Source organism: Hyperoodon ampullatus, assembly GCF_949752795.1.
Source record: "Hyperoodon ampullatus genome assembly, chromosome: X".
Classification (NCBI taxonomy): domain Eukaryota; kingdom Metazoa; phylum Chordata; class Mammalia; order Artiodactyla; family Ziphiidae; genus Hyperoodon; species Hyperoodon ampullatus.
In genome coordinates, this window is record NC_136913.1 from 103,180,910 (window position 1) to 103,252,998 (window position 72,089).

At 44.1% G+C, this 72,089-nt stretch overlaps 2 protein-coding genes across 2 annotated transcripts; both read left to right on the top strand.

The window, feature by feature from the left end:
* Window positions 1-16,510: 16,510 nt before the first annotated feature.
* SLC25A43 (solute carrier family 25 member 43) lies at window positions 16,511-51,150 on the top strand (the record flags this gene model as incomplete). Its single annotated transcript, XM_079727318.1, has 5 exons — window positions 16,511-16,785; window positions 23,433-23,674; window positions 27,156-27,328; window positions 49,978-50,112; window positions 50,950-51,150. 5 exons carry the CDS (start codon window positions 16,511-16,513, stop codon window positions 51,148-51,150), a joined length of 1,026 nt encoding a protein of 341 aa, XP_079583444.1.
* A 14,522-nt stretch (window positions 51,151-65,672) lies between these two features.
* SLC25A5 (solute carrier family 25 member 5) lies at window positions 65,673-68,533 on the top strand. Its single transcript, XM_079726934.1, has 4 exons — window positions 65,673-65,836; window positions 66,873-67,359; window positions 67,591-67,731; window positions 68,121-68,533. The coding sequence occupies exons 1-4, from the start codon at window positions 65,726-65,728 to the stop codon at window positions 68,276-68,278; spliced, it is 897 nt and encodes a 298-aa protein (XP_079583060.1). The 5' UTR covers window positions 65,673-65,725; the 3' UTR covers window positions 68,279-68,533.
* The last annotated feature ends 3,556 nt before the right edge of the window (window positions 68,534-72,089 follow it).

Here is a 72,089-nt window from a genome sequence, read left to right on the forward strand (position 1 = left end):
AGATATTCTCATATTTTTGTCCCCCTCCTCAAAAGGGTTGGAGTTAGAGGTTGAATTATAGCCCCTGAAATGGTTTGTTGAAATCTTAACCCCCAGTACCTCAGAATGTGACCTTATTTGGAAATAAGGCCTTTACAGAGGTAATCAACTTAAAAATGAGGTCATTAGGGTGGACCCTAGTCCAACATAACTGGTATCCTTTAAAAAGGGGGAAAATTTGGACACATAGACAGAGACTGAGACTGAGGAAAAATGCCATGTAAGGATGAAGGCAGAGATTGGAGCAATGCACCTCCAAGCCAAGGAACACCAAAGATTGCCAGAAAACCACCAGAAGCTAAGAGAGAGGCATGGAAAAGATTCTCTCTCACAGCCCTCAGAAGAAACCAACCCTGCTGACACCTGATCTCAGACTTCTAGCCCCTAGGACTATAAGACAATAAATGTCTGCCCCCAGTCTGTGGTACTTTGTTACTGCTGCTGTGTTAGTGATATTAATATTAATATTATTAATGCAGTTGGGAAGCACTGACCATGTCCATTATATTACTGGAACTAGATGTCCTTAAGGGTACTTCTTTATTTCCCTAATCCACAATTTTTAAAATTTATTTATTTAATTTATTTCATTTTTGGCTGCGTTGGGTCTTCATTGCTGCACGAGGGCTTTCTCTAGTTGTGGCAAGAGGGGGCTACTCTTCGTTGCGGTGCGCAGGCTTCTCATTGCAGTGGCTTCTCTTGTTGCAGAGCACGGGCTCTAGGTATCCAGGCTTCAGGAGTTGTGGCTCGCAGGCTCTGGAGCTCAGGCTCAGTAGTTATGGCACATGGACTTAGTTGCTCCACGGCATGTGGGATCTTCCCGGACCAGGGCTCAAACCCGTGTTCCCTGCATTAGCAGGCGGATTCTTAACCACTGCACCACCAGGGAAGCCCCACAGTTTTTAAAATGATTTTATTCAGCGACAGAAGACAACAAGTTGTTGGAAATATTTTTAATCCATCTCTTCATCTGATAAATATTGCACACTTACTATATGGCACTTACTGGGGATACAGTAGTGAACAAAACAGGCAGGCTCCTCTCATCATGGAGCTTACGTGCTAATGAGGGAGAAAGACATGAGACAAACAAATATACAGGGACCAAAAAAAGTGATATGAAGGAAATACAGGGCACTATGAGAGAGTATAAGAGAGCGTTTGTAGTAGTTCTCTCTGGAGAGAGAATCTTTAAACTGAGAACTGAAGTAGAAGGATCCCCATGTGAAGAAAGAGGAAGATCATTTCTGGCAGAGGGAACTGCATATGGAAATACCTTGGCATGTCTGAAGAATAGAATGGATAGCAGAACTTATTAATCAAGTGGATATGCATGGGAAATAAGGGAGAGGAGACAATCAAAGATGGCTAACTTGGAAACTGGGTGAACAGTGATAGCTATTTACTGAGGTGAGGAAGACCTTGGAAGGAATAGATTGGAACAGGGTGAGAGTCAAGTGTTCCATTTTGGACATGTTGAACTGGAAATCTACTAAATCTTCAAGTGGAGATGTCAGTTGAATATACAAGTTTGGAGCTCAGGGGAATGTCTGGGCTAGATTTTTATTTTGAGTCATCAGTATAGGTGGTATTTAAAGCCATGGGACTGGAAGAGATTATTAAGGGAGTAAGCGAAGTTGGAGAACAGACGTGGACCAAGGACTGAGTTCTGGAGCATTCTAACATTTTGAGATTAGACTTTGTCAGATCTGCATTGTCATCTGAGACTCACCCTTCTTAATTCTCCTGCCTAGCCTCTCTCTGTTGACAAGTGTCAGGTCTGCATCATGGTCTGAGGCATTTCCTGCCCAATCTTGCTTCCTCCTGCTTTGTATTTCACAGGTAGTACCCCCAATAAACCTCTTGCACTCCTAACTCTGTCTCAGTATCTGCTTCCCAGAGGACCTGAACTGACAACAACTGGTACTAGGATTGGTCTGAGAAAGCAGAGGTAAGGTGGGGCTTTGGGACTGGATCATTTACTACATGAAATGAAATGAGAACATCATCCCAAGTGGTATGTGGGCCAAGGCCCAATTGCTAAAACTTCCACTGGTAGTGAGTTGGGAGAATGTTCTGGTGAAAGAAAATGTTCTGGCAGATGCAATGAAAAGAAGATGTGGATAACATTGTTTGCAAGGACAGTGGAATTGGCTGGCTCTTATTAAATTGCATTGAAACCCTATGGAGGAATAATAGAACTGCTGAGGGCAACTAACATTAGAAAACTAAGTGTAAAAGCCAGGGTGCCTCTTTGGTAGCTCACAAAGAGGTCCTTATCTTCTTCAATGAGCGAGCAGAAAAATCTAAAGACCAAACTTAGAACTTAATAATTAGAGTCACCAAGCTTCAAAGATGACTGAATGCTTATCCAAAGCAGATCTGTTATGCCAAGGTCAGGGCTCTAGTTGGGAAAACCCAGGATCCTGGCAAATGGCATGAGAATATCTAAGTAGATGCCTCCAAAGATTTTTTGCTCCCCAGACTGCTCTGAATCCTCAGAGCATGCAGAGGTAACCCATTCCTCCCGATTAAGGGCTAGCATTCACCTCACTTCTTTAGGGAAGACGGTAAAAAGGCCTCTCCCTTATAAGGCACAAGATCTGCCTTCACCTCTTCTCCTGGTTATCAGGCCAATAACTAGGGTATAACCCAGCCAGGGATGTACTGGACTTGGTAAGAAAGAAAAGGGTCTATATACACCAAAAGGGCTGCCAGACCTTGCCAACATATGCTGGAAGGAGCCAGAGAGATCCCATGGATTGGATTTCAAGGGTGTTTCAAGTTCTGTGTCCAAAACTTAAGACTGGATAAGGGAGGGTTTATTGACTTGGGAGCACTCTCAGGATACAGGTCTTAATACCTTGGCAAGGACCCTAGGGGTAGGTACAAACCCACTGTTATGGTGGCTCCTAGAAGCCTGGAGAAAGTGATAAACCACACTGAGTGAGGTTACAATGCCTGAATTGCCACAGTAGATGGTAAAGAAAGGAATTCAAAGGTTCAAAGAAGTAAGCATGCTGGAGTGGATATGCTACCTGAGGCCAGAAAACCCACCAGAGAGTAATGCGGCATGGGAGGACTCAGGAGACACACCACTGACCAAAGCCAAGAGGAATGCGCTGGTGAGAGGGGGGTCAGCATCACCAAGAAGTTCTGTGGTGGCTCTTCTTTGCAGGCCAGGGGAGATGCTAGGAGAGGCAATCACAGAGTTGGGCTCATTAATAGAGGCCAAAGTAATAAGGACCACAGCTTTGGCTGTGTATAACTGCCCAAAGCCAGGAGGCCACAATAACTATAATGACTGGCAATGTCAGAGGGGCAGCCAAGAGAGCTTGACCCTCAGGGAGTCAAGAGGATTAATAGAGTATGGTGCCCCTAGGGGCAAATAGACAGACAATCAATAAGGATGTTGTTTAATTATATAATTTTTAAAAAGCAGCAATAGAAAAGAGGCTGAGGGTTAACACCCCCCAAAAAAGCCACGATGCTCTGCCCAGTTCCTGGACCTGAGTCGGTTTTCAGACCCAGAACCCGCTGACTGAAGAAGTGGCTAGGTCCCCAGGAGGAAGGACGCTGCATCACCATGGTAATTACAGACCATAATAATAGTTCCAGTCCTTCCCTAAAGGGATCTATGGCCATTTACTTAGGTGAGTGTATGCTGGGGAAAGGGGAGACATTTAGAGGACTGCTAGACATTTAACACCCAGAGATCTAAAGTGTCTCTCTAGGAAGGGGTTCCAGGTAATAAATAGGGAGGTAGAACACAAATTTGGATAAAAGATAGTTTGTAAATATATGTGTATTCTCCTGGGATACAGGATTTAACACCCTGGCAAGGTCCCTGGAATATGGTACAAACACAACTTGAAGGTTGGATCCTAGAAGCATAGAAAACATGTTGGTTGATATTAACTTTGGGTAGAAATGCCTGAACTGCCATGACAGACAGTAGCTTAGAAGGCTCCGGGAGGTGGGCATGCTGCAATGGATGTGTTATGTGAGGCCAGAATATCCACCGGAGGATTATATTGTACAGAACAGCTCAGGGAACACACTGTTCACCAAGGCCATGTTGAATGTGCTGGTGCGAAGAGCCCAGCATCACTGAGAAGTTCATGTGGCTCTCCTCTGCAGGCCAGGGAGGAGAATAGGAGGGGCAAACCCGGAACTGGTCTCATAACTAGCAATAGGGATGACAGGGCCTCTTCCATCCAGGAAGGACCAGAAATTCACTCTCATGGAAATGGACATTTATTCTGGGTGTGGTTTTGACTTTTCTGCCCACAGAAACTCAGCCAGCACCACAGCATCCAGGGACCTAAGGAGTGCCTGACTGTGCACACCATGGAATCTGACACAGCATAGCAGCTGACCAGGGACTTGCTTCAAAGGAAGTGTGGGAGTGTGCTTGTGACCATAGGACCCCCTGGCATGTTACCTTCCACACCATTCAGAAGTAGCTGACCTGATAAAGCAATGGAATGGCCTGGTGAAGGTGCAGCTGAGGCACCAACTCAGAAGCAATACTCTGCAAGGATGTGGTACCATCCTCCAGGATACAAAGTAAATGCTAAATCAGAGACCTCTATATGGCACCATCTCCCCCAGAGGAGAAGTACATGGGTGCAGGAGTCAAGGAGTGGAAGCAGAAGTCACCACATACACAGTCATTCCCAATAACTTACTAGTAGGGAGACATTGTACTTTCAGTCCCCCATAATTTTGAGCTCTGCAGTGTAAGAGGTACTTGTCCTCAAAGAGGGCACACTCTTACCAGGGGCACAGCAAGAGTCCCACTGAACTATAAGCTGCCAGCAGTGCACTCTGGAGGCCAGAGGGATGGGAGGTAGGAATCAAAAATACTCTGTTATAAGGAACTTGTACTACACATGAAGCAGTATGGTATTATTTGAAGATGGACTTAGATTAGTTAAAAATGTATATTATAGGGAATTCCCTGGTGGTCCAGAGGTTAAGACTCCGCACTCCCAATGCAGGAGGCCCAGGTTCAACTCCTGGTCAGGGAACTAGATCCCGCATGCCGCAACTAAAGATCCTGCATGCTGCAGCAAAGATCCCACATGCAGCAACGAAGATCCCGCATGCCACAACTAAGACCCAGCGCGGCCAAATAAATAAATAATTTTTTTAAAAAAAAAGAGTAAGTTTTTTAAAACGTATATCATAAACTCTAGGGCAACAATTATAATTGGTACACTAACAGGAAGAAAAGATACAGAAACACAAAAAGAAAAGAAAAGAAAAGAATTGGCATACTAAGAGAGGAAATAAAATGGAATCATATAAAAAGCTTAATTAAAACCATAGAAGACATAAAAAGAGGGTGGTGAGGAAACAGAGAACAAATGCAACAAATAGAAAACACTGACGAAGATGGTAGATATTAACCTAACTATATCAATAATCACTTTAAACGTGAATGGTCTAAATGCACCAATTAAAAGACAGAAATTGTTGGAGTGGATAAAAAAACAAGACCCACTATATGTTGTCTATAAGAAACCCACTTTAAATATAAAGACAGGTAGGTCAAAAATAAAAAGGATAGACACAAATATACCAAGAAAACACTAGCCAAAAGAAAGCTGGAGTTGCTACCTTTCTATCAAAGTAGCTTTCAGAACAAGGAATACTATCAAGCATAAAGAGGAGCATTACATAATGATAAAGTGGTCAATTCTCAAGAAGAGATAACACTCCTAAACGTATATGCACCTAACAACAGAGCATCAAAATAGGTGAGGCAAAAACTGACAAAACTGAAAGGGGAAATGGATATACCCACTATCAGAATTGGAGACTTCAACATCCTTTTGTCAGTAATTGATAGATCACGCAGACAGAAAATCAATATGAATATAGAGTGGTTAGTGGAGAAGGGAGAAGATGACAACCAGTGGAAGCCCTGAGACCAACTGCAGCAAGGTGTAATTCTTCCCATTAACCTCCTCTACTATGTTTCCCATAGAAAGAGAGGCTCACAGGAAAATTGTGCAGTTTTGGAGAAGAGAATCCAGGCAACACAAAGGGAAAACTGGGCAGGCATGGGGGTGCACGCCTTAGATCACTCTTCAAGAAAGAATTTGCCATATATCTGTAAGGAGTGAAGTTAGCTGACAGCCTCCAGCTGCAGCACCTTCCAAGATCAGCTGCAGCATTCTTGACAAGACCATGCTTTCCCTTGGAAGATTACAGCCAATGACAGAGCATGGTGGCAATACTAGGACCTGGCCATTTCTGTCCAACTTTGGACTCTTCTTTTTTTTTTTTTTTGCGGTTCGCGAGCCTCTCACTGTTGTGGCCTCTCCCGTTGTGGAGCACAGGCTCCGGTCGTGCAGGCTCAGCGGCCATGGCTCACGGGCCCAGCCGCTCTGCGGCATGTGGGATCTTCCCGGACCGGGGCACGAACCCGTGTCCCCTGCATCGGCAGGCGGACTCTCAACCACTGCACCACCAGGGAAGCCCTGGACTCTTCTAACAGGCCGTCTTTCCTCCAGAACTCTCCATTGGGTTGATCAAGACTTTGTCACATCTGCCTTGCAGCCTAAGTCATCTCTGCCCAATTCCCCTTCCTCCCCCAACCCTTTCACATGTGTCAGATCTGCATTATGGTCTAAGGGTTTTCTTTGCCCAGTCTTGCTCCCTGCCCTTTCAGCTTTCACAGGCATTATCCTCAGTCAACATCTTGTATTCTTAACTCCATATTAGCATCTGCTTCCTGGAGGAGCCAAATTAGCACAATTAGCCACTCACCACTGCCATCCACTTTGAGAAATTCTGCAGAAGACACTTAATCAAGCATTTCAAGAGTCTCTTCATTATGAAGAAAATGTTTTCAGCAAGTTCTTCAGTTGAATTCACAACTAGGTAATCTAGACAATGAAAATCATTTAATACCCCAAACTCATAATCTCCATCAAAGCATATGTGCTACAGCTACAGTTTTTGCAATCATTGCATTCAGTTTCTCTTGCATGGTACTACAATGATGAAGCTTGTCATAAAAGCATAAATTTGGGTTGTTCAAAGTCAATCCTAGCCATGCTTATGATCATTCAAATTGAAGGTTTTTTCCCCAGAAAGACACAGATTTTTCTTGAAACTCAAATAGTCAAGTGGTGACTTTTCCTTATGAAAGTCAGAGACTTTCTTGAGCAAAAGTAGTCATTTATAGTCATTGCCCATCTCTTCATAAAGCTGAGGAAGAAAATCCTTAACATAACTGACAAGCATTAAGTGCTTCTCTTGAATCTCCAGGTGTAGCTCAGGGAGAGAGAGCTTTCCTGTGGATAATAGTGTGTAGGTAGATGTGTTAGTCAGGGTAGATTAGACTCTGCTGTGGTAACAAACAAACCCTGAAATTTCACTGACTTAACACAAAGATTTATTTCTTACTCACACAAAGTCCTATGAGATGGTTCCTGTCAAACAACTCTCCTAGATAGGTTTCCTCTAAGTGATGAACTCAGGGATCCAGGTTCCTTGCATTGTGCTCTGCCATCTCAAGTCCTTTGCTTCCAGCTGTGGCAACAGCAGAGAGTTTCAGCATGAAAAATTATGAAGGCTATTGGATGGGCCAGGCCTGGAAGTGGCAGTTATCAATCCCATCCACATTCCATTGGCCAGAACAAAACCACATGACCCCACTTGCCTAAAAGGAAAGCCAAGGGGAAATACAGACGAGCACATGGATATTGGTGTACAATCTTTTCCACAATAGAACTTTGCTTTTGGTGTAACGGCTTGAATACTTGAAACAAGGCCTCAAGTTGGATTTACTACAGTTTTAACACCCTTCATACTTTATCCTTATACATCACTTCTAGTCTAAATTATTCTCATGATGTCGTTCCATATCTCTGTTAATTGCATCACCATCCACCCATTTACTCAAGTCAAAAATTTAGAAGTTATCCTTGTTTCTTCTACATGAAAAGCAGAAAAAAGAGACCCAAAGAGCCCAATGCATGGGTGATTCCAAAGCAGCTTCCATGAATATTATGGTCTTATAGGAAAGCATATTCCTACAATGAAGATGGGTTGATCACATTTACCTGTAAAGAGTATCTATCCTAATATTCCCCTAACTTCTCATTCTAGTGTGATAGCCCATTAATACTCCCCTAAAGGGAAGAGGGTGCCTTGAATATCTAATGTGAGTATTCAGGTCTGCTTAGCAGTCATACTTCTCACAGTCAATTAAGAAACAGACATTCTGATGCATATATCAGTATCATATGACTCGGTTCATTCATTCATTCATATATTAAACAAATATTTAGTGAGTGCCTACTAGCCTATGTGTCATGGCACCATTCTAAGACCCAGAAATATAGAAGTATACAAAATAGACAAAACCCCTGCCCTCATGGAGTTTACGTTCTAGTGGGCTAAAGGAAGACAGTTTAAGGAAAACACATAGTATGTCAGATAGTGATAAATTCTACAGAGAAAAAGAAAGCAGAGAAGGGGGCAGTGGTGGGAATAGAAAGGCCTGTTAGGAGGAAATTCCAGTAATGTAAGGGAGAGAGAATAAATTTTAAAGGGAAAAATGAGTGCCAGGCACAACTACAAGATTTTTGGCCTGAGTTACCAAAAAAGAAAAAAAGTTTCATTTACTGACATGGGGAAGACAAGGGGAGGGGCAGATTTGGCGGGGAAGACCAGGGGTTTGGTTTGAGACACATTAGGCTTGAGATGCCCATTAGATGTCCAAGTGGAGCTATTAAGGAGGAACCTGGGTATGAGAATCTGGAGTTCAGGGGAGGATTACAAGCTGGAGATACATATTTGAGAGTCATCAGGACATAGATGGTATTTAAAGCCACAAGACTAGATGAGATCCCCATGGAAATCAGTTTAAACAGAGAAGAGGCTCAAGGACTGAGCCTGAAGCACTCCAATATTTAGAGGTTGTGGAGATGAAGAAGAACCAGCAAAGGAGACTGAGAAGGAGTGCCCAGGAGTTATCAAGAGTCAGCCCCCAGAATCAGCTTATTGCAGGGTACACTGAAAACGCTGAATTTCTGGATCCGCAAAGCTAAGGAATAGATAGCAGGGACTCCCACCAAGGTACTACTGTCCTGTGAAATCTGGCTGATTAGTCAGTCAGCTTTTCCCTTTGCCATCTTCAAAATGCAACAAACCTCATGCAAATTATATGCAAAATAGCAGCAGCATGGCAATATTGTGGGAGATATGGCTAGTCTCTGGTTGAGGATACTAAACACCAGAACCGTGCATGCCACACTTGCAGGAGGAGCTCAGCCCTGTGACCCTCCAACCAGGCTCTCAGGCCCAATCTTGAAGAGCTTCCAGAAGACACAATGAAAACCACTCCCAGTGCCTCAATGGCAAAGGGCTACACAGCTCATTGCAGCCAGCTGCTGCTACTTTCATTGCTGCTGCCAACACCAGCTGATCTAGAAGGAACACTTTCCATGACAACAGCTGGACCTTACCAGCAGGTTAGGGTGAGGATGAGGGTTAAGTTAGTGTTCGGGTTGGATTAAGGTTAGAACTTCCTGTCTGTGATGGGCTAAGTCCCAGTGGCCTTGAGCCTCTCCTCGGGATGTTCCCTCCACATCCCACTGTAACTGAAACCTTGGCTGTCTGCTGACCCCTCTGAAGTGCAGGTTGTTTATTCTCTCATCTCCCCACAGCTAAATGCCTTAGAGAGTGTCAAGAGGCGGAGCTGGAGCTCTCCTTCCTCCCCAAGGCCACTTCCTGATCTTCGTTCCTCCCCACTCTTGAGAAGTCTCTGGCTCCTCCTTGACTCACACCATCCTGTTATTTCACCCTCTCCCCATCCTGCTGGTAGTCTTCTGTCACCTTCCTGGTCACTGCCCTCATTCATAAAGGCTTTAGTTCTTGACTATCTGTCCTCTTTGTCCCAACTTCTCTCATCATTCTCAGTGATTTCAACATTCACACGGTCAACCACCCAGCACCCTGGCCTCTTGTTTCCTCAATCTGCCCATTGCCAGTGCGTTTCACAATCTGGAGCCGCAGCATGGGGCCCTGTATCTTGAAGGTCCATGTACATCAATGCATTTTTTTCATTTACACATCCACACATGATTTCCAGAAGCTGACAAACCTTTAGTACAGGAATTATGTAAAGGTGCATATAATTTACTAGGAATTAGGCCTGTGCTTCATTCTTTTCTGTTTTGTTTTCCATTGAACTCACAATGGGTCAGCGTTTACAAATGGGATTTTAAAGTTTAACAGTGGATGAAAATAAACCCCCAACAATACAAAAATACACATGCAAAAGGTCATTCACTGTAACATTGTTTATAATTGCAAAATACTAGAAACCACCTAAATGTTCATTCCTAGGAGCGTGGCTAAATAAACTATGGTACATCCATACAATAGAATACTATGTGGTTATAAATCAGAGTGACAACAATACCTATGAACTGAGTTGGAGTAACCCCTAGGATATAGTATGCAGTGAAAAAAGCAAAGTACCAAAGTTATATCTATAGAATGTTACCTTTCATGTAATAAAAGGAGATATTTTCATGCAAGCACCTGTACACAAATGTTCATAGCCGCTTTATTCATAATAGCCAAAAACTGGAATCAGCCCAAATGTCTACCAGTGGATAAGTGGATGACCAAATTGTGGTACATCCACACAATGGAATATGACTCAGCAATAAAAAGGAAGAAACTATTGATGAACACAACAACATGTGTGAATCTCAAAGACATTGTGCTGAGTGAAAGAAGCCGGTCTCAAAAGGTTACATGCTGTATGTTTCCATTTATATGACATTCTCAAAGGGCAAAACTATGAGAACAGAGAACAGATCAATGGCTGCCAGAGCTGGGGGTGGACGAGGCCTTGACTACAGACAGGCAACACAGGAGAATTCTGGGGGCTGATGGAGCAATTCTGTATTCTGATTGTGAGGGTGGTCACGCAGATCTATACATGTGTTAAAACTCATATAACTAACTCTACACCGAAACAAGGTAATTTTACTGTACATAAATGGCAAAAAGTGTAGAGGTGGAGCTGGTGATTAAAATGTGATGAGTTTAGGGAATTCCCTGGAAGTCCAGTGGTTAGGGCTCCAAGCTTCCACTGCAGGGGGCATGGGTTCAATCCCTGGTCAGGGAACTAAGACCCCACATGCCATGTGGCCAAAATAAAAAAAAATGTGATGAGTTTAGCCCTAGGTCTTCAGCTAGATATTAAAGGTGTATCATTTCATCACCTGGACCATCTCTTAGTGCTTTAAAAATACCAGCTGCAAAGAAACTAAAAGTATTAGGTGACTACCATAAAAAACCATTGAAATTTGGATTACCATAGCCTGGTAATGGGAGCAAATTAAATTCCATTATGTGAAATATGTATCCCCAACATAGTTCCTGATACAAAGTAAGTATTCAATAAACATTTGTGGAATGAATAAATGAGTGAGAGAATGAAAGAAGGAAAAGGCTCACACATTTTGATATGAACCCTTCCTGCCTCAACATCATCACAAATTTTGAAGCCGAATGGAAGGAAATTCAAGCATTGCTTAAAGTTAAGTACAGTGTGCCAAGGGAGAGAAATGCAAAAGCTATGGAAGCCACACTTTATAGTGTTATATTTAACTGTAAAGGTCAGAGCTGCTGAAGTCATTGTTGACACACTTGCCAAAACTGCTGCTCAAGACATGGTGAAAATGATGACTGGGGACAAAGAGTCTCTGTCAAATATCACAGTTCACTTTAGAATTACAGATGTGGCTGGAAATTTAAAATGGCAAACATCCAATTTCTGACAAAGCTGATATTATTCACTGGGAATTGATAAATCTACCAATCTTGTGAATCTAGTTAATCTTTTGCTATTTGTCACATATGACCTAAATAAATAATTTCGTGAAGACATTATGTTCTGCTAGTCTTTTCCAACTTGTAGAACTGAAGAAGATTTCCTTCCTTCTTTCCTTTCTTTATTCCTTCCTTCCTTCCATCCTTCATTCATCTAACTAATGTTTACTGAGCACTAACTATGTGCCAGCCAGTGTTCCAGGCACAGGGGACACAGCTGTGAACAAGAGACAACATCCCTTCCCTCATGGATCTTACATTCTGACAGCTGGAAACAGACGATAAACCAAGAAAAGAAAAAGAGCAGATAGGGATAAATGCTCTACAGAGAATTGAAATGGGGCGATGTGGCAGAGTGAATGGGGGCTGTATAGACTGGGCGGTCAGGCGAGCCCTCTAACAGGAGATAACATTTAAGCTGAGCTTGGAATGACAAGGAACCAGCTCTGCAAATATCTGAGGAAAGAAATTTCCAGAGAGAGCAGCTAGAGCAGTGGTTCTCAAAAGGAATGGCACTGTCTCCTAGAAGGCATTTTGGACACTGGGGAGAGGGAAGCCAGAGTGATTGGGGTACCCTACTGGCATTTAATGGGCAGGGCAAGGATGTTGCATATCTGCAATGCACCAGACTGTCCTGCGTCCTTCATGGCTTTCAAAGATCCCACCAGGCATCCATGTAGGTGGAAAAGCTGTTTCTAATTGTCAGAGTTGAAAACTTAACTCTGCTTAACTCTAAAATACAAATCATTTTTCTCACAGTGTTTATGTATACAGAATTTCCCAAGAATGCAATTACCATGTAAATAGAAAGCAGATTGTATTTTGTTTCATTCAGAACCTCACCAAGAGTTGTTCAACATTTCAAAACCAACACCTCCCTCATGGCAAGGCAAATATCACCAGAAACACTGCAGCTAATGGGAATGTTTCAGGGAAAATTGATGATGGCGGAGAGATTTTTTTTTAAATGGATAATACATACCCATGGTAAAAAGAAAAGAGGGGAAAAAGCAAATGGTACAAAAGGGCACACAGTCAAAAGTCAATCTCCCTTCCACCTCTGTTCCTACCTCTCCCAGTTTTCTTCCCTAGAGATAATCTGATTATCAGATTATCAGGGTTTTTTTTTATATCCTTCCAATGGAATTATCTTTTTTCTTTAGAAGGGAGGAAGGGAGGGAGAGAGGAGGAAAATCCATACAAATGAATATTTGTCTGAGCATTAAAAAAAAAGATGAGGAAAGATGCACACAGCAGAGGGGGTATAGTTCAGTGGAAGAGCATTTGACTGCAGGAAAGATGTAGGCACACGCACACACACACACACACACACACACACACACACACACACACACATACCAAGCTCTTAAGGTTGGTTGCTCTAACGTTACCTCAGAGGATGCGCAAGGGGACTTAATTTTCTTTAATATACTTCTATACTGTTTTTCTTGGTATGACAGGTATATCCTACTTTTGCAATTTACAAAATTCCATAAGGTTAAAGAATAAAATACAAATTAAGAGAGTAGGAATCAACCAACATTGGCATAAATGTAGCAAGATAAACTATAATCTTAGACACATCAGCAAGTTAAACTAACGTAATGTACTAACAGAAGATTTAACTCAGTGAGAAGAGAAACAAAAAGTGAAAGTTGGAGAATCAAAAACTGTGAGCATCAGGCTTCCCTGGTGGCGCAGTGGTTGAGAGTCTGCCTGCCAATGCAGGGGACATGGTTTCGAGCCCTGGTTTGGGAGGATCCCACATGCCGCGGAGCAACTAGGCCCGTGAGCCACAACTACTGAGCCTGCACGTCTGGAGCCTGTGCTCCGCAACAACAGAGGCCGCAATAGTGAGAGGCCCGTGCACCGCAATGAAGAGTGGCCCCCGCTTGCCACAACTGGAGAAAGCCCTCGCATAGAAACGAAGACCCAACACAGCAAAAAAAAAAAAAAAAAAAAAAAACTGTGAGCATCTCCCAAGGCCTGATGAGGAGGGCAGGAGGCTGCCTACTGGCCTGAATCAGCCAGCCACCCTTTTTCCTCATATTACAATACTACTTCTAAGATTACTTTACTTACTGCCTTTCCTGTTTTTCTTTTTTCTTTTTTTTAGTTATCATAAATTTATTTTTAACACAGCAGTCCAGTTTCACATTGTGTGCCTTTTCCAAAGTTGGAGGTCCTTAACTTACTATGTTCTTCACAGACTTTTCAACAAGTATGAAAAAGAGGCAATGAGATTAGCTTGAGTCTACAAATCACAATCCAAATATAGGACACCTTCAAGGACTGATTTATGTTTAAGATCAATCTACATAATGTTCCCAATGCTTAGCAAATGAATGAGACTCTGGCTGAGTAAAATATGAACAAACCGTGTTACGTTAGCACATTATCATGAAAAGACAGAAGGCAGCAAATAAATACTTTGCTGTTACTCATTTTACTGTGCAAGGTTTCTATTGTGAAAAATTACTTTCGAGGTTAAAATATACCATCAACTCATGATCTCTCCTGGCCCACAGCTGTGAAGACTAAACTGGTTCTTCCTGCCTCTGGCTCACTTGAACATCTTATTCCTGCTGAAGACAAAAAGAACAGCAGTGCTAAAGAAAAGGGTATACCTGGTTCCCAAGGTGGATGCAATTGAAAGCTTACACAAGTTGCCTTAAAACCAAACAAAACCAATACAACCCAGTTCAGCCAATCTCCATACAATGGGGTTATTGCATCAACTCTTCCATTCCCAGGGCAGAGCTCTCTTAAGGACCTTTAGGATCTAGTCCTGTTGTCCAATGGAGTGCTTTAGGACAGAACTGGTAACTGAAGTTTCCCTTACCGTAGTCCCCAAATTTCAGTTCAAACCCTCTTAAATTCCAGTGTCCTCTGGCCTTTAGAGTCATCAACCTACTTTCTCCAACCTCCCACAGCCATGAAATTAGCTTACAGCAAGACAGGCGAATTCACAAAACAAGAAAAATAAGCATCCCCAGTGGTTGAGAGCAGAGCAAGGCTTCTGTAACTAGAACAAGTCCTCTTTTTCCATTTCTTTTTTATTTTATTGAAGTATAGTTGATATAGTGTTGTGTTAATTTCTGCTGTACAGCAAAGTGATTCAGTTATATACATATATACATTCTTTTTCATATTCTTTTCCATTATGGGCTATCACAGGATACTGAATATAGTTCCCTGTGCTATACAGTAGGAACTTATTGTTTATCCATTCTATATATGATAGCTTGCATCTGCCAATCTCAGTATCCCAAACCCATCCCTCCCCCACTCCCCATACCCCTTGGCAACCACAAGTATATTCTCTGCCTGTTTGTTTCATAAATAGGTAGAACAAGTCCTCTTACCTAAACCCTGCAATGCCATTTAGAAAAGGATCCTTTATCATCATGTGTGTTAGTAAATGTAGAATATAACTATACAAGCCTAAAAGCAACTGTGTACCTGGGCTGTCTTCTACTGATGGACTGCTAGACTGCCTTTTCACCATTATTACTGATATGGCTTTTTAAGAAGAGAAAACAGGGAGAAGTTTGGAATTTTTTAACTTATCAAAATCCTTCTTAGACTCTGGCCAAGTCACTCCTAACCCTTCTTTGCCTCTGTTGTCCCCTTAGCTCGCAGAACCACTGAAAATGGTTGAGAGACACTCTGCAGTCGCCGTGGACGTGTTAGTGTAGCTGGTAGTGGATGTTGGCATAAAATCGACCTAGATTTGAATCCTGATGGCGTCTAGCAGCTGTGCCTAGAGCAAGTCAATCTCTCTGTCTTGGTCTCCTCTTCTGTAAAATAACATCTAATGGTGGCTAGCACATCTGTAGTGTTACCTGCATGATTTTTCATTTAATACTTACAACAACCCCTAGAGGAAGAAACTATAGATGAAGCAACTGTGGCACAGAGAGGCTGAGTGACTTCCCCAAGGTCACACAGCTGGTAAACTGCAGAGCCAAGATTCTAACGCATGTTGGAGTCCAGGCCCTAACCGCCACACCCACAGCCTCTCCAATTGAGAGCAATAAATGAGGGCACACCTACTAAGGGCTGTTTTGAGGATTAAAGGAGTAAATGTATGAAAAGCCTAATTCAAGTGTCTGATATCGTGTGTATGTTAAAGGTTTTTTTCCTTCTGCACTGGGAAATCCGTAAGGCTTTTTCCTGGGGCAGAAAAAAAGGTTGGAGGGATGAGAACAGAGGCGAGGGGAGGAAGGGGGCGAAGTGGAACGTGGAAAGAAAAAAGGGTGTTAAACAAGGCGGTGGGGGGGGGCACTGAATGTTCAGGATGCAAGAAGTGGAGCGGGCTAGGCCCTGAGAGAACGCGGTGACTCCTCAACTGCAAACAGAAACGTACCGGCCGAAGAGCAGACATTAAACCGGCGCGGCCTCAGCCCCGAGCTGGCATCCTCAACCCCGCCCGGGCCCCAGGCCGGCTCGGCCGGGGCGCGGACCGGCTTCCCGTCCGGGCCGCGGGTCCGCCCTACGCCGGGCGGAGCCTGGTCCGCCCCCCGCACCGGAGCCCGGGAGCCCCAGGCTCGAGCCACGCGATCTGCCGGCCGCCTGGGGCGCGGGCCGGGGACGCGCGATGGCGACTTGGCGGCGGGACGGCCGGCTGACGGGCAGCCAGCGGCTGCTGTGCGCGGGGCTGGCGGGGGCGCTCAGCCTCAGCCTCACCGCGCCGCTGGAGCTCGCCACCGTGCTGGCCCAGGTCGGCGTCGTGCGCGGCCGCGCCCGGGGGCCGTGGGGCGCGGGGCTCCGCGTCTGGCGGGCCGAGGGGCCCCGCGCCCTGTGGAAGGGGAACGCGGTGGCCTGCCTGCGCCTCTTCCCCTGCAGCGCCGTTCAACTGGCCGCCTACCGCAAGTAAGAGCCGGGCACGGGCGGCGTGGGCGGGGCCCGGGAGGCCGCCGCCGGGGGTCCCGCGGCCCGACGCCGCCCGGGTGCCCGGGATCCGGCCAGCGGCGCGCCACAGCCCCCCTCCGGAGCGCGTGGGAGCCCCTCGGGCCAGAAGGCAACCTCTCCGGCCTCCAAAGCGCAGTCCCCACCTTTTCCTTTTCACCTTTTCTTGGGATTCCTGCCCCGCCGGGTGCAGTTTTGTGGGGATGCTGCTCTGGCCCAGAGAGGCTGACCGGGTTGGTCGGGCGAGGAGGTGGAAGGGGGCGAAAGGAGATTTGGGGGGAAGGAGTGAAGAGATCTCCGGAGAGATGGCCCCTAATCCTTCCCACCATCCGCCAACTTGGAAATTTTGCTTTGGCTGGCCTGGGAGAGACCCTTTTGAAGATGCATGTATGGAAGTGTGTCAGAGCCCCCAGAAGAACGTGCTTGGTAGGGGCACAGGGCCCAATCCACTGCGACAAAAAGGCCACGGAGTTCGGCGCTCCCCACCCCCAAGAAACTGGACTTTAGGGTCCTACAGAGGCTGCAGCTTCCCCTCCCCAAACTGCAAGCAGCTCCAGCCTCGCTGCTCCCTGGACTCCTTCTTTGGGCTTTTAACACCTCCCCCCAAAACAGCTGCATTTTAGGAAAACATCTAAAGAGGTAATGCCAGATGACTCTTAAAGCTTCCTCAAGAGCTCAGAGATATTTGCATTTTAACTGGAAACAAAGTCTAAAAGAATGAAGTGGTAATGATGCAATTTCAGGTAGTTCTGCAGCTGGGGGGATGTTCCCCGTGTTCCTCTTTCGCTGGGCACACTGCCAACTCCGAAGACTGGCCTTGGCTCAGAATTAGAGAAACACAGCCCACAGCCTTGACCACGTAGGTCGGCCTTGGAGGCTAACAGTCAAAGCATTTTGCCTTTGGCTCTGGGAGGCCAGAGCTGGCAGTCTCACCTGACAGCTGACAAACAAGCCCGATGGAATCTTCCTTATCACTGAGTCCTCGAGGCCAATGCTCATTTCACCTGTGCCTGGGAATAGCGTTGCCTTCTCTTTCTCTAGGAAGGGAGGGTAGTGAGATCGTGGGGCATTTCTGTCAAGGCTCTCTTTCTTCCCCAGCCCCCTTTCCCTCAGCAACATCTGGCTTGCAGTCTGTAAACAGTTCTCCTCTGAATTTTAATGACTCAGTTTCTCCCCACTTCACTCTGCTCTCCACAAAGTATGGAACTCCTCCTTTGGAATGTGTACCAAGGGGAGGGAAGCAGAACTTCAAAGGCTGGTTTAAGTACTGTGGCTTTGCTGCTAACCATCTAGAATATATACAGTCATCCCTCCGTATCCGGAAGGGCATTGGTTCCAGGACACGGCCCCCCAACCAAAATCCCCAGATGCTCAAGTCTCTTACAGGAAATGGAGTAGTATTTGCATGTAACCTATACAGTCATCCTGTACACTTTAAATCATCTCTAGATTGCTTATAATACGTAATGCAGTGTAAGTACTATGTAAATCACTGTGAATACAATCTAAATGCTATGTAAATAGTTGCTGATGTGCAGCAAATTCAAATTTTGCTGTTTGGAACTTTCTGGAATTTTTTTTCCTGAATATTTTCAATCCGCAGTTAGTTGTGGAACCCACAGATACGGAGGGCTGACTTCATATCATTGGATTTTTAACAGCTTTACTGAGATATCATCGACATAAAAATTGTGTATGTTTAAGGTGTACAACTTGATGTTTTGATATATGTATACATTGTGAAATGATCACCACAATCAAGCTAATTAACATATCCATCACCTCTACCTAGTTACCATTTCGCATGCGTGTGTGTGTGTAAATCGTTGGATTTTTTTTTTTTTTTTTTTTTTTTTTTGCTGTACGTGGGCCTCTCACTGTCGTGGCCTCTCCTGTTGCAGAGCACGGGCTCCGGACGCGCAGGCTCAGTGGCCATGGCTCACGGGCCTAGCCGCTCCGCGGCATGTGGGATCTTCCCGGACCGGGGCACGAACCCCGTGTCCCCTGTATCGGCAGGCGGACTCTCAACCACTGCGCCACCAGGGAAGCCCAATCATTGGATTTTTACAACACCTGCCTCCTGCCCTGTAAGGTCCACAGGGCACGAAGTATTATGCCCACTTTACAGATGCACAGTTGGGCTCAGATTGGCCACACCACTCGTCAGTGACAGAGCTGAGCTCCACCACCTGGCCTTCTGACTCCAATGCCCATGCCCTGTTACTTCATGCTGCCTTTCTCTCTGCCTTCATTAAGTGACCATGGTGTGCATGATGCTGGGGACAATGCAAGATGAAAGGGTCATGGTCCCTGTGCTCCAGAGCTTACAGAGCAAAAGAATAAGACTAGTGTGTCCATAGCATGTGATTGCTAACGATAAAGTGCTATAGCAATTCACACCTCTGATGACGGAGGAGGAGGAGAAGATGTGAAGATGTCACAGTGGAGAAAAACCATCGGAGTTTGGTGTTGGGAGAATGAGTAGGAGTTTTCTGGCAAAGATGGGGAGAAAGATACTGTAGATAATGCCACAAGCAAAGGCACAGAGGTGGGAAGGCATGCAGCATGACTGGAGCATAAGGTGTGTCTCTGGCTGTAATGGGAAATACAGCCAGAAAAGCAGGTTGGAATGAGATCTTGGAGGGCCAGATTAAGGAGTTTGGACTTTACTTGGAATGCAAGAGTAGCTGTGGGGGATTTTTGATGGGGGGTGATTAAAGCAATTCAACAGGAATTGTCACCTGGTAGCAGTGGAGGACAGCTAAAGAGGAGGAAGGGTGGGGGGTGGCAGGACCACCCGTCGCACTAGTCCATGTAGCGGCTGGGGGCACCTGAAATAGGCTGGTGACAGTGGGAGTGGAGAAGAGGAGATGTGTGGGAGAGGAAGAACAGATAGTTACCCAGGCTAGGTTTGCTAATAATTTTTTCCTGCAAGATTAGTTTCTTTCTGGAAATTAAAAAGAAACATTTCAGTGATAGACAGCAAAGTGGTTGATTAATCATGGTGCCAGCCTTCCTACATAAAGACAATACCTTGGGTCCATCATTATACTGATTAATCTCTACCCTCCTGACCATGAATTTGCAAAACAGTTGGTTGGGGGTAATGATACAGCCTATGATTATGGGTTTGAACTAAGCATAAACCTGCAGAATGTTCAGAAAATGGAGTGGTTCAGTGACTTGTCCACAAACACAATTAATGGCAAAGCTGGAGCTTGAAACCAGGTCTTCTAGCTCCTTAGTGCAGGGCTCTGCCCAACATTGTGATGCTGAAGTGTCTCCTTACTTGGATTTACAGTTAAAAGAATCCACTCAGTAGAGTCTATTAGGAGGTAGGTCCTTGTGCTAAACAAATAAAACCTAACACAATGGATGGCTTTCAAATATATCAAGTAGTAGACCCTCACCCAACTTTATGCCACAACTGTTTGTCTAGCTGTATAAACATTGGTTTGGGTCCCTGAAACTCTGAAATTGCTCATAACCAACACCATTTCCTTATTGTGTAATCGATTCATGAGCTTGTGTTTACCTGCTAACTTGTGTTAGGTTGAAGTGTTGGCAGTTCTACCTACATACATCCAGGGTGTGTGTCATATCCAGGTGCCTGAAAGGAAGGGGCTACTGCTGTTCACCAGCTTATCCAGTTTCGCTGGAACAAGCTGCTGTGCAGTGTGTAGGAGTGGGAGGAAGAGCAGAAAGGGGAACACTGCTGCCCCACCCAATCAGACAAGCACTTAAGATGTGGGGACCAGGATGATGTAATCGATGGCCTATCAGGGGTGCCCTGCCTTGACTCTGATTGTAAGAGGAACGATTTGTAGTCTTTGTCTCCGTATAGTAAAAGTCTGAGAAGAAGGACTTGCTTTGGTTCTTCTTTTTAATTTTGTATATTTGATAGCAAGACCCTACATTATAAAACAAACTCATAGAAGACAGAACTCCTCGTCCTCCTTCATCAAGTCATTCAGAGAACCAAGAGCCTAATGCCTCTCTTGTTGTCCCTATCAGTCATCTCTTTGGCAGGGCTGTTGAGCTCTCTTAAGATCTATGCTGAATGCTAGCGCAGTGTCTGGCACAGTGTGGATGTTCGGTGACTGGGGGATGAATGCATTAACGCCCTGGGAGTGGCGGGCGGGATGGGGTTATAAGGAGGAGGCAATGAGAATGAATGGTGTTTCTTTTGGCATTCAAACTCCTGCTTCTTCTAGATTGTTCCCGCTTCCTGCAGACCACCCCTCCAGCCAAGCATTTCCACTTCCTGTCTCCCCTCCCCTGGCTAAGGTTCCGCTGCCACTTGATTGGCCAGGGGAGGGAGGAGGGAGGACCGAGGGAGTGTGCAGGCAGCGAAACCGAGGCAGACGGCCCACTGGTGAATGCCAGCTTAGTTACCTGCATCTTTAAAAGGTTGCTGGTTCACTCAGATGACTGTTTCAGTTGGTGCAGTTAAGCTAGGGTGACAGAATGAAGTCCAGACTTTCCTACAGCTTGAAGGAGATGTTTTTAATCGACCAGTGTTTACTTGGGAGCAAAGGAGCGGTCCTAGAACCCCTTCAGTGGTTTCACCTGAACTCTGGCTCGTCTTATTTATCAGAGGGGGGGCCCTGGCCTGCTGCCAAGCTGAAAAAGCAGGAAATACACAACTTCACTGGAGCTTGGAAAGCCAAAGAACTGGGGATGCTCTCATTTTTAAAAAAGATACAGTACTTTTATTTTAGCCTAGCTCTGTTCACTTTCTTTTTATTCAGATCCTTGCTAACCCTTTCCCTCTCCCCCTCCCCACCCTCCAACAGAAAATATTATTTTTCCTGGTTTCCAAGCCCTTTTTTAAAATTTTGTCCTTATCAGCAAGAATGAGTAAAATTCCTTTGCTTCCTGGCCAGGGAACGTGCACCATGTAAAAGTCCCCTGAGAACAATTTCTGCCGAGGTAGGCCCTCATGACTGGGGATGCACTTCTTCCAGAAAGAGGGATTGTAACAGAGTGGCTTTCTATTCTGCATTTAGAAAAGTCCACCCAAAGCCATTTTTTTTTTACTAAATTGTGAAACTGCAGAGAAACACAAAGAATAGTCTAGCAAACATTCATATACCCACCATGCAGAATTGACAGCATGAAAGATAATTAGTTTAAAAGATACTTCAAGTATCCTTTTTGTACACAAGAAATAAAATATTACAGATAAAGCTGAAGTCCCTTTCATTCTGATTCCCAGTCCCATCCACTCTCCACCTTCCTGGGGGTCTATTTTATACTTTTTTATATGTATCTGTATCTATCCATGATTGGTATAATGTATGGTTTTGTGGATGTGTTTCTTAATTTAAGTGTAGTCAGCCCTCTGTATCTTCGGGTTCTGCATCCATGGATTCAACCAACCACAGATTCGAAATATTTGGGGGAAAAATTCCAGAAAGTTCCAAACAACAAATCTTGACTTTGCCACACTCCAGCAACTATTTACATAGCATTTACATTGTACTAGGGATTATAAGTAATCTAGAGATGATTTAAAGTATACGAGAGGACAAATAGTATACCATTTTATATGAGCGACTTGAGCATCTGCAGATTTTGGTATCCGTAGGGGGTCCTGAAACCTGTGGATATACAGAGATGGCTGCAAATGGTTATCATACACCATAGGTCACTCTACAACTTGCTATGTTCACTCAACTTTATGCTTTTACAATTTATCCGTGTAAATACATAGTTCTAAGCACATTCATTTTAACTAAAGTATCATTGTGTCACTGTTCTACAATTTATCCATTCCCCTACAGATGGACATTTAGATGGTTCGATTTCACTTACAAGCAACGCTGTATGTGTCTTCATAGGTACCCGTGCAAGAGTTTCTCTAGGATATGCACCTAGAAATGGAATTGCTGGGTTGAAAGTAGGCATTTTTCCAATTTTACTAGATACTGCAAAGTGACCTACCAATTTACACTTCTCACAGCAGTGGGTGAGCGTTCCTGTTTCCACACTTTCTCACCATCACTTGATGTTATCAGACTTTTTAATCTTTGCCAGTCTGCTGGTTGAGGAGCGGTATTGTGTTATTGTTTTTATTTGTTATTTCCCTGACAGTTGGTGGGGTGGCACATCTTCTCTTATAATTATTAAACCAATATATTTTTTAAAACTCAATTACTAGGGATGCTCAAAGTCATCGTTTCAAGCAATTTCATTTACGTTGCAACAGAATCAAAGGAGCACATTCCAGTTCCGTATTTACCAAGTATTTCTGTTCATTTACACCCCACAGGCAAGCCAGGGTTGACAGTTTTGCAGATAAAAGGAGGAAATGCTTGAAATGAAGTGAGGACTTAGGGTAGATAGAAATAAGAGGGCTCGGTATCTCTTCCTTATAGCTGTTATATAAACTATAGCAGCTAATTTTATATAATTAGAATTATATTCATTAATATGAACATAATTGAATGTGTAGAATTGAATGTGTTATTCATTAATCCTAATACATTAGTAATTTTCATTTTGTAAAGTATTTCCAAATGCAGGGAAATGTTGCAATAAGTAGCATCGAGCACTCTAGCACGATCCATGGCTGATTCTCTTGGGCTTTTCTCCCTATTTTGTCCCAGGTTTGTTGTGCTGTTCACGGATGACCTGGGCCACATCTCCCAGTGGAGGTCCATCATGGCTGGGAGTCTTGCGGGCATGGTTTCCACCATCGTGACATATCCTACAGACCTCATCAAAACCCGGTTAATTGTGCAGAACATGCTGGAACCATCTTACAGGGGGATCCTCCATGCTTTTTCTACTATTTATCAACAGGAAGGGTTCCTGGCCCTTTATCGAGGGGTTTCCCTTACTATTTTAGGTAAGATGGAACGTTTCACCTTGTCCAAGAAAAGACTGTGTTCTTTGATACATGCAAATGACTTGTATACCTTTGTGGGTAACCAGTTAAATCCATTTTACTGAGTTCAAGGGATATATATATGAATGTATTGTATACCTTTGTTTGTAACCAGTTAAATCCATTTAACCGAGTTCAAGGTCATATGGATTCAATCCACACAGAATCAGTTAGCTTCATTATATTCCATAGCCATACACCCCACTCCTAACTCTGGTCTGTTATATCCCAGGGAGGGAGTAGGACAGAGTGCATATGGCTCAGCACAAATTGATAGGAAGACAGTCCCACACACTCCCCATCTGACTGCAGGAAAGAGTCTCTGCATGCATCGGTACACGTATGAACACAACCAGGGTAGCAACTGTAGCTTCTGTGGTCTTTGGAACCTTTGCCAGGGCTACACGTGCACAGGTCACCAGGACCCCCGATTGCCAGCCCAGTAGACTTTTGCCTTTTATCCGACCTTTGTTGCAGCATTTGATGAGATCGATCACTCTATTCTGGAAACTTGGCTTCTAGGACCCCACTGTCTCCTAGATGTCTTTCCCACCTCTCTGCAGCTCTTTCTTAATCTGGCTCATCTGACGATGCCAGCCCCCTGTGTGTCACTATCCCCCAGCTCCTGCCTTAGCTTTCTTCTCACCCTCCATACCCTCCCTGGGTGGCCTCATCTAAGCTAGTGCCTTGAACAAGCATCATTATACACTAATGACTCCCAATCTCATCTCTATAATAACAATGACTAACATCTATTGCAGTTTACTATGTGCCAGGCACTGTGCTAAATGGTTTGCATACAGTTCCTCATTTAAGCCTCATTTTACAGATGAAATAGATGCTTGAGGAAGCTAAGTGACTTGCCCAAGGTCACAGATAGAAAGTGGAAGAATCTAGCAGTATAACCCCAGAGCCCTCTCTCTTAACCACTGACTACTACCACTTCCCAATGGCAGTACAAATGCCTGCTGTTGGACACCCTCACTTGATGCTCCCTTGGCTCACTGAAGTCAAGAGTAAACCTGATAGCCTCGTTAGTCGCACACCTGCCCCCTCCTGTGTTCCTTAATGAACGAGACCGCCTTTCTTTCACCCAGTGGCCCAAGCCAGAAGAAACCTAGAATCACTTCAACTCCTCCTCTCACTCCACGCCCACTTCAGCCACAAGTCTTGTCAATTTCACCTCTTTTAACTCTCAAGTCTGTCCCCTTCTCCATCCCCATCTTCTCTGCCACAGGTCACACTCTCATTATCATCTTTCCTGCAGACACTTATGAGAAGTTCCTACCTAGTCCCAGTCTTGGGTCTCTGCTGCCCTAGTCCGCCCTGTGCCCTGCTGCCAGGGTGTGATGATCTTTCTAAGTGCAAGTTGATCATTTCACCAACCTCTTTCCACTGCCCTCCTTAAAAGCCTTCACTGACTCCTGTGAGCTACAGGGAAAAGCCCAGATTCCTTGTGGCATACTAGATCCTTCAGACCTGGCCCTGCCAGCCCCTCCTACCTCATCTCCTGTCACGTTCTACCTGCACTCCTGCTTTGGCCATCTAGAGATACTAGGCATTTCTTGGAAACACCACTCTCTTTGTACATGCTGTTCCCTCTGCCTGCTCTCCCAATGTCTGATGAACTCCTACTCATTCCTCAACACCCAGTTGAAAAGTTCTCTCTTCTGTGAAGTCCTTCTTGATTCCCCCAGGCAAAATTAATCCCTCTGATCCTTGTGTACCTAAAGCACTTTGTATAGCCCCCTTACTATGGCATATGGCATCTGTCTGTCTCTCCCACTAGATGGTGAGCATCTCCAGGAATTAGCCTACTTACACCTCTGTATATTCCTAGCACCTGGCATAGGGCCCATCACATAGCATAAGCTCCACAGATGTTTTCTGAATGAAGGAAAATGTAGGGTTGGTGCATCATTTTTAATGTGTTTATTAAATAAATATTACATTTTTCTAAAGATGAGCAACCCCACTAGTGTTAGCCCCTCTTTTAAATCTCATTTTGAGGGAGAAATTTAGTCCCTGCATAAACTTCAGATTGCTCCCAAAGTTTCCGGAAGTTTCAAGGTGCCAACTACTGCACTACTTGCTCACCATCTTTTCCTAGAAAGGTGAGGCTGCCATACAGTGCAGGGTACCCACTGAGCCCTGATATGGCCACATCTCATACTATCTCACTCTTCAGGTTTCACAGAATGTTTCCTTCTCAGCTAGAGATCAGTTCCCCCCTAGTCTCCAAAACTTGATTAAGTACCGCCCACTAACTTTTTTTTCATGGGAGTGATTTTTTTCCCCAACACTCTATTTTTTTTAAATTCAAACACCCAGAAAAGTTAAGAGAATTGGAAACAGCCTGGATAAACAACAAGGTCCTATTGTATAGCACAGGGAACTATATTCAATATCCTGTAAAAAACCATAATGGAAATGAATATGAAAAAGAATATATATGTACCACTGAATCACTTTGCTGTACAGCAGAAACTCACACAACATTGTAAATCAACTATACTCCAATAAAATAAATTTTTTAAAAAAAGAATTGGAGGGGCTTCCCTGGTGGCGCAGTGGTTGAGAATCCGCCTGCCAATGCAGGGGACACAGATTTGAGCCCTGGTCCAGGTAGATCCCACATGCCACGGAGCAACTAAGCCCGTGCACCACAACTACTGAGCCTGCACTCTAGAGCCCGTGAGCCACAACTACTGAAGCCTGCGTGCCTAGAGCCTGTGTTCCGCAACAAGGGAAGCCACCGCAATGAGAAGCCCGCGCACCGCAATGAAGAGTAGCCCCCGCTCGCCGCAACTAGAGAAAAGCCCGCGAGCAGCAACAAAGACCCAACACTGCCAAAAATAAATAAATTAATTAATTTTAAAAAAATTTAAATTTAAAATTAAATTAAAATTAAGTTAAAAAATTAAACATTCCCATGTTTAATTTTTATTAAATTTTTAATAAAACATTAAATTTTAATTAAAAATTAAACATGGGAAACACCCATGTACCCACCATATACCAGCTCCTTCAATTAATGTTTTGCTTTATCTGTCCCTCTAACCATTCATCAGTCACATATTCTTTGATGATTTCCATCTAAGTTGCAAACATCAGTACACTTCGGCCCTCAACCCTTCAACATGCATATCATTAACTAGAGTGCAATATTTGTTTATGGCTCTCTTAAAAGTAAAATCGACATAGAGTACACACATATTTAGGGAATCTTTTGATGCATGCATTTTGATCAATGACACAACCCGTATCAAAATATAGCACGTTATCATGACCCAAGAAAGTGCCTGCTGCTTCGGTTGGAGTGACTTGTTTAACAAGCCCAGAGCCGGTCCTGTTTACTTTCCCTGGATTCCCCACAGGCATTTATGTTCTCAAGCCAGTGTTTCCTGAGACATCACAGCCTCTCCCTGGTCTTGTTTTTCAGGTGCTCTCCCTTTCTCTGCTGGCTCCCTTCTAGTTTACATGAACCTGGAGAAAATCTGGAATGGACCCCGAGATCGGTTCTCTCTCCTCCAGAACTTTGCCAATGTCTGCCTGGCTGCCGCGGTGACCCAGACACTCTCCTTTCCCTTTGACACGGTGAAGAGAAAGATGCAGGTGAACAGTTATGTTTGGGGGGGTTTGTGGGTATGTGGGAGGGATGGCTTGCAGTGTTTGTGGGTGGGTAACAACAGCAAAGAACATGGAGCCTGAGCAATGCCAGGTTTCCAAGGAGCTCATGACTGCTCATACAAACACTCTGCAAACCCTCACTGCGTGGCATTTCTGCTGCTAACCTCAGGGCAATGGACTTGAGCCCAAGCCACCTCCCCATTCCCATCCTCTGCTTTTTTAGGTCTTTTAAAAAGCACTTTTCTTTCCTCTCTTCATAGCTGCCACTGCCCGTTACATCAAGGCGGCCTCCACAGTGAGGACAGGACACCCTTGCCTTCAAAGCCTGTCCATAGTTCAGTGAAACAGACTGGAAAGAACCAAAATAAGCCAAGAACTATCAATAGCAAGGGGCCAGTAGTCCCTGATTCCCCTGCTGAGGAAGTAACTGCATTTGAAATGGGCCGGTGTCTTAGTGGGATTGGCCCTGCATTTTCCTAATTGTTACCTAGGAAAACTCACAGTTTCTCTACAGACCACAGAGACAAAAGCCTGATATCTGAGGTCTCAAAGAGAGGAATTGGCTTAGCCTAGAATCAACCAATTTTGATCAAAGAAAAATCAGAGTAGTCCAAGTAAGGTTGGGGGTTACAGGCAGGTCCACACAGGGCAGGGGTGGGAGTCGGTGGACTCAGAATCAAGCAAGGCTTCGCATCTGCCCTGAACCCTGCTCACTCTCCGCCAGCCTCCCTTCAGACTCCACATCCACAGGCTTGCCTGCCTCCCTGGCCTCTTCCGGGCAAATCTTGATTTATACAATCGATGTATTCCTGAAGAGCTGCTTGGATATTAATTTGGGGGAGTTGAATCCAATTTTCAATGATCAGTCCCCACTGAGTTTGTTTTTCCCCATGTCTCTAACTTGTCCTTCTGCTATCTCAGTGGCCCCCGGCTTCCCCACATGGTTTTCTTTGCCAGGCCAGGCCAGGCCTCACTTACCTCAGCACTAAAAAGCCTGCAAGTGCCTATCTCAACCTATAAAGAAAAGCTGCCTTCAGAACAATACACATCACAATTACACCCAATTCTGCTGCTCCAATCCATCAAACTTTTCATCTGTCTGGGTTGCGTTCCTTTCCTGTCCTTTGTCCAAACACATTTATAAATTGTCACGCTATTGTAATTTTAACGTAGATGCAAGTTTAAAGCCTGCTTAGTGCATGCTTATTTAGAAAAGCCATTATTCCTCATTTTAAGAGTAATGTACATACACTTAAAAATGGTTAAAATGGTCAATTTTATGTTGTGTGTTTTACCACAATTAAAAAAAAAGAAATGCACATAGATTATAGAAAATTTGGGAAATACAGAAAAATACAAAAAAGAAAATAATAATTACCTATAAGCCCGACACCTATGCATTATGATGATTAATACTTTTACTTCTGTGTATGTTCATATGTGTATGCATATGTGTGTGTGCATAAATATAAGTATATAATATCTACATATGGAAAGTTATTTTTCACAAAATTGCATTCCTACTGTATATAAAAATTAATATCTGTTTTTTTCACTTATTTTATAATGGATAGTGCCTCAGGCCATCAAGTATTAAGAGCATCTTTTCTAATTATCACATATATTCCACCATATGGATGTGCCATAACTTAAAAAAATAAAAAACAAATTTATTCTCTCAAAGTTCCAGAGGCTAGAAGTTTAATATCAAGGTGTTGGCAGGGCCATGCCCCTTTTGAAGGCTCTGGGGGAGGATTCTTCCTTGTCTCTTCCAGCTTCTGGTAGCCCTAAGCATTCCTTGGTTTGCGGCAATACAACTTCAATCTCTGGCTCCATCGTTCCATAAATAACAATTTCTGTTTTTTAATATTCAGGCTGTTTCTAATTCTTCAGTATGATAACACCACAGTGAAAGCCCTTGTATTTTTTCACATTTGTGATGACACCCTTTAGCTGTATTCCTAGAAATACGGGCCACAAGATAAAAATAATTCTAAGGCTCTTAATGAAGTTTGCACCCCAGAAAAGCTGTAAGTTTACGCCTGCACCAGCAGTGAGTGGGGTGGTCCATCTCAACTCCCATCAACAGTAATGACTCTCACTTTCTAAATCCTTGTGAACCTAATAATAGCTGAAAAATGCTGGCACATTACTTTAATTTGAATTTCATTGATTATAAGCAAATTGCATGTTTTTCATATATCAGTTTGTCCTTTGTATTTCTTTGTAAACTTTCAGTGTCCATTGCCTATTTTTCTAGGCTATTCAGCTTTCTTTACTAATTGGTAAGAAGTCTTTATATGTTAAAGATATTAACCCTTTGTCATACACTGCATGCATTTTTCCCAGTTTGACAGTTGGCTTCTAATACTGTTTATGTTGTTATTATACATATTTTTAAAATTTTATGCAAATATATATATATATATTACTATTTTTTGGTTTCTAACTTTGCTCTCCTGTGTAAAAGGCCTCCCCCATCCCACAATCATATGACTATTCACTTATATAGTTCTTTAAATATTTTTGTTGTAATTTTTATACTTATCACTTTATTTAGAATTTACCTGAGGTATGATGTGAGGTCATCATCTGACTTTAAAAAAAAAATAGTTTACCAATTGTTTAAGCACCATTTTTGGAATAATCTCTTTTCCCCACTACTCCGTGCTGCGACTTTTACCACATCCTGGATACTTGTATATGTTCTAGAGTCTGTTTTGGGGCTGTGTATTCTGAGCTGTAGATTTGTCAGTCTGTCCTCATGCCAGTGCCACACTATTTCAATTCCTATAGCTTTATAATACCTTGTAATGTCTGACAGGGCATCTACCCCCTTACCACTCTTCTTTTCAACGTTTCCTTGATTATTCTCAGTCATTTGTTCTTCCTGATGAACTTTAGAACTACCTTGTGATTATGACTGGAGTTATGTTCAACCTATATACTTGGAATAATGTATGTAAAATATTCTATCTTTATTCAGGAATACTGTATATCTCCCCTATAGCTTCAGTCTTCTTTCTTTACATTGAACCATATAACATTGCCAACATCCTACCTTTTTGACAAACCCAAAGGGCAACTTCATATGGTTAACTCCTATAAAAGTTGATTTCTTCATATGATAATTATGCTCTTTCTAAAAAAGATAGCTTCTTAAAAAAAATCCAGGGTGAGGTTGAGAGGGGAGGAGGTATGATATACCACAAGCTTTTTATTCATTTTTTTTTAACATCCTGGCCCTAGGAATTTATCTTCCTGTCAGGAGTGAGAATGGGCTCTCGCTGGTTGGCCATCAGAAGATGGATGAAACTAAGGCGGCTTATATCACTGGCTTCCATGCTTTGAGGATTGCTTTTTGAAATAGTAGAGCCAGAGGCGTCTCACCAGCACTTTCTGGCACCTCTTATAATTTAGTGTTCCTTATTCAGAGTTCAAGGTTTAGTGAGCTCACTTCCTCCCCATAGCAATCCTGCTCAAACCCAGGGCTTTGAGCCTGGGGGTTGGAGCAGTCAGTGAGAAAGGGTAAGAGTCTAGGACCAACTCCGGTGTGTGGGTTTTTCCCCTACACCAAGGAAGTCTCCAACGGCAGCTGAGTGTCCTACAATTCCACTCAACTCAGACACTCTCTACTCGGAGACAGCATCAGATTCCACAGGCCAAGGGCTCAGTCCCACAAGACTGTCCCCCCATTTCAAATGCCAATGTCAAGTCCAGGTTGTCACCTGTGCTTCTGAAGTATAAATTAGAGGTTCCCACAGCCCCATCCTTGGATTCAATTAATTTGCTAGAGTGTCTCACAGAACTCAGGAAACCAGTTAACTCACTAGATTACTGGCAACCAGGCCCCATCCTTAGGTGCTTTCCAAAAGCCGCTGCATTAACATAAACTCAGACGTGGTTGAAAGGGGTTTGTTATGAATATCAAGGCACCTTTATTGCTCTCATCACTTAGGTAATGTCAAGGATTATAGGAGCTCTGTGCCAGAAATGGGGACGAAGACCAAGTATATATTTCTTAGTACACATCACAATATCGCAAAGGGTTTCAGATGAAATTCAGTGACATCTAAATGTGAGGGTGGAGGTTTCAGTCTTCTCTGTAAACTTTTAGCTTTCCTTTTTCCACCTGAGAGCTAGAACAATGACCTCTTATGGGGTAATCTAGCCACCACTACATTCTACTCTAGAATATATACCTACCACAACAATCTGCTGTACACTAGAAGTGGGTATTTGGGGGTAAATTTGATCATATTTTCCCTTGTATGGAAACCTGATGCATAATGCATACACAGAGCTTCAACAAGAAGCTTTCAACTAAGTGCAAAGTCATGATGGTTGTAAAAAAAAACCCAAAAAATCCAAAGAGGCAATTGCATGGTTTTCACAAAATATGATCAGCATCCAGTTATGAATGACAACATAAATGTCATCCAAAGATACGGGAAGCAAAATCTTACGGTTGCGATCAAAGTGTTTTTTACAGGAGTTAATAAACACTAATACCTTGTCCCGCCTACTTAAAAAAAAATTATTAACTCCCCAAAACAGAACCACAGACTGCTTTTAAATGCAAACGTGTGTTGCTTTCTCTGGCCATTAGATGTCGCTGCAGTAACGGAGCTTATCTGAGCACGACCTGAGGGTATGGGAGCCTTGCAGCTGGCGATCACCGACTAGTTAACAACCCCCTTATCCCTGCTCAAAATACATCTTCAGTTCGGAGAGTAAGGAACCTAGAAACAACAGGCTAACCGTAAATTGTATTGTGGCTGTTGTTTGTTCCTGCAGAGCAGTCAATCCAACTTCTCCAAGAAGAGAGAGCTTTAATAACAGTCTCCCCGCCACCCACTGTGGGAGCAGGCAGGGTTCGCCTGCAGAATTTATAAGGAGAGAGCTTTGCAGGGCAGCCGGGCTGCTCTGACCTGAACACACTTAATGATAACATTTGCATTCCATCAGCTTTCCTCCTTACACTGTCCATCAGGAAGCAAATCAATGTCAGGTGTCTGTTGGATAACAAGCTGGACAGGGAATTTCTTGAACCCGCATACCGACTGGCCACTTTGTCTGAATGTCTCATTCTCCTAATGTATGCTTCATCCAGACACACACATACACACACAAAATCTGTCCGTTTAATGCCGCATCAGGTCGGAAGTCTCTTGACCACTAATGACAGTAATCGTAAGTCTTGTTGAACCAGCTGAGCCCTTCCTTCACCGTGCTTACACTCATTTTATTCCTTTTTCTTTTCCTCACCCCGGCTCCTCGCTGGCATGCTAGAGACTGGAGAGGTAAATCAATTGTGCATGTGCATGTTTTGATGGGATGGTTTCTGGTGGGAAGGGGGTGAGTCAGCCCTGCGCACAGATAGGATGAGGTGCCCCCATACCTGGGGCGCGTTCATGGCCCCCAAGACCACCCTGCCTGAAATGCCCTTGGCCACACTTCAGCACACTTCAGCTCAAGCTCTTCCAGGTATGTACCCGGCCTTTCCACGTTTGTCTCTCCCACACCTGGCCCTGAGCTTGGGACCAAAGAGGCTGGCGGCACTTAGTGTATTGGGAGGACAAGTAGAACAGTAAAATACTGATGGAGATTAGTTTGATGAATCTGTGGGCTCTCCACAAGGACCAGGGGGTCCTGAGCAAATGGTTCTCTGGACAGTTCATGTGGAAAAAAAAAGGAGGAAGATAAGCTGCCTGGAAAATCCAGGGAGCAGCTGAGAAGGTGGAGCTTTGGAATCTGGTGGGCCTTCTGAGAGGATCAGGAGGGAGGCACCAGGCACAAGCTCGGTCTCCCACAACTCTGCCTGACCCCCCTCCCTGCAGCCCGTATTCGGTGTCTCCGTTTCATTAAACATAAAACCAAGTGTTAGCCTGTTGCCTTCTACCCAGGGGACTTCGACCCCATCAGCGCTCACAAGGCAAGCAGGATTAGGCCAGGTAAGCATTTGAACTGAAAGCACATAAGATGAAGGACAGAGGTAGTATCCAAGGGGCACAGCTGACTGAGCAGAAGAGGCACGGTCCCTGAGTGAAGAGAGGGCCCCAGCTGTTCAGACAGATGCTTGAACCTGCCTGAGATGCTGAACTGGGCACTCCCGCCAGGGCGCCCCGCCCCTCTCGTGGTTTCTCCTACTCAGATCCACATCCTCAGCCCTGAGCCACATTTCCCGAGCCCTGGCCCCACACTTCTCACTGTTTGCCGGACACTGCCATTTGGCTGTTGCCTCTCCAGGGTCACCTCTAAGTATGTATCAAACTGTCTTCCCAAGGTTCTGCATTTCAGTGCTGTCATTCCCCCAGCCACCCAGGCTGCAGACCCGGAAGTTGTCTTTGACTCTTTCTCTTCCCCCTCCCCCAGTCAACCTTGAACCCAGTTGGGTCTTCATTCCTAACGCTCCCACGTTGGTCTTTCTTTTTGTCACTGTCCCTGCCCTAATCTAGGACCTTATCAGCTCATACCTAGGCTACTGCAGTAATCCTCTAATTGGTCTCAGGATTAACTCTAAAACGGATCATAAACATTGGGTACTAATGTACCAGGCACTGTGCTAAGGGCTTTATGCTCATTATCTCATTTAATCCTGGCAATAAACCTGCCAGGTGGGCACTGTGCTTATCAAGCCCATTTCACAGAGGAGAAAATCAAGTCACTGAGAGGTTCTGTAGCCTGCCCAAGTTCACACACTCAGTCACTGAGTAACCTGAGATGTAACTTATCACCAGGGCCAATATTCATTTCAGTCCCCCCCAGCCCAGGCTTCTGCCAGACGAATTTTCTTAAGATCTGCCTGCGTTGTGTCCTTTATTGCTCTGAGAGAATAAAGGCTGAGCCCCTTGGCCTGGCAGGCTGCCCTTACCAACTTTGCCGCGCTCACTGCACAGAGGCCCCCTATATCAGGAGTCGCAAAATCAGATGCCGGCAGGAACTTGGAAGTAACAGGAAAAAGACAAAGTAGGGAAACCCAGGTAACATAACACTCACCCCCTAGAGAATAAGGATTTCGGTGCAGTCTGAGCCATCCTGGCTTTCAGAAGCATTCTGGAGCGCTAACTGCACTGTGCTCACAAAATGTGACCAGCATCTAAGTATGAATTGCAACGTGGAACAAAGTGGGCCAGGGGAAGCTGCAGCAAGTTCCTGTTCTCCAAAGGATAGATGCCAATTAGAAATGTTGGCCCACTTTTCAAGGGAGCCTGAAATCCAGATTTTTATGTAAGATCCCAATTTTTCAATGTTGGCAAATAAAAATTGTTAAATCCTGCCAGGGCTAAAGAGAACATGCCTTTTTCTGACCTCTGCTCTGTTCCAGCCTCCAATTCAATCAAAATTCTCTTAGCCCCCCCTCCCCCATCCCCCTGAAGAATAAGTGTATTTCACATTCCTGTCCCCTCTGCCTGGGGCATCTACCTCCATCTCACCTGACATCTGCCCCGTGGTGGCTGTCTCTTCTGACCTACAACAGCACACATCTGTTGCTTTCGTTTTATAAAGAAGTTGGCTTTTCCTCAAAAAACTTTTCCTCAAACAGCTATCCTATCGTGATGGATAAAGGCAGGTGTTTTGCCTCTGTAGAACCACAAGTGGGGGTGTTCCCCACGGCCTCGGAGGGGATTCGGGGGTAGGAGAATCCAGGTTAACTAACAGGGTGCTCTGCCAATAACCGCAGATGCTGTTTTCACTGTCACTCCCACCTCACCCCCAAGGGCATATTTTGTTCCAAAAGCTTTGTGGGTGGACAACCCCTTTTAAATGATGCTCTTAGCCTGTATGTGCGCTCTGGTCCAGCTGGTTTATTTTCCACAGCATTTCTCCGCGTGCCCCACCTTCTGCCATCTCTCCACCATTGCAGCACATCCCCACCCTGTCTGAGCCCCCTCCTGAAGCCTTCTCTCCCCTCCTCAAGAGGAAGAAGTCTCCCCATTCTGAACGCCCAAAGCTCCCTCTCGCTATAGTTCTCAGGCCCATGTCACATGCTTCCTCGTATCGTAATCTTCCGTGTCCGTTATTCCTTCTAGACTTTGAGCTCTTTGTCTTTGGGACGTATGTCTTACACATTTGTATGTCCCCACAGCACGTAGCCTCATGTAGCAGGCACTCGATACTTGTTTAAAAATGAATGAAGTTCAGGGCCGGCTTCTGAGATCTCACTGCCTTGTGAGTACAGAATTGAACCTTAGCTGCTGCTGGGTGAGCCCCAAGTCTGTGTGCTCGTCCCTACCCTCTGCTGAAGGTAAGAACAGCCTGCCCTTTCCCCGGCCTGCTGACCTAGGGAAACCTCGACTTGTCCCCTGTCTCAGACTGCCTGCAATCCTCGCTCTGAAAGGGCACTATCTCCCACCCCCTACCTTAGCTCTCCAGTTGTGTATCGCAGCTCCAACAGCTGTTACCATGTCAAGAGAAGTAAATATGCTAAAAGGACAGAGTAAAACAGTCTTGATGTACACCTCCGTCTTCATGGCAACCTCCCACCGCTCTGTACAGTACCTGGAAGTGCCTGATGAATCAGCATCATAGCACTTGTATTCGTCAGTTTGTTGACTTCAGTAAATGTGATATGAATGAACAGGTCTAAATCTGTGCCCTCCTTTGGTGGGAAGGCTTTTGTCAGGGGACAAAATATGTCTGGAGGAGGTAACGAAAGGAAAGTTTTCCCTGGGAATAAGAAATTGTAATCACGTGATAATAACTACCATTTATTGGTCATGTGATACAGACCGGGCAGTTTATCATCCCATTCCATCCTCTTTATCGACCCTATTAAGTATTGTTATTATTCCTAGTTTCTAGGTGAGGAAATGTGCCTCTAGGTGAGGCACAGAGAGGGTAACTTGCCCAACAGTCACTTAGCTAGCAAGTGGGGCGGGGGGCTGGGATTGAACCTAGGTCTCTCCTTCAGGTCCATGCTTTATCCACCAGGACAATAGGGGCTTGGTCCTAGATGCTAGGTAATCGTTTTTTGGTTTTTTTTTTCCAGTTCCCTTGCCCTGGGTGTGGGAGTAGAGGATGAGGGAGAGGGAAACCTAACCTTGAGATCTGGGAACACTCGGCCTCGGTTGAAAAAAACAGTAGTGCGCAAGCTCAGAAACAGGCACGAGGGTGGCTTTGGCCAGGGAATGGTTAACTCAAGTTGGAGAAAAAAAAAAACCTTTGGAAATCCAGGCTGTTGGGGGCTCTGGCTTTCTTTGGTCACTGGCAGCCTGACAATGGAAGGCTTGAAGCCGGCAGGTTGGAATGAGAAGCAGAGAACATTCAGCAGCCATGGACCTTTGGCTGGCGCAGACTGGCCACGCCGCTTGGACTGACTGGGAAGAAAGCCCTTCTGGCTCACTGAGCCCCTAGAAGAGCAGGTGCAAAGCCCCAGGAGGGGAAAGTAGATTGTTCTCATCACACCTGCTAGGAAGCGCTAAGCGAGTTTCAGATGTTCCGCCTAGTTCAACATTTCTTGGTTGACATCGTGTCTATTGTCAGTAGGAATAGAGTTCTATTTCCCCAGCACAGCCAACTTGCCCGATGATCCTGAAGTACAAACACTGCTGGGTTCTAAGCTCTCGGGGTCATGGGAGAGGATGGGAATCTTACCTTTTTAGTTCGTTGCATTTTTAACTCCTTGCCATCATCTTGCTCTGGGGGCTGGCCCCTCTGGGGACTGACTTCTTCTGCCTAAGTCAGTAGCATTGCCTTGGCAATTCTGAGAAAAAACTATGCTTTTCGGATCCAGGTAGATGTCTGGACATCCCTCAGGCCAGGTGGCTTCGTTTGAGCATCATCGTTAAGGTGTATGGAAAGGAAGTCTCCCCTTTGCTTTTTCCAAAGGTGTAGAGTGCCCTAAATACTTTAGGGATGGCAGTTGTTGATCATGGAAACGAGACTGTCCCCTGGAGGGCAGGCAAGGAGGGAGCAGGCAGGAGCCATCTTAATTCCACTCATTGTGAAATCACTCTGCCCTTTCTCTTGACCTGAGCTGGCTTACTCCTTCCAAGAGATAAAGTCTGGGTATCAAAATGGCCACCCTCGGGCTTCCCTGGTGGCACAGTGGTTGAGAGTCCGCCTGCCGATGCAGGGGGCGCGGGTTCGTTCCCCGGTCCGGGAAGATCCCACATGCTGCGGAGCGGCTGGGCCCGTGAACCATGGCCGCTGAGCCTGCGTGTCCGGAGCCTGTGCTCCGCAACGTGAGAGGCCACATCAGTGAGAGGCCCGCATACCGCAAAAAAAAAAAAAAAAAAAAAAGGCCACCCTCTGCTAAGCAGACTTCTTTGAGCTCCAGCTAAACAATAACAGCAGCTAAGACAGGCGTTCCCCTTCCCACTGCCTCCAGAGTGGGGGTGAAGAGAGAGGTAGGGGAAAGGGAAAGAAAGGTCCCAGAAAAGGACTGCTGTCAGCCAAGAAAGGCCTGCAGCTCTGAGCAGTCATCTGCGGCTCCTGCTGTCAGGAGGAGATGAACACTGGGGTTTGCCCATCCCTCCGCTGGCCTCAAGCCAGCTTTCGAAACGCAGCACCAGTTTTTACCTCCTTTCCCCCACAGAGCTGTTGTTCATTTGTTTTTGACAGCTGTGTTCATCTTAAAGCTTTCATGGGCAGATTAGCTCATTGGTCCAGAGTGTGGGCTTTGGGTGCCATCCCTGTCCCTTACCCTTTCCGTGAACCTGGGTAAGCCACATCGCCTCTCTGAGCCTCATCTTCCTCATCTGTAAAACACGGGGAGAAGCCTAATGCCTGGCTCATATCCCCATGGAGAAGACTGAATTGGGTTAATGCAGATACAGAGCCAAGCACAAGATAAACACTCAATATAAATACTCAATAAAACCGAGGTACTATTTTTATTGTTCTTGAGGCATCTCTTCAGAATCTATGCATGGCGTTGAAGGCCTGATTAGAACCACAAAAGCCGGGCCAGGTGTGTTTATGTGTTTCCTATGATCGATATAAACACACAAGTGAGCTAGCATCGTAAGACCTCAAAAGATCTTCCATCTCTATAGATAATGGTGATCAGGGATGGTAGGGGAGTGAATCATTCATTCATTGGGTTAATTTAACAGGCGTTTACCTAGAGGCCACCCTGTGCAGGTACTGCCTATGTCTGTATTCCCAGCCTGCAGAAAACTGGCATCTGCCAAATCTTCTCCTGCACCCTTCCTACCCAGTCTCACTCCCAATCAAGGTGACACTAGGGAATTCCCTGGCGGTACAGTGGTTAGGACTCCGCGCTTTCACTGCCGAGGGCCTGGGTTCAATCCCTGGTCGGGGAACTAAGATCCCCCAAGCCGTGGGGTGCAGCCAAAAAATAAAAATTAAAAAATTAAAAATTAAATTTTAAAAGGTGACACTAAAAGTTGGCCCTTCGGCCACTGCTACTCAGCATGCGCTCCCACGGCCTCCCTCTGCTGCTCTCGCTTGCATGCATCTCAATTGCTTTCTGGCCCAGCTGCACTTTTGATTTCCCTGCTCCGCCCCCAATCGGCACATGAGAACTGTTTCTCTTCTCTTCCCAAGCAAAATACTAACCTGCTGTCCATTTACTCGCTTCCCCCATGTCATTGCGGGCTTTCCGAGCAGGTCCTTGGGCACCTCGGCCAGGATGGGGAGTGACTTGTAGGCTTGCCAAGCCGGGGGCAGCTGCCTGCACCCGTTTCTGTGGACGTCCCCACCACAGAGCCAGGGTGCTTCTTGGCTGTATGAGGATAACTCTTGGGGACCTAGCTCTGCCAAGAGAAACTTGGGCCATGTGGCTCACAGGACATAAAGGTCCTTTTACTTCAATACCATTGGCTTTTTTTTTTTTTGGCTTGTTTGACTATTGGGGATTTGCCAAAGGACAAAAGCCTGCTACCACAACTGCCTTCCACGCATGTATGTCCTCAGATGGCTTGGGAAGTGGACCACTTGGTCTTCAGGTTGCGTCCCATATGGCTACAGAAGATAAAAGTTGTTTCCAAATAACAAGTGAAAGATTCTGAGCTCCTGTTTGCTCCAACTAGCAGACTCTTTTTTTGTTTTTGTTTTCTTTCTTTGGTCTCTCCTTTTAAATGCTTTTTTTTTTTAAATTAAGACTTTGGGGGGTTTTTGGAGCAGTTTTAGATTCACAGCAAAATTGAGAGGAAGGTGCAGAGATTTCCCACGTACCCCTTCCCCACACGTGCGCGGCCTCCCTCATTACCCACAGCCCCCACCAGAGGGGTGCATTTGTTACCCAGGATGAAGCTACACTGACACATCAGAATCACCCAAAGTCTGTAGTTTACCTTAGGGTTCACTCTTGGTGGTGTACATTCTATGGGTTTGGACAAATGTATAATGATGTATATCCATCATTATAGTATACAGGGTGTTTTCACTGCCCTAAAAATCCTTTGTGCTCCGCCTATTCATCCTCTCCCCCAAACCACTGATTTTTTACTGTCTTCATATTTTACCTTTTCCAGAATGTCATATAGTTGGAATCATACAGTATGTAGCACTTTCAGATTGGCTTCTTTCACTTAATAATATGCACTTAACTTTCCTCTGTGTCTTTTTGTGGCTTGGTAGCTCATTTCTTTTTCATGCTTAATGATATTTAATTGTCTGATACCACAGTTTATTTATCCATTCACATACTGAAAGACATCTTGTTGCTTCTAAGCTTTGGCAATGATAAATAAAGCTGCTTTAAACATCCATGTGCAGGTTTTTGTGAGGACATAAGTTTTTTTTACCTCCTTTAGGTAAATACTAAGACCTAATCTAATCAGTACAATTGCTGGCTCCTATGGTAAGAATATATTTAGTTTTGTAAGAAACCACCAAACTGCCTTCCAAAGTAACTGTACCATTTTGCATTCCCACCAGCAATGAACGAGAGTTCCTGTCACTCCACATCCTCACCAGCATTTGTTGCTATCAGTGTTCTGGATTTTGGCCATTCTAATTGGTGTGTAGTGGTAATTGGGTTGTTTGTTTTCTTATTGTTGAGTTTTAAGAGTTCTTTGTATGTTTTGGATAACGGTCCTTTATCAGATATGAATTTCGCCAATATTTTCTCCTAGTCTGTGGCTTGTCTTCTCATTGTCTTAATGCTCTTTTAAAATTAATATTCTACCTTTTGCATAGGTAATATATGCATATGATACAAAATCCAAAAGGTACAAAGAGTGTCCATTGAAAAGTAAGCCTTCCCCAACCTTTGTCCCTGGGACTCCCAGTTCACTGCAGAGAAAACACTGGTTGTTTCCAGTTTCTTACCTGGTCGTTCCAAAGGTGGTCTGTGCAAAGATACACATAAACGTGCACATTTATGTTCTTTTTGTTTTTAGATAATCAGCAGCATGCTACATATACTCTTCTGCACTGTTTTTTTCACCTAAAAATGTATCTGGGAGATGGCACCTTATCAGTCCAGATAAGCTGCCACATATTTTTAAATGGTGACATAGTATTCCATAGTCTGATGTACTGTTTCTTTAACTAGCCCCCTACTGATGGACATTTAGATTATTTCCAATTTGCTGCTGTTACTAACAATGCTGCAACAAAAATCCTCGTAACACATCATTTCCCACAGGGGCAAATATACCTGTAGGGTAGATTCCTAGAAATAGGATTGCTTTGGTCAAGGATATATGAGTTTTACATCTTCATAAATATTGTTTAATTATTTCAGAACTCATGGAAAGAATGAACAACCTAAAATGTTGCCTCTGTTGGAAGGCCTCTATGGAGTTTATCACAGAAACAATCAAGCACATTGCTTTGAAGCATTTACCTTTCATTTCCATCAACTGCAAGTTCGTTCCTCCTTTTCTTCAGTATGTATTAAGCACATACTGGATGCCTGGCATATTGGTAGATCTGGGGGCTAAAACCACATACAAGATAGATAGACATGGTCACTGCCCTCATGGTATTTATAGTCTGTGAAGTGGGGGAGACATGAAAGAAATAATTATACACTAAATCATTACAAACTGTGGCACGTGCCAGGAAAGAGAAGTACAGGGTGACCAAAAGTGTTTACTAGGCTCCTGACTTAGGCTGGAGATCTGGGAAGACTTCTCTGAAGAAGTGCTGTTTAGTCTGATTAGTAAGAGAGACTTAGCTAGGCAGAGGGAACGGCAGATTTGAAGTCCTAGGGGCAGGAAGGAGCCTTGAGTAGGACCAACAGCATGGATTAGAGGAGCAAGAAAGGGCCTTCAAGTTCATTTAGTTCCAGCCTCCTTACCTGACGTGTAAGGAAACTAAGGTTCAATGAACTAAAGGATTTGGTCAAGGTTATGCAGATAGTGGCAGAGCCAACTTTCTCAGACCCGGCTTTCTCAGATGATGTCTGCTGCAGAATGCTGCATGCCCATCCTGGCAGCTTCAGATCTGAACTAGACGCAATGGGATAGTTGCCCGGGTTTGTGTGGAGGGAGGATTTAACTTAAGAGCCTTGTAGCTCGTAACCTGACATGTTTTGTGTCTCTTTGCTAGGAAGATACGGTTGGGGCAAATGGCGGTCTAGCGTTCTAGTCTACTGGGTTGGTTTAGTCTTCAGCATACTTTTCTCCAAGTTTTGGTTTTTGATTTTTTGGGGGGTTTGGGGATTTTTTTTTTTTTTTTTTTTTTTTTTTTGGCCATGCTGAGCAGCTTACGGGATCTTAGTTCTCTGACTAGGGATCAAACCTGCACTCTCGGCAGTGAAAGCGCAGAGTCCTAACCACTGGACCACCAGGGAATTCCCTCTTCTCCAAGTTCAAATACTAAATAATAATGATAATGGTGGTTACTATATGTCAAATGCTGTTCTAAGCACCTTGCATATGTTTCATTTAATCTTGACAACAATCCTATAAGGTAGGAGTTATTATTATTGTCCCATTTTAGAGATGAGGAAATTGAGGTTCAGGAAGCTCAAGGCATTTGCTCAAAGTCCCAGAGCTAGTGAGTGGCAAAGTGAGGTCTCCATCTAAGCAGTCTGGCCTCAGGACCCATGTGCTTTCCCCAGGCGTTCTCACTGTCAGCAGCAGATTGATGGGCTCAGGTCTCAGCCTGAGCTGCCTTGTGCTGTGGAGGGCCTACACCAGTGATCCTCAACCTGTCTGCATATCAGACTCATGTGAGGAGCTTGCCAAAAATGCTGACGTCCAGACCTCACCCTAGGTCAGTTAAATCTCAGTCTCTGGGGGTGGATCCCAATCACTGATGGTTTTCAAAAGCTTCCCTGTTTCGTCTAACATGCAGCTAAAGGTTGAAAAGCACTGCTGTATAGCCTTACCATTCCTTCTTTCTTTGGGGGTATTTTAGTTGGAGCTGCTGTAACAGAAATCCATAGACTTGGTGGCTTAAACAACAAGCACTTATTTCTCACAGTTCTGGAGGCTGGGAAGTCCAAGATCAAGGTGCCAGCAGATTTGGTGTCTGGTGAGAACCCACTTTCAGTTTGCAAATGGCCACTTTTTTGCTGTGTTTCCCCCGTGGTGGAGTGAGAGACATTATCTCTCTTGTGTGTCTCCTTATAAGGGCACTAATCCCATTCATGACAGCTCCACCCTCATGACTTAATCACCTCCCAGAGGCCCTCACCTCCAAATACCATCACAGTGGGGGTTAGGGCTTCAATATATGAACTTTGGGGGTGCACAAACATTTAGTCCAAGGGGCAACCAGCAATATGGTTTGCCTTTGTGATCTGGGTATCTGTTTAGTATGACACTTGTAGAGGTATTTATTCATACCACACCATGAGCTCCAGTCTTAGCATAAAGAATTCATTTGGTGGGCATGCTGTGGCACCCACATTCAAGGACGATGTGTGGAAACAAGTCTGTCGAGGGCTGAGGTAGTCATCTCAGTCCTGGGCATCAGGAAACAGTGTAGCTTAGTGGGGTAGAGCTTGAATCTGAGTCAAACAGACCCAAATTCAGGTTGATGCTTTTTTTCATACAGTCTGTGATTTGGGAGATTTATCCTTTCTTGGGCTCCATTTTGCCATCTATAAACTTAGGCTAATAAGATAATACTACCCACTGCATGGGGCTTCTGTGAGGATTAAACGAGCTGGTACATGTCAAATGCTCAGTGTAATGCCTGGCACCTAACACTCTGTAAATATTGGCCATTATTTTACTTCATGGCCATCCATGTGGCTTACTTGAGCCCGGTCACGGGTAAACAGTTGTATTTGGGAAAAACTACTAGTGACACTGATATTAAGGGGAATTTTGTTTGACATTTAATGAGTGCCCAGTATGTGCAATGAAGGGTATTGGACCCCAAAGAGCTAAGACAGTGAGGAAGGCCTAGTGCCTGCTCGCATGAGCTTGCTGGCTGCCAGCCCAGAGACTGCATCCAGATAACTCATACCAGGTAGCCTGGACCACAGCAGAGGTCTAACCAATAACTAAGGGAGCACAAAACAGGAAAAGAACTTTGATTCAAACAAAGAAGCTATAAACTAATTATAAGGCAATCAAGGAAATGTGAACACTGATTAGATACATGATGATATTAAGGAAATATCATAGGTGTGGTAATGGTATTATATATTTCTATATATGTAATATACTTTATTTCATATTTTAGAGAAGAAGCCATTGTAGTTTCGAGAAACATAACTAAATTTAAATTAAACAGATAAATTAAAATTATGTCTTGCAAGGGATAGAGATGAAAAAAGATTGTCAATACACTGCTAATTGTTGCAGCTGGGTGGTGGAACTTTGCATTCATTTTACTAACCTCTCCACTTTTGTATATGTTTGATATTTTCCACAATAAAAAATGTTTTTAAAAAAAAAACAGGGACTTCCCTGGCGGTCCAGTGGTTAGGACTCTGCGCTTCCACTGCAGGGGGCGTGGGTTTGATCCCTGGTCAGGGATCCTGCATGCCGCATGGTGCAGCCAAAAAACAAACAAACAAACAAACAAACACAGAAAGAGGTAAATTTCAAGAAAAGTAGGGAAGGAGACAAAGGAAGAGGGAGCAAGGAAACAAGCAGCTCTAATCACAGCATCAAGAAGTTTCAAGATGAGGTGGCATCTGACCTGGACCTGGGTGAGGAGGATTGTGCCCATCAGAAAAAGTATATGTAATATTCAGGAGGTAATGGGTGTGACTGGATGTAGGGTTCCTGGGGTGGGGGTAGGTATTAGTCAAGGTTCTCCAGAGAAACAGAACCCATAAGATGTATATATGTAGAGAGAGAGAGAGATGGATTTTAGTTACTTGGCTCACATCTGAAACCCGCATGGTGGGCCAGCAGACTGGAGATGTTGCAGTTCAAGTCCAAAGGCAGACTGCAGGCAGAATTCCCTCTTTCTCAGGGCACCTCAGTCTTTTTGCCTCTTAAGGCCTTCAACTAACTGGATGAGGCCCACCCACATTATGAAGGGTAATTTGCTTTACTCAAAGTCTAGTGATTCTTTTTTTTAAGTTGAAATATAGCTGATTTACAATGTTGTGTTAGTTTCAGGTGTACAACAAAGTGATTCTGTTTTATATATCTTCTTTTTCAGATTCTTTTTCCTTATAGGTTATTACAAAATATTGTGTATAGCTCCTTGTTGGTTATCTATTTTATATACAGTAGTATGTATATGTTAATCCCAAACTCCTAATTTATCAAATTAACAAAGTCTAGTGATTTAAATGTTAATCTCATCTACAGAATCCCTTTACAGTAATATCCAGACTGGTATTTAACCAAATAGCTGGGTACTGACGGCGGCCTAGCCAAGTTGACACATGAAACTAACCATCACAGGGTGATAGTGGGAAATGATACTGGGAAGACAGGTGGGGGCCAAACTGTAGAGAGTTTCGAATTCTGTTAAGTTTTCTTTGGAAAACACTCCTTCTGGAAGTCTTTCTTTGGAAAATTGGGGGTTGGTGAAGGTTTCGAAACAAAGCAATGACAGCATCTGATGAGTTTTGAGTGGTACCTGGCTGCTGTGTGCAGGATGGATTGGAGAGGGCAGAGACTGGAGACGAAGGGATGGGTAAGCAAAGTCTGGTCCTCACTCAAGAGAGATGAGAGGTACTGGCAGTGGAACTGCAAAGTGTCTGAAGCATAGAATGTAATGCAGGAAGGAACAGGAGATCAGACTGAGAAGCAGGCAGAGACCAGGTCATGGAGGGCCTGGTAAGCCAGATGAAAGAGTCTGGACTTCATTCTGAGGGCAACAGGGGCACCCTGAAGAGTTGAAGTCAAGGAGTAACCGTATCAGCTCACCCTGGCCGCTCTGTGGGGAATAAGGGCGGGTAGACGAGCCAGCAGCGGTTGTGGTGAAGGTGAGAGATGATGTGGCTTGGACAAGGGTGATGATAGTGGGAAGAAAGAAAAGTGGACAGATTTGGGATACATTTGGAGCACTGGAACTAGCTGGTGAGAAATGAGATAGCAGAAGGTGAGAGATGAAGAGAACTTAAGGGTGACTCCAGTTTTGGGCCTGATCAAATAGGTCAATGGCGGTGCCATTTCCTGACATGAGGACAACTAGAGACAGTCAGGGTTGGGGTGGAGTTCTGAGTAGGACATACAAAGTTTGAGGTGTTTGTTAGACTTTCGAGTGGAGATGTCAAGTAGATAGTTGGTTACACGATCCTGTGGCTCAGAGGAGAGAGGGGGACAGAGGAGAACAGAAAGAAGGCCAGTGCAGTTGAAGTGTAGTATGTGAGCAAGAGAGTGACACAAAATGAAACTGAAAATATGTACGGGGGCAGGTCACTCAGGGCCTGAGCCTTTGAGTCTTGAGTCGTGTGCTACAGCCATCTCCTACTGGCTCAGGAGAGCTGATTATTAAATTGCAGCAAATTTGGGAGCTGGTTGACCTCACAGTTGGTAGCCTGCAATCTGCCACGGTGGGAGTATTTACACCATTGAGGTCAGCAAATGCTACAAGTCAGGGCTTCCCCCGCCCACAGAACCAGTTGTTAAATATTTACTACTATATTACCGCTGCAGCTTACAGACAACAGTAAGAAATTTATATTTTATCCTAAGTGGCTTTAATAAAGCCATTAAAATATTTTAAGCAGGTGAATAAAATGAGTTGATTTTTTTTAATCACTCTAGCTGCTCTATAGAGAGGGAGGGCAAGGAGTTTCAAACTTTTTATGTCCCAAGGAGACTACTAAGGAAGCTGTTGCGGTGGTCCATGTGAGCACTGATGGTGGCTTGGCGGTGAAGGTGGAGTGAAGGAGAGACATTTGGAAGATTGTTAGGGTCCTAAGATTGACTACAGATGGCCCCCGATTCATCACAAATTGATTATAAGTGACCTGTCATATAACTCATGTATATGAGTTATACATGAGTTAGACACTTGGTTAGTGTCTTCTGTTTTAGTTGTGGTAGGGGGTCTCAGGTTGCAAAATTATTACCTTGACTCATGACTGGGGGCTTTTTGCAATTTTACTGGAAACCGGCAGAAAATAAATCAATAGTATTATCTCACAGCAAGAATAAGACAGTTAATTTCCTACATGAACACAATCTCCTTTTTCCAATATTTCTTACAGTAGCAGGAGGAGCTTCAAGTCTTGTGATTAGGCTGATTCTTTCTAAGGGAAAGGAGGCTTAATATCTGTTTGACAGCAGTTCCTTCTCGATGGGGTAAATGCTTTAAAATAAGACATTCGCCAAAGCCCCCTGACCATTTTGGTTCCTGTAACTCCAGGCTGGAGACTCAGCTTGTTCATTTCATATCCTGTTTCTCATACTCTGGTCTGTGCTTGGTTGTTACTGTACCTCAAAGGGAAGACCAAACCCCAAAGTTCACCCTTCGCCCTGATAGAGGACAGGAATCCCTTTTCCTACAGAGCTGAACTTCTAGTTGAGGGTAGGAGCAGACCAGTAAAGAAAGTAAATAATTACACCAACTATTAAAAGGCAGGGAAGAGATATAGGTCTGGTCAGAATCAGTTCAGTGAAGTCATGGAGACAGATGCCACAGTGAGTGAGTAGAGCAGTGAGTGGGGAGGTGGGAAGGGTTGTGCCTCAGCAGGTGAATGGATAACCAAACATCCACACAATGCAATACGACTCAGCAATAAAGAAGAAACTAGTGATGAACACAACATGGGTGAATCTCAAAGACATTGTACTGAGTGAAAGAAGCCCGTCTCAAAAGGTTACATGCTGTCTGTTTCCATTTATATGACATTCTCGAAGGGCAAAACTGTGAGAACAGAGAACAGATCAATGGCTGCCAGAGCTGGGGGTGGGGGAGGCCTTGACTACAGACAGGCAACACAGGAGAATTCTGGGGGCTGATGGAGCAGTTCTGTATCCTGATTGTGAGGGTGGTCACACAGATCTATACATGTGTTAAAACTCATATAACTAACTCTATACCAAAACAAGGTAACTTTACTGTATGTTACTTTGGGAATGAGCTTGGGCAGTGTCTATAGGACAAAGATTGGAGGAAGGAGTTGTTTTTAATTTGGGAGGGACTTGAGTTTATTCCTCTGCGAGGGGGGAAAATCAGGTCTCTTGAGAAAGGTGCCCAAGAGGAATTCAACGGTGTGAGATCCAGGGCACCAGTGGGAAGAAAAGATGATCTATTTTCCCTACGAACTGGGAGGCAGGGTCGCCTGTCTAGGGTGGAGGACACGGTGTGGCGTGCGGGGCATTGAGGGATGTGGTAAGGTTGGGAAGAGCCACTGTGAGGAATGGGAAAGGATGCTTCCAGGGCTCGCTCTGCAGTATGAGGATCCAGCAGAGGTTAGAGGCCTCAAAGCTTTGGTGGCACCGACCTGCCCCTTTGTGGATTCATGTTCAGAGGCTTGGAGCAGAGAAGGGGTTGGTGGGGAGGGGGGCATGGAGATCAGCTGAAAGACAAAGGATTTCGAGACTAGGAACAAAAAGAAGTGCTGGGAGGACAAAAAAGGAGGACCGTGAAGCCAGCAGGGAAGTGGTGGCCTGGGAGACAAGGGAGAGGGCGTGTGACTAGAGGGGTTAGTGATCTGAACGATGGCGATTAAGAGGCATCAGGGAGGGCTTCCCTGGTGGCGCAGTGGTTGAGAGTCCGCCTGCCGATGCAGGGGACACGGGTTCGTGCCGCGGTCCGGGAAGATCCCACATGCCGCAGAGTGGCTGGGCCCATGAGCCATGGCTGCTGAGCCTGCGCGTCCGGAGCCTGTGCTCTGCAACGGGAGAGGCCACAGCAGTGAGAGGCCCGTGTACCGCAAAAAAAAAAAAAAAAAAAGAGGCATCAGGGAGCGGGGCAGCTGGATGGATGAGGAGACTGGTCCGAGCAGTTCTGAAGTGTAAGATTTCAGAAGTGGAGACAGAAGACTAATAGGTCAGGTAAGGGATTTGATTGATATTTAGAATAATTTCTACATAATAGTAATAGCAGCACTAGCTCATATTTATTGATCCTTTCCATGTGCCTGACACCGCTGAGTGCTTTGCATTCACATCTCATTCATTCTCACAGCAGATACTTTCCTTATTTTCCAAATAACGAAACTGAGTCTCAAAAAGGTTAGGTGAGTTGCCCAGGGTCACATGGCCAGTAAGTAAGTGGGGCAGCCATGGGCTAGAACCCAGCCTGTCCGACTCCAGAGTTTATGCTTTTCCGACTCTTATACTCTACTGCCTTGCCCACATGGAAGAGCTTGATTCCATTGCAATAAAATGCTATACTAGCCTCAGCTAGACATTTCAGAAACGAACCAAAGTAGGTGCGTAGCTTGAGGTAAACTTGTCACCATTTCTGAAAGCCAGCTATGAGGGGCTGTCCCCCTCACAGTGAACAAATAGAGTCCATTTGCGTATAGATGGTATAGTGAAAAGTTATTTCATCTGATCGTAAAATTGTTTTTCTAAAGGACAAAAAAGTTACTTTCAAAGATGGGGCATTTTGGTGGTCAGTCAGGATGGTACTGGGGGTGATGATGAAATCCATGGGGTGGCCAAAGGGGTGTAAAGGTGAGGATCACTGAAGCCGAGGTCCAGAAACTAGGAATGGGAAGGCTTGTGACTACAGATGCTGAAGTTCCCTACGACGGTGGTGAGTGTGGAAGATGGGGAGCTACCAGGTGTCACAGGCCTCAGTGAATGTGGAAGAGTGGCCAGGAGGCCAGTAGCTGAGAGCATGGACCAGGAGTGTGGTTCAGTGGCACGAGCCCCAGCTGAGAGCTTTTGGCATGAGAGCAGCAGAGTCAGGGTCTGGGAACAGAAAGAGGGAGCTGGAAGAATGCCCTGCCCTCTGCTCCCCAGCCTAGGACATCTGTGATGTGGGGAGATGAGCAGCCCCCACTTGAGAACTTCACAGAGGAGGAATTGGTTAAGACAAGGAAACAGAAGTCACTTAAAAAAAGATGAAGGGCCTGAGAGGTGTCTACCACATCCAACGGGCATAGTTAGGGAGGCAATGATAAGTGTGAAGTTGAGTCCATCCCAAATGGCTGCTTCCTTCCAAGAAAAAATAGCCACAAATATGTGAATGGGGTGTCATGGCTTTACTGCATGTTAATATTCATTCTAAGCCCACGGAACCGGTAGAGCCCCGTGGCAGCCATTCTTTATCATCATCTTGGCCAGGACATTGCATCCAGAGCCCAGACTTGAGACCTTGACTATTTGACTAGAACCATTATTTCCCAGTGACTAAATCACCTCATCCCATCTTCTGTTTCCTGCCAGGCTCAGAGCTCCTACCTTCCCCACTGTGGAGGAGTAGATGTCCATTTCTCAGGAGCAGTGGACTGCTTCCGGCAGATAGTGAAAGCCCAAGGGGTCCTGGGGCTCTGGAATGGATTGGCAGCCAACTTACTGAAGGTGAGAGGAGTGGTGAGTCTACTGCTTGTCTGCCTCTTTCACTTCTACCCTGTTCTGTGCCTTTGCTGCTCCCCCTACAGTTTGCCTGGAAACATCTCTTCTAGCACAATGCAGGCTGGTTGTCAGCCCTGGAGAGTGGGGACCCTGTGCAGTGTTGGGGCATCTGACACCCCATCCCAGAGGAGCTGAGCATTTAGTGTAAAGGTTCCCAACATGTACGTTCATGGACTCCAAAGGGAACTTAACCCCCTATCCTAAAATTGTATGCAAAAATGTGTCTATATGGGCATCTGTGCATCCCTCTGTGGAGAGGATCCATAACTTTCATCATTTTCCCAAAGAACTCCATGACCAAAAAAAAAAAAAGTTAAGAACTGTGAACTAACCTTGGACTAACCTTGACGCAAAGTGATTCCTGATTCCAATCAAGACAAGCACATGTTGGGAATTCCCCAGCTGTCCAGTGGTTAGGACTCGGTGCTTTCACTGCTGGGCCCAAGTTTGATCCTTGGTTGGGGAACTGAGATCCTGCAAACCGCGAGGCGCAGCCAAAAAAAAGGACAAGCATATGTTGACAGGCAGTGTCAGACTGCCTACATGCATATCAACCCAGACCCAGGCTTCCCCAGGGCGTGCCCTTCAATGGTTCTGCCATTCCTCTCCCCAGCCCTCACTGGGCCAGCTTGCATTTTACCATCTTCCCTGATTCCAGAAAAGAATGACCATGTTGTACTGTCTACAGCCTTTATCTTAGTTTACCCTGATCCAAGTCGATTGCAGACGCATTGATGTTTTCTTTTAAGATTTTAACATGATTTTCATTTTCTTTTTAAACAGATAGTTCCATATTTTGGAGTTATGTTTGGCACCTTTGAGTTCTGCAAGAGAATCTGTCTTTACCAAAATGGTTACATCGTGTCTCCTCTGAGCTATAAATTGACCCCAGGGGTGGATCAGAGTTTGAAGCCCCAGGAATTACGGGAATTAAAGAAGTTTTTCAAAACTGGACAACTAAAGTCTAAAAAACCAACTCTTTAAAACTGAATGGAGCTAGAAGTGCACTGACTGAAGGTGTGTTGCAATCAGAGAGAAATGTAGCCTCAGAATTGTGCATGCATGGAGTGACAAGAGGGTGCTCCTGTCTGCTGCTCTTGGAAATGAGAAGATTCAGCCATACCTGAGCTCCAAACTGATGGCCCCATAAACACCTACGCCACCGAGGGTTTCCCAACATGGCCGTCGCAGGATGGCATCCCACCAGGTTTTACAACAGAACCTAGCAGTAGTGAAATGTGCAATTTACACTCTGAATGTAAGTAGGCAATTTACACAACACCAAAAAAGGGCATTGCCATGACTCCTCAGAGCAACATGTACTTGAAGTGGCTGGGCAGATACCACAACGGGAGCTCCACCACAGGCTCACAGATTACACCAACCCACAGCAGCCTAGTTTCACCCAGGTTCACTCCAGGCTTCCTGATACAGTCCTGGAACTCATAATCTTTGCTAATTTCTGAGTGCACACACCATGGTGTAAATTATGCCTTATCAGAAACTAAATGTAAACATTTAACATTTAAAAGTTACCAATGTCGAGGAGGAAAACAAGATGGCAGAGTAGAAGGACGTGCTCTCACTCCCTCTTACAAGAACACCAGAATCACAACAAGCTGCTGGACAAACATCGATAGGAAGACACTGGAACTCACCAAAAAAGATACCCCACATCCAAAGGCAAAGGAGAAGCCACAATGAGACGGAAGGAGGGACGCAATCACAGTAAAATCAAATCCCATAACTGGTGGGTGGGTGACTCACAGACTGGCGAATACTTATACCACAGAAGTCCTCCCACTGGAGTGGAGGTTCTGAGCCCCACATCAGGCTTCCCAACCTGAGGGTCCGGCAACGGGAGGAGGAATTCCTAGAGAATCAGACTTTGAAGCCTAGTGGGAATTGATTGAAGGACTTTGACAGGACTGGGGAAAAGAGAGTCTCCACTCTTGGAGGGCACACACAAAGCAGTGTGCACATCAGGACTCAGGGGAAGGAGCAGTGACTGCAGGGGAGACTGAACCAGACCTACCTGCTAGTGTTGGAGGGTCTCCTGCAGGGGAAGGGGGTGGCTCTATTTCACCATGGGGACAAGGATACTGGCAGCAGAAGTTCTGGGAAGTACTCCTTGGCTTGATCCCTCCCAGAGTCTGTCATTAGCCCCACCAAAAAGCCCAGGTAGGCTCCAGTGTTGGGTGGCCTCAGGCCAAACAACCAACAGGGAGGGAACCCAGCCCCACTGATCAACAGTCAAGTGGATTAAAGTTTTACTGAGCTCTGCCCACCAGAACAACAGTCAGCTCTACCCACCACCAGTCCCTCCCATCAAGCCCCTTAGATAGCCTCATTCACCAGAGGGCAGACAGCAGAAGCAAGAAGAACTACAATCCTGCAGCCTGTGGAACAAAAACCACATTCACAGAAAGATAGACAAGATGAAAAGGCAGAGGGCTATATACCAGATGAAGAAACAAGATAAAACCCCAGAAAAACAATGAAATGAAGTGGAGATAGGCAACCTTCCAGAAAAAGAATTCAGAATTATGATAGTGAAGATGATGCAGGACCTCAGAAAAAGAATGGAGGCAAAGATCGAGAAGATGCAAGAAATGTTTAACAAAGACCTAGAAGAATTAAAGAACAAACAAACAGAGATGAACAATACAATAACTGAAATGAAAACTACACTAGAAGGAATCAATAGCAGAATAACTGAGGCAGAAGAACAGATAAGTTACCTGGAAGACAGAATGGTGGAATTCACTGCTGCGGAACACAATAAAGAAAAAAGAATGAAAAGAAATGAAGACAGCCTAAGAGACCTCTGGGACAACATTAAACGCAACAACATTCGCATAATAGGGGTCCCAGAAGGAGAAGAGAGAGAGGAAGAACCAGAGATAATATTTGAAGAGATTATAGTCAAAAACTTCCTTAACATTGGAAAGGAAATAGCCACCCAAGTGCAGGAAGCACAGAGAGTCCCATACAGGATAAACCCAAGGAGAAACATGCCGAGACACATAGTAATCAACTTGGCAAAAAATTAAAGACAAAGAAAAATTATTGAAAGCAGCAAGGGGAAAATGACAAATAAAATACAAGGAAACTCCCATGAGGTTAACAGCTGATTTCTCAGCAGAAACTCTACAAGCCAGAAGGGAGTGACATGATATACTTAAAGTGATGACAGGGAAGAACCTACAACCAAGATTACTCTACCAAGCAAGGATCTCATTCAGATTTGAAGGAGAAATCAAAAGCTTTACAGACAAGCAAAAGCTAAGAGAATTCAGCACCACCAAACCAGCTCTACAACAAATGCTAAAGGAACTTCTCTAAGTGGGAAACACAAGAAAAGAAAAGGACCTACAGAAACAAGCCCAAAACAATTAAGAAAATGGTCATAGGAACATACATATCAATAATTACCTTAAACGTGAATGGATTAAGTGCTCCAACCAAAAGACACAGGCTTGCTGAATGGATACAAAAACAAGATGCATCTATATGCTGTCTACAAGAGACCCACTTCAGACCTAGGGACACATACAGACTGAGAGTGAGGGGATGGAAAAAGATATTCCATGCAAATGGAAATCAAAAGAAAGCTGGAGTAGCTATACTCAGATAAAGTAGACTTTAAAATAAAGAATGTTACAAGAGACAAGGAAGGACAGTACATAATGATCAATGGATCAATCCAAGAAGAAGATATAACAATTATAAATATATATGCACCCAACATAGGAGCACCTCAATACATAAGGCAACTGCTAACAGCTCTAAAAGAGGAAATCGAAAGTAACACAATAATAGTGGGGGACTTTAACACCTCACTTACACCAATGGACAGATCATCCAAAATGAAAATAAATAAGGAAACAGAAGCTTTAAATGACACAATAGACCAGATAGCTTTAATTGATATTTATGGGACATTCCATCCAAAAACAGCAGATTACACTTTCTTCTCAAGTGCCCATGGAACATTCTCCAGGATACATCACATCTTGGGTCACAAATCAAGCCTCAGTAAATTTAAGAAAATTGAAATCATATCAAGCATCTTTTCTGACCACAATGCTATGAGATTAGAAATCAATTACAGGGAAAAAAAACATAAAAAACAAACACACGGAGGCTAAATAATACGTTACTAAATAACCAAGAGATCAATGAAGAAATCAAAGAGGAAATCAAAAAATACCTAGAGACAAATGACAACGAAAACACGATGATCCAAAACCTATGGGATGCAGCAAAAGCATTTCTAACAGGGAAGTTTATAGCTATACAAGCCTACCTCAAAGAACAAGAAAAATCTCAAGTAAACAATCTAACCTTACACCTAAAGGAACTAGAGAAAGAAGAACAAACAAAACCCAACATTAGCAGAAGGAAAGAAATCATAAAAATCAGAGCAGAAATAAATGAAATAGAAACAAAGAAAACAATAGCAAAGATCAATAAAACTAAAAGCTGGTTCTTTGAGAAGATAAACAAAATTGATAAACCATTAGCCAGACTCATCAAGAAAAAGAGGGAGAAGACTCAAATCAATAAAATTAGAAATGAAAAAGGAGAAGTTACAACAGACACCACAGAAATACAAAGCATCCTTAGAGACTACTACAAGCAACCCTTTGTCAATAAAATGGAAAACCTGGAAGAAATGGACAAATTCTTAAAAAGGTATAACCTTCCAAGACTGAACCAGGAAGAAACAGAAAATATGAACAGACCAATCACAAGTAATGAAATTGAAACCGTGATTAAAAATCTTCCAACAAACAAGTCCAGGAACAGATGGCTTCACAGGTGAATTCTATCAAACATTTAGAGAAGAGCTAACACCTATCCTTCTCAAACTCTTCCAAAAAATTGTAGCAGAAGGAACACTCCCAAACTCATTCTATGAGGCCACCATCACCCTGTTACTAAAACCAGACAAAGATACTACAAAAAAAGAAAATTACAGACCAATATCACTGATGAATATAGATGCAAAAATCCTCAACAAAATACAAGCAAATAGAATCCAGCAACACATTAAAAGGATCATACACCACGAGCAAGTGGGATTCATCTCAGGGATGCAAGGATTCTTCAGTATATGCAAATCAATCAATGTGATACACCATATTAACAAATTGAAGAATAAACACCATATGATATCTCAATGGATGCTTTTGACAAAGTTCAACACCCATTTATGATAAAAACTCTCCAGAAAGTGGCCATAGAGGGAACCTATCTCAACATAATAAAGGCCATATATGACAAACCCACAGCAAACATCATTGTCAATGATAAAAAACTGAAAGCATTTCCTTGAAGATCAGGAATGAGACAAGGATGTCCACTCTCACCACTATTATTCAACATAGTTTTGGAAGTCCTAGCAATGGTAATCAGAGAAGAAAAAGAAATAAAAGGAATACAAATTAGAAAAGAAGAAGTAAAACTGTCACTGTTTACAGATGACATGATACTATACATAGAGAATCTTTGAAATGCCACCAGAAAACTACTAGAGCTAATCAATGAATTTGGTAAAGTTGCAGGATACAAAATTAATGCACAGAGATCTCTTGCATTCCTATACACTAATGATGAAAAATCTGAAAGAGAAATTATGGAAACACTCCCATTTACCATTGCAACAAAAAGAATAAAATACCTAGGAATAAACCTACCTAAGGAGACAAAAGACCCATATGCAGAAAACTATGACACTGATGAAAGAAATTAAAGATGATGCCAACAGATGGAGAGATATACCATGTTCTTGGATTGGGAGAATCAATGTTGTGAAAACATCTATACTACCCAAAGCAATCTACAGATTCAATGCAATCCCTATCAAATTACCAATGGCATTTTTTATGGAACTAGAACAAATCATCTTAAAATTTGTATGGAGACACAAAAGACCCTGAATAGCCAAAGCAGTCTTGGGGGAAAAAAACGGGGCTGGAGGAATCAGACTCCCTTACTTCAGACTATAATACAAAGCTACATTAACCAAGAAAATATGGTACTGGCACAAAAACAGAAACATAGATCAATGGAACAAGATAGAAAGCCCAGAGATAAACCCACGCACCTATGGTCAACTAATCTATGACAAAGGAGACAAAGATATACAATGGAGAAAAGACAGTCTCTTCAATAAGTGGTGCTGGGAAAACTGGACAGCTACATGTAAAAGTATGAAATTAGAACACTCCCTAACACCATACACAAAAATAAACTCAAAATGGATTCAAGACCTAAGTGTAAGACCAGATACTATAAAACTCTCAGAGGAAAACATAGGAAGAACACTCTTTGACATAAATCACAGCAAGATCTTTTTTGATCCACCTCCTAGAGTAATGGAAATAAAAACAAAAATAAACAAATGGGACCTAATGAAACTTCAAAGCTTTTGCACAGCAAAGGAAACCATAAACAAGATGAAAAGACAACCCGCAGAATGGGAGAAAATATTTGCAAACGAATCAACGGAGAAAGGATTAATCTCCAAAATATATGAACAGCTCATGCAGCTCAATATTAAAGAAACAAACAACCCAATCCAAAAATGGGCAAAAGACCTAAATAGACATTTCTCCAAAGAAGACATACAGATGGCCAAGAAGCACATGAAAAGCTGCTCAACATCACTAATTATTAGAGAAATGCAAATCAAAACTACAATGAGGTATCACCTCACACCAGTTAGAATGGGCATCAACAAAATATCTACAAACAATAAATGCTGGAGAAGGTGTGGAGAAAAGGGAACCCTCTTGCCCTGTTGTTGGGAATGTAAATTGATACAGCCACTATGGAGAACAGTATGGAGGTTCCTTAAAAAACTAAAAATAGAATTACATATGATCCAGCAATCCCACTACTGGGCATATAATTCAAAAAGACAGAGGCACCCCAATGTTCATTGCAACACTATTTACAATAGCCAGGTCATGGAAGCAACCTAAATGCCCATCGATGGACAAATGGATAAAGAAGCTGTGGTACATATATACAATGGAATATTACTCAGCCATAAAAAGGAACGAAATTGCATCATTTGTTGAGACGTGGATGGATCTAGAGCCTGTCATACAGAGTGAAGTAAGTCAGAAAGAGAAAAACAAATGTCGTTTATCAATGCATGTATGTGGAACCTAGAAAAATGGTACAGATGAACGGTTTGCAGGGCAGAATTTGAGACACAGATGTAGAGAACAAACGTATGGACACCAAGGGGGGAAAACCGCGGTGGGGTGGGGATGGTGGTGTGCTGAATTGGGCAATTGGGATTGACATGTATACACTGATGTGTATAAAATGGATGACTAATAAGAACCTGCAGTATAAAAAAACAAACAGACCAAAAAAACAACTAATACTAAACTTTCTTTGGGTTATTTGTATGGAAATATGTTAATATAAATGTTTCAGACATTACACGAAATTTCTAAAAATCTTATATGTTCTGGTATAATGTTATAAGTCATAATTCTAGTTATTACTTTAAAATGTGTATCTCCGAAATAACTAAGTTTCCTTGTCAATTGCATTATTATGAACTTTCATCAAATCTTTAACCGTGGTCATTTTTAAGTCTTTTGTCATTTACAGACAGTTCTGGGTGTACTCTGATGCTTTTGCAAAAATGTTCCTATAAAAGGGTTTCATCTTCAAGGAATTTATGGAAAAGACTGACAAGTACAGGTTTCTGGTAACTGACTATACTGCTGAAATGAATGAAGCATTTTCAGAACTCTAATGGAAAACTGATGAATTCATAAAAGTGCTAACAAAAGATCAAGATGAAAAAGAAATTAATTACATGGGACTGAGTGAACTGATGAGGATGATTATAATTTTTGTGACTTTATGTTTGAATAAAAAAAAAATCCCACAAGGACTCAGAGGCAGAAAATATACACATCAATTTTCACTGCAAAGTAAAGGAGCTGTTACAGTGGAGGATTCCTGGACTGAATGTCAATATTATGACATAGTATGAGTGTGTTTCGTGTTTGGTAATTGCAGTCATTGTTGCTTTTGTTGTGGTCATCCATTTACAATGCTTGGTGTCAGTTTATCTCTTGTAAAAATAAAATGCAGTGTGTGTGTGTGTATGTGTGTGTGTGTGTGTGAAAATAAAAATAAAAATGAGGAACTGAGAAAAAAAATAAATTACAAAAAAAACCCCAAAAGTTACCACTGTCAGAGTAGAACCATCCTTCTTTATTTAATTTGAAGCATCCTAGGCTTAGAATCTTGTGTTTCTGGAAGGTAGTTTATACCATGACTGCTTCATCATGCCCCAGAAGACCTTCTTTCAGTTGAAGTCATGTATAGTTCAAGTGGCCTGAATTCTCTGCCTTTTTAACTTGCTTCACAAGCCTACCCTGAAAATAAATTATTTAGTCAACTTATTCTCACAACATGTCCCAGTTGCCTAGAAAGGATCAAATAGAACATTGGACGTACACACATACACATACACACACACACACACACACACACACACAATGTAACTAAACAAAAAACACTTCAGTCTAATCATCTCTACTAAATTAAAAAAAATTTTTTTAAACCTTGGTGTTCTATGCCAAGTTTATGTAACTGTACATTTTGAATAGTGCCTATCTATACATTAAAAAACTATCTAATATTAAGTTGTTAATTTATACACACAGAGAGAGAGACTTGCAGTATGTTGAAAGTATTTTTCCCTATTAAATTTATTTTCCAAAGAAAAATGATGTTGGTCATTTATTACTAATCTGAGTTGTAAAACTATGGCTATCCATATATACTGGCCAAAATCTTTAAACTTCAGAAACCTGTCCTTATTGAAATATATCAAAATAACTCATTTTTCCAACCGCTGGGCAGACTGCGTTTTATGGGGAAGAGCAGTTAATACACACATGAAAATCTCATCTGTAACCCAATCTGTTAGAGTTTAGAGGGTAGCAAATTCTTAACCCAGAGTGACTCGTTCATGTTAGTTACTCTTGATTTTCCTTGAGGTGAACAACTTCTTAAAAAATTCTGAAAGCTGCAAAAAATTATTTTAAAACTCTAGTTCTGTTCCTGAAATGAACTTCCAGCTCTTTGCATTTTCTCAGAGGTATGAAGGAAGTGTTCTGCTTTTCCGCCTTATGGCTGGCAGTGGGCACCACAAAACTGGGCTAAGTACTTTAGGAGGATTGTAAAGATGTGTGATGCAATATATATATATTTTAATTTTTAAATAAATTTATTTATTTTATTTATTTATTTTTGGCTGTGTTGGGTCTTGGTTGCTGCACGCAGGCTTTTTCTAGTTGCAGCGAGCGGGGGCTACTCTTCGTTGCAGTGCACGGGCTTCTCATTGCGGTGGCTTCTCTTGTTGCGGAGCACGGGCTCTAGGCACGCGGGCTTCAGTAGTTGTGGCTCGCAGGCTCTAGAGCACAGGCTCAGTAGTTGTAGCACACGGGCTTAGTTGCTCCGCGGCATGTGGTGTCTTCCCGGAACAGGGCTCGAACCCGTGTCCCCTGCATTGGCAGGCGGATTCTTAACCACTGTGCCACCAGGGAAGCCCAGTATTTTTCTTACTATTAATAAAATCTAACATGTATTGAATGCTTACTATGTACTAGACTGTTAAGCATACATTATCTCATTTAATTGTCCCTATAGTCCTTCAAGGTACAGGTACCATTATCATTCCCATTTTACACCAGAAGTCATGGAAATCTGGAGAGGTTAAGCAACTTACCCAAGGCCTGACAGCAAGTGGCAGAGCCAGTATCTGAACTCTAGCAGTTTGGCTGCAGAGCCCACCCTCTTGACCACTGGGCCAAATTACCTCTCTCTTACTTTGTCCCAGATTCCCAAACTCAGATGCTCAATCCATTCAATCCTATAGATACAAAGGAACAGAGCCACAGAATCTTAGAATTAGATGGGTGCAGAACTCTCTTCCCAGCCAACATAGCAATCTCGTCTACAGTGTCCCTAACAAGTGGCCATTTTACCCCAACTCTTAACATTTCCAGTGACAAGAAGTTCCCCACATCGTAAAGCAACCCATTCCACCTTTAAGTCGCTCTTTTGTTTGTTTGTTTTGTTTTGTTTTTTTGCCACACCATGCGGCTTGTGGGATCTTGGTTCCCCAACCAGGGATTGAGCCCAGGGCCCCAGCAGAGAAAGCACAGAGTCCTAACCACTGGACCACCAGGGAATTCCTAAGCAGCTCATATTTTAGAAAGTTATTTCTTGTTCAGCTGAAGTCTACCTTTGTGACACTTCTAACAGCTGGTGTTGATTCCATATAGAATGCCTTATTCTCTTCCACCTGACAGCCCTTCAATTATGAAAACAGTCATGATGGCCCTCCTTCACCCAAAGCTCTTTCCCAGTTAAATCTCTCTCATTCATTCAGCCATTTCTCATATGACATGTTTTGCAGGTACTTCACTTCCCTGACTGCATTCTTTGAATATGTTCCAGTTTGTTAACGTCCTCTTAAACATGGCATCCAGAAGTAAGCACAAAGCTCTATGGGCAGAGAATGGACTTGAGGACACGGGGAGGGGGGAGGGTAAGCTGGGACGAAGTGAGAGAGTGGCATGGACATATATACACTACCAAATGTAAAATAGCTAGCTAGTGGGAAGCAGCTACACAGCACAGGGAGATCAGCTTGGTGCTTTGTGACCACCTAGAGGGGTGGGATGGGGGGTGATAGGGAGGGTGGGAGGGAGACGAAAGAGGGAAGAGATATGGGAACATATGTATATGTATAGCTGATTCACTTTGTTATAAAGCAGAAATTAACACATCATTGTAAAGCAATTATACTCCAATAAAGACGTTTAAATATATATATGCAGGGGCTTCCCTGGTGGCGCAGTGGTTGAGAGTCCGCCTGCTAATGTAGGGAACACGGGTTCGTGCCCCGGTCCGTGAAGATCCCACATGCCGCGGAGCGGCTGAGCCTGTGAGCCATGGCCGCTGAGCCTGCATGTCCAGAGCCTGTGCTCCGCAACGAGAGAGGCCACAACAGTGAGAGGCCCGCGTACCGCAAAAAAAAATTTTTTTAAATGTATATATACAATAAAATAAAATGGATAACCAACAAGGACCTACTGTATAGCACAGGGAAGTCTGCTCAGTATTCTGTAACAACCTAACTGGGAAAAATTTTTGAAAAACAATAGATACATGTATATGTATAACTGAATCACTTTGTTGTACACCTGAAACTAACACAACATTGTTAATCAACTGTACTCCAACATAAAATAAAAAGTTAAAAAAATTAAAACTTGGGGAAAAAAAAAAAAAAGCTCTATGGGTGGACCAGCAGAGGCCCAAATGGGACTAAAAGTCCCCTGATCTGTTGATGACCATCATCTTGACCCAATTCAAGACTCATTAGCATTTTTTGGCATTGCCAACTCACAGTCAAGTAAGACCCTCAGTTCTTTTTCACACATGCTCTAGCTCCTTATCCTTAAATGTCCTGCACTAAACAGAGCATTAGAAACCTTTATTGTGGTCCTTCCCATTTTATAAGCCTGGGTTTATTCTGGACTTTAGCCCTTCTGACTCAGTTCCCAGAGGTTTGTAATACTCTTTGGTCTTTGTCCTTGGAAGTCTAGCCCTCAATGTGTCATCTATATATGTACTTTAAAAATTTGAGCTCATCAGAGGATAACCTGGAAGGGCATTTAATTTATTATATATCTCTCCCTTTTTAATTTCTCATTGGAATTTGTCCAAATTGTACAGGTCTGAATTTTATCTTGGGAATCTCTCACCCTCCTGAGCTATCTTTCTGTTTGGAACTTGGCCAAGAGATCATATTTATCTTTTCTCTGATCCTTCTGAAGTCTAACACACACACACTCCACAGGTTAGTTAACCTATCTGACTATGCCGAGCCTTCTTTTGTTTGACAGATCCAGACCAGTCAGTCTTGGTCAGTTTCCCTTAGATTCTTGTCACTTTTACTTTGCTAACCAGATCTTCCTTATTTATTATCAGGATTAAGCCTAGTTTAGCAAGTTACCTCATTGCTTCTTCAGTGTTCTGAGAACTGTAATTATCAGCAAGAGAGTAAAGAATTTGTCCAGTGTGTTGCTATCAGAATAATGAAACCTACAGCAGATATTCAGATGGTTTTTGTCCCTGATCAACATTTCTAGTCTAGGTGATGGCTTTATGAAGTACTATTCATAGCTTTTATCTATCTAGGCAATCTCTAGATATGCTTCCACAATGACAATCATTTTCATCTCTCCCTTTCATTTTCATGGAATGTTTTTCACCCTCCCACCAATGAATTGTTCTCCTTCTATATGGTATCTCTCTGAACCAGGTTTACCCTTCCTTTTCCTGATGCCAGTCAGAAGTCCCATTCCATCAAGTTTGAACAATACCTATAAAATTGTGTTTTCTTGCTTGTATTGACATTTTACATTCACTTTATTACTCATACTCTGGGTGTGTTAGTACATAGATAACTGAGGCCTTAAGTATCATTTCTGACCCTCTTCCTTGTTTTTTCTGAGAGTTACTAGGCACTGCCTTAGCTTTAGTTTCTCCTTCTTAATTATACATGTATTCTACACAACTTCCAGAACACAATAGTTACTAACACAGAGCTCCCACTATGTCTCATTGGAGGAATTTGTTTTTGATGAATTGACTAGCCATATATCATTATCAACATCATTATCATTGACATTAATCTCTATTTTCCTGGACTCTTGCTACTGGTTTCTTTTTTTTTTCCTTTTGACGTTTCCATTTTTTTAACTTTCAGAAATAAAAACATTGCCCCCAAAAAACCAGTATAAAGAATTTCCATGTATCCTTCACTCAGCTGCTCTAAATGTTAACATCTTACATAACCACTATAACTAAAAGTACTATTGGTAGACTATTATTAACTAATCTACAGATATGTATCCAAATTTCAATAGTACCATCAATGTCCTTTTTCTGGTCCAGGATCCAGTCCAGGATCACACATTGCATTAACCTGTCATTCTCCTTAGTCTCCTTTAATCTGTGACAGTTCCTCAGTCTTTGTCTTTCATGACCTTGACACTTTTGAGAACATCTGACTTCTTGAGGTACATTTGGTCATTGGCAACCAGGAGAGCTCCAGCTCACAGTAGATTTAGCAAAATACCAAGTCATGACATGGACTCGCTTTTAGATGTATTTCAACTTCAGTAAAACTACACTTAAGCACCCAAAGACTGAAAAGGGACAAATTCTATGTAATTATTTGATCATCTTTTTGTGGAGAGAGAGAAATCTAACAGAACAATAAATGTGGAGGTGCTTGAAACAGTAAAAGAGCTTTGGACTAGAATATGGTAGGGACATCATGCTCAAAGGGAGTAGCAGATGTGGCCAATGAAAGGTAGAAAAAGGTACATAAGTGGCGGTAAGGTGGGTCAGGGTAATTAATATTTGAATAAAAATGCATTCATCAGAATGTCAAGAGTTCAGACTAGAAAGGTTTTGAATTGTATTTTGAAATGCATTCTAAAACCCACCTCCCTCTAAACAAAATGCTCCAGCGATTTTTTGTTTTAGCTGTTCATTCTCTCACCAGTAGAGGTAGAGGATTGGCTACCACTTTCAGAGAACACACTCTGTCACTGAAATTGCACAGCAAGGTCATTTCTGTATCCAGCTGCATTTCTATTACAATCAGCTAACAAGAGCGTAGCAGCCTCTCGAGAATACAGGTCAAAGATAGCCCCCAGGATCAACAAAGCTGGAGTGAAAATTTCTCTCCTTTGAAAACTTGCTGTGTGTGCTCAACACTTCGGATTGTTGGGGATCTTGGGAAGTCTAAGGAATTGCAAAGTATACTTAGAGGAAGGACCTGACATTCCTGGAGGAATCCTAGAATTGGGTCCTTTAACGGGCAGATCTGGAGAAGGTGGGAGAGGGTAAGAAAGTAAAGTGAGGGGTATGCCACCTATGTTTTCAGTGTGCTGGGTACCTAGGGCTCAGCTGCAGTTGGAGTTTTCAACAGTTATCCTTACTTTTATAAACATGGTTGTGATTACTTACATAGGATTTGTGATGACACTCTCAGCTCCTGTTCTGAATCTGAGAGAGTGTACTCAAGCTAACAAGTAGGTTTTTAAGGACATGTGTGGCAAATGCTCCCCCAGTGCAGAGATTAAGGGACTCAGAAAGCACTTGTCCCTTGACACAGTGGGTGTCAGTCTAGTTCTACTGATTCCTCTAAACTTTTCTGGAGTTCAGGAATCTACTCAATTCAAGAGCACTTTACCTGGGGGTCCAGGAACCCAAATACCAATCTAATTCACACAACCTCTTAACCTTAACGGTATAACCTCTATCTTTGGCTTCTGGCTAAAATAATTTCCCCACCCCCTACCGAGTTCTTTGGACTCTCCTCTGCCAATTCCCGGCAAAATCTCTGTTAAACTGCATTTGCAAACCGGGGTCTGGGGCACGCTGACGGTGTCCCACCTCTGCTGTTCCCCAGTTTCCTCTAGCTTCACCCATCAAGCTCCAGGGCAGTGATAGGTCTAGGGTGAGGACAGTGAGCCACTTGCCTTGGTACCAAATGTAAGCGGGCGCTAAACAACTCAGTAATCAAGACGAATGATTATTTTAATGCACTGTTTTATTTATTTATTTATTTATTCTTTTGCGGTACGCGGGCCTCTCACTGTCGTGGCCTCTCCCGTTGCGGAGCACAGGCTCCGGACGCGCAGGCTCAGCGGCCATGGCTCACAGGCCCAGCCACTCCACGGCATGTGGGATCTTCCCGGACCGGGGCACGAACCCGTGTCCCCTGCATCGGCAGGCGGGCTCTCAACCACTGCGCCACCAGGGAAGCCCTTAATGCCCTATTTTTAAATATCAAAAGGAATACAAAAATCCATGATGAACAACGTTTCGAAATTTATAATAAAGACAGGCTCCCATCTTGCACTTGTAGGGTCCTGCCTCACTTGCCTCACCCTCATTCCAGCCCTGGGGCTCCAAGTAAACTTTATTTACAAAAACAGGCGACTGGCCAGAGCGCCATACTTTGTCTATACGAATCTTTCTTTAAAATATTGCATTAAATATTCTTTATCTTGACCCAAGTTTGGGAGGGGGGTGTTTGTCTGTTCTTTGGAGTCCCCTTAAATATCGCGCCTCACCCTTGTCCAGGCACGTCGTGACCTCCCCCTCCCTCCGCGCCTCCAGGTCTCCCCCAGGGTCCCGCGTCCGGGCCGGGTACTCTCTGGGGCCGCCCCTTCCTCGGGCCGGGTCAGGCGCTGCGGGCGAGCCGGGTAGACGCGGAGGGCTGCCGGTGCCCGACTCCACGGCTCCTCCCTCCACGCGCTGAGCCACTCAGCGGCCCCGGCGTCCGCCTCCGACGCCGGCCGCCCGGGCGCCGGCCTCCCCTATATAAATCGGCCATTTGCTTCGCTCCGCCCCAGAGCCCCGGAGTCCAAGCCGGTTTCTTGCTGTTCCCGCAGTCGCCCGCCTCCTCTTTCCTTCCAACATGACAGATGCCGCCGTGTCCTTCGCCAAGGACTTCCTGGCAGGTGGAGTGGCCGCGGCCATCTCCAAGACCGCCGTAGCGCCCATCGAGCGGGTCAAGCTGCTGCTGCAGGTACGTCCCGGAATCCGAGAGCCCGACCAGGAAGTGGGGGGAGGGGGTCGCGCGGGAAGTGGTGCCCCAGGGCCTGGGGAGAACGAACCCTCTGGACCAGTCCAGGGAAGTGGCAGCGTGGGAGCAGGGGTGGCCGCAGGGTCGGACCAAAAGGCAGACTTGAGGGAGATGCTTTAGTGACCTGAAGTTCAGGATCTAGGGAAGGGTCAGGGTCGGAGGGTCGGGGGAGGAAGCCCAGGGCCTGGGCATCCCGGAGGCAGCGAACTCGGATGGGACAGCCCGGGGGTGACTGGCTCCCGGGCCTTGAGGTCAAGGGCTAAGCCTGAAAGCCGGCACTGAAAAGAGGGACACCTGCCCTTACCGAAGACCTCAAGGTCGCGGCAAGGAGATAGCAGCCGTGGAGGCCGTGCGGCTGGTGGAGCTGCCTCGCAACCGGCCGCCGCGCTCTGACCTAGCCGGGCCGGAAGCCGGCGCCGGGAAGCGCGTGTCCCTTCTGCGTCCTCCCCCGCGCAGCCGCCGGCGCGTCCCCGCGGCCTGGCGTCCTCCGCGGCGCGCTCTCCCGCTCCGGCTCTAGAGGGCGCGCCTGCACGGGCGTAGGGGTGGTGGCCCACGGGTCACCTCCAGGAGAGGAGGGGAGCCAGATCGGGAGGGAAGCCGCTTCGGGGACCCTGAGGTGTAGGCCACGGTCACCAAGGTGACTGCGCCCGACGTGGGCCTCGCCCTGATGCTTCTGAACCTGGGTCTGAGGTAATGACTTTTCTCCCAGGCCTAAAGGTCACGGGTCCGCTTGAGTGTGCCTCCTCCCCATCCAAACGGATGGAGGCTTAATGCTTCTAAGGGTGCAGGTCACCTCTTCCACCTGTGACAGCGTCAGAGGTTTGGGGGGGCGTCCAGCCTGTGTGATATAGAAGACTAGATTTGGGGAAAGTGGGAGCCAGCTAACCTTTAAGGGTGTCCATTGAGATGATATATTCTCTTCCCTTTTCCCTTCTCCGTGGTTATAACTCTCCCTGTTGGCCTCCTCCTTGTCTGTCAGGTGCAGCATGCCAGCAAGCAAATCACTGCAGATAAGCAATACAAGGGCATCATAGACTGCGTGGTTCGTATCCCCAAGGAGCAGGGAGTCCTGTCCTTCTGGCGTGGTAACCTGGCCAATGTCATCAGATACTTCCCCACCCAGGCTCTCAACTTTGCCTTCAAAGATAAATACAAGCAGATCTTCCTGGGTGGTGTGGACAAGAGGACCCAGTTTTGGCGCTACTTCGCAGGGAATCTGGCATCAGGTGGTGCCGCCGGGGCCACATCATTGTGTTTTGTGTACCCTCTTGACTTTGCCCGTACTCGTCTAGCAGCCGATGTGGGCAAAGCTGGAGCTGAAAGGGAATTCAGAGGCCTTGGTGACTGCCTGGTTAAGATCTACAAATCTGATGGGATTAAGGGCCTGTACCAAGGCTTTAACGTGTCTGTGCAGGGTATTATCATCTACCGAGCTGCCTACTTCGGTATCTATGACACTGCGAAGGGTAAGTTTGCTGTGTGCTTCAAAACTGTGTTCTCATGAGATCATTTATAAGATCGTTGTGCCATCCTAATTTTCTAGGAGCCAGAGATTTCTTTGTAATTGCTGACGGAAGCCAAGGTCACGCAGTACAGCCCTTTGTGTACAGATGAGACGCTGGGGATGAGGGGATGTGGCAGACGACAAGTCAGGAAGACTCTGCTTTCTGGTAAAAGTGTCTCTTTTCTATCCTCAGGAATGCTTCCAGATCCCAAGAATACGCATATCTTCATCAGCTGGATGATCGCACAGTCCGTCACAGCGGTTGCTGGGTTGACTTCCTATCCGTTTGACACAGTGCGTCGCCGCATGATGATGCAGTCAGGGCGCAAAGGAAGTAAGTTCCGCTTGAGCAGAAGACGAAGATGTGGGCGTGGAGCATGGGCACAAACTAGCCATGCCTGTCTTTGAAAATGGCAGTCTGTTGAGATCGTAGATGGGGTTGGTTGGTCTGTGTCTACTGCACAGTTGCCTTTGAGTGGGCCCCTTGGGTGCCCAAGAGGCATCCATGGTATTAGCGGTTAAGACCAGCGGGTAGTCTACGTATCCCTGTTGTTCTCTAGTCACCAGATTAAGATTTCAGTATTGCCCACACTAATGTGTCAGTGTTGGATTTTTAAAAAACTGACATTAGCTCTTAGAGGTGGGGCTCTGGTTTAGTCTAGTCAAACCTAAGGATTTTTCATCAGCCTCAGGTCACCAGCTCCTTGTCTTTGTCCTTTGCAGCGGATATCATGTACACAGGCACACTTGACTGCTGGAGGAAGATTGCTCGTGACGAAGGAGCCAAAGCCTTTTTCAAGGGCGCGTGGTCCAATGTCCTCAGAGGCATGGGTGGTGCTTTTGTGCTTGTCTTGTATGATGAAATCAAGAAGTTCACATAAGTTATTTCCTAGTTTTTCTTCTTCTGTGAACAGGCATGTTGTATTATATAACATATCTTGAGCATTCCTGACAGACTGTTGGCTGTCTATTTATCAATGGCAACTATTTACTGGTTGAAAATGGGAAGCAATAATATTCACCTGACCAGTTTTCTCTTAAAGCCATTTCCATGACGATGATGGGACCCAATTATGTTTTTTATTTTAGTCACTCCTGATAAAATAACAAATTTGAAGAAATAAAAAATACCTGAAATATAATTTTGTTTGTGGTTTATTTTCATATAAAAGTACATTTTATAATTTAGTAAGTGCTGTGTTTGAGTAAAATGCTACATGTTTAATAAATGCTACAGTATCTCCTGAGATGAAGAGCTTTCTTCTACTTAGCAAAGAATAGCTCAGTCGTGTGACCCATCAACATTCCCAATACATTAGCAAAGTGAAATTCAGACCCAAAGCATCCAAAAAAACCATTGGTCCATTGCCTGCGGACAGTCATAGCTGATGAGCTTTCTCTAAAAAGTACTATGTACCCACCTTTCCTATCTTGTGGTTATTAATCAAGAAATACAAGCTGAATTGTTCACTTTAGAATGGTGGTTCTATGAATTTCACCTCATTTCCACGGAAGTATTGTAAAGTATAAGGTGGTAACAGCTAGCAACTTTTGTCCAGTTGCCTTCCCTCATCTATCTTCACCTGTCTCAAGTCATTTTTTTTTTTTTTTTTTTTTTTTTTTTTTTTTTGCGGTACGCGGGCCTCTCACCGTCGCGGCCTCTCCCGCTGCGGAGCACAGGCTCCGGACGCGCAGGCCCCGCGGCCATGGCCCACGGGCCCAGCCGCTCTGCGGCATGCGGGATCCTCCCGGACCGGGGCACGAACCCCGTGTCCCCTGCATCGGCAGGCGGACTCCCAACCACTGCGCCACCAGGGAAGCCCTCAAGTCATTTTAATTTAATCCTGTTCAAAGCAGAGGATTAGAGCTGGCATAGTTACATGGTGCTGAGATGGCAGTGCTGTTAAAGATTATGGAGAGAGTTGCCACGACCTCAAAACTCATTTTACAAAGAGGAAATGGAGCATCTGCATCTTGCCTAACATGCAAATAAGCCTAGTCAATGGAGGACATTTGGTTTTTTTGGATAAACCCTTACTTGGGATCCATGTGAGAGTGTGTTTGCAATTTCTGTAGCTCTTGATAAGGCCTCAGAAATCCAGTGGATCTTACCTGTAACACGAGATTTGTATGAAGAATAAAGCACCATGGCTGTCAAGCCACAACATTTCAAAGTAGAAAGTGATAGGATAGGTGGTCCATGTGCACAGGTAAAACATTCCTGAGGAACATCTCGCACACTGGCATGTTTAAGTGCCACTCACAGACGGGGTCTGCAGCATTGGTGCCCAGGGGATCGTAGAGTTTGTTATGTGCCCCCTGGCCAAGCACCTTAATTGTACTATAGCTTAGTTGTTGAGAACTCTTCACAATGTATACATATTGAATCGTCAAGTTGTATACCTTAAATATATACAGTGTTTACGTGTAAAAGGTGTGGTAATAAAGTCGTTAAAAAAAAAACCAGAACTCCACTGGCATCAGGCCTGGATTCTGCCACTTACTCTGCTGTTGGGTAAGTTATTTAATTTCTCTAAGCCCCAGTTTTCCTCATCTATAAAATGAGAATAATAATGCCTGCCTCCGAGGGTTGTTTCAAGGATTAAAGAATTTATGCAAAGCATCTACCATAGAACATACATAATAAACACTCTATAAATGGTAACTGTGATAATCATTACGAGACAGTTAAGATTTCAGGGACTTCAGAATTGGAAGTACCTGGATTTGAATCCTGGCTCTGCTGCTTATTTAGCTGTATGGCCTTGGGCAAGTCACTTATCCTGGCTCTCAGTTTCCTCATCTGTAAAGTGGGGGCTTAATAGTGCTAGCCATATTTCCTAGGGGTGTTGGGAATGAGGGTTAAGTAACATAAAGCATGTAGAGCAATCAATATGGCGCCCGGCATCTAGTAAGCACTCTGATGTGAGTTTTTCATAATCAGACATCCATTTTGTTGAATGAAGATCTGCCCAAGCAGAGAACTACTTAAAAATGAATTCAAATCCACTTTTCTTTCTCTGCAATAGCCTACACATACTACTTTTTGCAGAATTTATATAAAATAAACTTCAGCTTAGGTCTTTTTCAGAGAATTTGTTCCTGAAAGGGGATAAGAGGCTCTCCACTTAGGGCTGCAAACCACAATTCAAGAGAACCCAAGCCCCCTTTATGGTTATTACAATAGATGTGGACTCACTGAGCTGGCAGCTATTAAAATAAACCTAGGACCGAGCATTAATGATCAGAAAGAAAGAAGTGGTGCTTCCTACAATTGGGTGGCTGACAGATGAGGTGTTTTTTTTTCTCTCTCTCTTTCTATTCTTGTTGTTCAATGATTTTTGAAATTTAATTTAAAGACAAAGTGGTTTTAATCTCTCCAAGCTGTGCAGGATAGTGCTATAGAATTCATTATGTCCATTATGCTCATGCGAACATTGATGGTACACAATCTTAGCAACCCCCTAATTTATGCCGTTGTTTTGTTACTATTCAAAGCCTAACAGCATCCGTGAAGCCTGATTCCAGGTGAGAGAGCCAGAATACAGGTCAGCTCGCACACAGCCATGCTCCCCATTCCAGGGGCCACTCTGCTCAGTCACTGAAGGCAGTGTGCTCCGGGTGCTCCAACCGCTGGAGAAAGAAACCAGGGGTGTCTCCCCACAGGGGCAGTTGTCGTGGATGGTAAGTCATTTAAGCCATTATTTTTGTATTAAAAGAGAGGCGGATACGTTAGAGAGTCTATTGCACAATTTGAATGTGTTTTAAAGCTGCAAAGGGAGTTCTTGTGTATAGAGAACCATTTCTGGCACTGCCCTCAGACCCCAGGGGGAAACCTTTCAGCCTTCTCTGCCATTATGGACACTTCAGTAGAAAAAATCTTAAAGTACTGCTGTACTGGATGCTAGATTTTCAAGCGTCCGTGTTCCTGTGGTAAATTTCATTTCTCCTGTGAAGTTTGTGAGCAGCATAGTATTTCTAATTTGTTTTTTAGGTTTTCAACATAGTATCTGTACATGGTCATCAAAGTTGAACAGTAAAGAAAAAATATAAAATGAAAAGCAAACATTTCCCTGTCCTCCCTCTCCCATCCCTAATCCCCCTCCTCAAAAGTAACCATTATGAACAGTTTCTTGTCTATCCATCCAAAAAAAAAATGTAATGCATCTTGTTGTAAGAGTAGCTGATTTGTTTTTATCTGAATCATATTCTGACTGCTTGGATTCAAAATGGCATGATTCTTTTAGACCGGTGTCAGACTGTGGGTATCAGGACTCACAGACGCTGTCAGAGGCAGGAGAGTAGGGAAAGGGTAGCTTCTGGACTCTGAGCAAGGATTTCGAAGTGTGACCCTTTATTACAACCTTAAAAGGAAGCCAGTACTTTCCTTTGCGCTTTTAGCTTTGGTCGCTGAGCGACCCGGGGGCAAGTCACTTTTCACATCACAACCTTAATTTCTCCTCTAAAGTCCTTCCAGTTTAGATGTTCTCTGGGTCCATCATTTTTACATAAAGCAGAATCTGTGAAAGGACTGGGATTAGGTGATTGAATCCTTCCCGAGAACATTTTAAAATATCTAACACAGTCGTAAGTGAATAGTCTCTGACTCAGAACAGTCATTTGCAGACCGTGTGGGTGGGTTGGTGTTGGCAAATAAAATTACGAATGTAAAGATTTACATTAATTTCGGGA

Coding starts and splice junctions, on each gene's coding strand:
- SLC25A5 (XM_079726934.1), top strand. CDS start 65,726: ATGACAGATGCCGCCGTGTCCTTCGCCAAGGACTTCCTGGCAGGTGGA. Junction 67,360..67,590: donor TATCTATGACACTGCGAAGG/GTAAGTTTGCTG, acceptor TTCTATCCTCAG/GAATGCTTCCAGATCCCAAG. Junction 67,732..68,120: donor GCAGTCAGGGCGCAAAGGAA/GTAAGTTCCGCT, acceptor TGTCCTTTGCAG/CGGATATCATGTACACAGGC.